Source organism: Haliotis asinina, chromosome 2, assembly GCF_037392515.1.
Source record: "Haliotis asinina isolate JCU_RB_2024 chromosome 2, JCU_Hal_asi_v2, whole genome shotgun sequence".
Classification (NCBI taxonomy): Eukaryota; Metazoa; Mollusca; class Gastropoda; order Lepetellida; family Haliotidae; genus Haliotis; species Haliotis asinina.
In genome coordinates, this window is record NC_090281.1 from 99935360 (window position 1) to 100007448 (window position 72089).

The following is a 72089-nucleotide window of genomic DNA, read 5'->3' on the forward strand; positions in this document are numbered from 1 at the left end:
CTCAGTTGTCCATCAGGTGATAAGGAAGCAGTTGATTGTGGCGCCTGCTGGAAGGCACAGTCGGTGTTTGTACAGATCGGTTTGTATTACGGCAACATTGATTAAGTAATGGCATACAAACAGAGAACATACCACCATGTGGTACTAACGTATCTGGACATACAAGGCCAAACCTTCAGCCATTGTTCGGGTCTCCTGAGGGTGATATTGTCTTCTATGGGATCAGTATATTGAATTCATGACGCAAAACATACGTTCATGTCCAGTCTAAATACAGAAACTATTAGAAACCTGGATTTTAATCATGGAAGGTTCTGATTCACAATACTGCACGACAAGTTTTCCGTCAAAATAAACCACTCAAAGCAGGAGAGGTGATATTTTCAAAAACACACTCTCAGTTAGTATTTAATCACCCCCATTCAAAAAGCCATATCCACATGCCAACACTATTTCGCGGTGGCTATTCAGAATCCAGCTAAGCTATCAACAAACATGAGTTGTTCTAAAAGCCGAGGCCATACTTTTCTATAAAATCTATTTTGCTTTCAGTGACAATAGGAATATTGAAGCACATTCGCTCTTCGTCAAAGTCTTTCAAAGTTTTGGTTTTGGTTGTTTTTATTTGCCCTGATAACAAAACGTTCTGACATTTACGACACATTCTGGAGAAAAAGACGACATGAACTCAGCTATCGGTACGCATTGTGACATCCATGACACCGCGTAGTGACGTCCGCCACGACAATTAACTCATCGTTGTCGTCGTTTTCATATCGCCGTGACAGCCGTGAAACAAAGTTAGAACTTCATTAGCACACATACAAATCCTCATTTCTGACATCTTATTATGGCGGAATACAATTTAATCTCAAAATCAACTATAACATCACATAATATTGATAATGCGAAGATTGCGGGACACAGCTGAGCATGTCATGATTTGATGTGGTTAAACTTGTGTGCTGGGTAATGTTCCTGGTCTGACCTCTCGTCATAGCGCTATACAGCCTTGTCATAGACAGGAACACACGCAGCTTCACATACTCGGTGGTCTAACGCATTGGTTAAAGGAGGCTCCTGTCCCACTGAGTGGGTTACATGTTGATATCAGGCAATACACAATCACATCACATTAAAGAAACACACAATGAATAGTTCAAATTTCAAAGCTCCAGCCTTATTCGGTATTTTTGTTTTAAAAATGTTTATAATGTGATGAGTAACCAAGGACGGGAAACGTGTAATTTAATCCCCCAACAAACCTCAACGTTTTAGACTGGTTGTTGTGGTCGATTGAGTGTGACATGACTTCCCGACGTCAACAGAAATGGCGGACTGTGGCGTAGACGGGATGAGCGTTTTCAGAACAATCGTTTGGGTTTTGTATAATAACGGCTGATAAAGCACCAGGAATATAATTTAATAGTCATTTAGTATTGGTATAATTAGATAAACTTTTATGACTTTGATATCTATACAGTTACCCAGTGTAAGTACACGATATCGGTGGCAGACTATTTGTAGGGGGTGGGGTAAGCCTACGGGCCAAAGAGTTCGCTCGTCGCATTGAAAATCCATGATCGATTCTCCACACAGGTACTATGAGTATAACCATTTTCGTTGTCCCCCGCCGCCACTCACTACATTTGTACACTAAATCTAATCTGTCTTAACGCTCTGTGTATCTTCCCATTCCCTCACTGTGTTCACTTGACGCCCTGACATCAAGTAGTCCTTACACGTCTTACCAACAATACTGTAAAACTACGACTATCTCCACAACGGTCCATATCCCAACTTTTTACACATCCGTGGGTCAGATACCCATGTGAGAAAAATGGTATCACACATACATGTGACATCGATTTCTAGTCCCGTGATTGGCTACTGCGTGGTTATGACGTGGGGACATGTTATTACGGACTACTTTCCTGATTAAAATTTATTGATAAGTTACTCTTGCTTCAGTCGAGCAGGAACCTGTTGCAAGTGTAAAAAGAACCTCTACATCTACCTGTTATTTTTGCGATTGCAACATAAACACGCATTTACAATTAAACACAATTAGAATAAATATAACACGAATTTATTTATTTTCTAATTCCTTTCAGTAAAACTTAGGCAAACCTGTAGAGGTTTCCAATTCTTTGAAGAGAATCGTCATTTGGGTACATATAAGCATTTTCTGCTGTCGGAAAATATCAAGTGACAGTTGTATCAATGTTTTAGTAAAATATTGTACAATAAACAAAAAGTATTTTTTGTCCATTATACGGCCCCTCACCACGTGGAGTCACCCCTCTGCCGCGCATGCACAGGCAACCAGGAAAGCATTCAATCCGACATCATCATTCCTTCTGTTGAATAAAACAGTGAACAGAATTGCGGTGTGGCCCTACCCCAAGGACGATTCTCTTCAAAGAATTGGAAACCTCCACAGGTTTGTCTAATTCTTTTTCATAGAGATCGTCCTTGGGGTACATATATGCATATACTCAGACTCCCAAAGACCGGAGGCTAGGGAGAAGGGAATTCTGGCACAGTACGTAATAATAGCGACTGTAATTATGAAAAATTAACAAACGCAAAAGATGCTCACCTGTGATCTCCCGAAGCTTCTGCGAGAGTCATTATGGGAGGGAACCGACAGGGAGCAACCGCGCCGATAACCGACCTCAGAGCTAAGCATGATGTATAGCACTGTAAAAAGGGCAAACATGACCCCGCCCACATTCTGGTTTCAAGAGGGAGCACCGTAAGGGGGAAAACCCAGCTTATAACTGACAAAAATGGTACTAGATCATCAGTCTTGGGACACGGTAACAGTGGCGACATAGCACTAATACGCAGTAACAGTCGCGTCAACTGTCAATTAACCAAGACTCACTTGGCAAGGGTGGCAGGACACTATCCACTGGAGACAACCGTACGGCCAAAGCGCGCTCTATCACGTGAGTGAGTATCAAGCTGGTAATGTCTGATAAACGTGCTAGGTCTGCTCCAAATAGCAGCAGAGCAAATCTCTTCAATGGGCAGTGGCAATGCGAATACTTTGGGAGCGGCGACTGCCCTGACAGAGTGAGCCTGGTAAGCAGCTCAGATGACTGAAACTAGCCAGCGGGATAGGGTCTGTTTACTAGCCGGCACCCCAGCCAACAACAGAACAGATGGGTACCCGTATGGATCCCTTGTGTTCCTTTCATATAGACCTTGAGGGTCTTATGAACATCCAACGGGTGAGTGCTCGTTGCAGAGGTTCCCATTGTAGAAGGCTGGGTGAGAGTAGGAAGTTCGATAGGAGCTGTCAGCGTGATCGATCTTCGGACGGTAAGAATCCGGGAGGCGAATACTGACACGGTCTGGATGAAACACAGTCAGCAATGGGTCTGCTGACATGCCATGTAAATCGCCAACCCTTCTCCAAGATGTTACCGCCACCAGAAATACGGCCTTCCATGTTAACAGCTGAATGGAAATAGCCGATAGACGTGAGAAAGTAGGACGGGCAGCCAATCAAGCACGATTGACAAATCCCAAGAGGGCTGGTACGCCTGACAGCAGGTCCAACCCGATCCACGCCAGCTAAAAAGCGCTGCACAAGAGGGTGCTGCCCAAGAACAGCACCATCGATAGGAGTGTGAAAAGTGGAAATAGCGGTGGAGTAGCCGCGAATGGTCGAAGCCGCCAAACCTTCTTCCAAGCGAGCTTGCAAAAACTCTAATACTTGGACTAAATCCGCAGAAACCAGAACACCAGCGTGCATAGCGGGACTACCTATCCTCATTCTGAACGTTTATTGAATTCCACCTCGAAGCCAGAATTGTGTCTGCCGCAAGAATTTCGCGTGTCTCGAGGCTAGCCCTGATAGAGGTCTAGCCACATACTGAATCCTTGGATTGGATTGGATTGGTTGCAAAGGCAATAGAGCAGGCGGCTGAGCCAGAAACCTGAGAATTACCGGAAATCATGAGCTGGCTGGGTAGACAGCAGGGAATGGACCCGGGGAATCAGGGGAAGTGGTGGAAATGCCCACAGAACCTGTCTCATCCAATCCAACAGGAAGGCGTCGGACTACAACGCCCTCTGGTCCGATATTCGAGAGCAGAACACGGGTATCTGATTCGTCCTGCTGGTCGCAAACAGATTCACCTGGAACGATCCATATAACATGGAGATAACTCCTGAATATCCACCAATAAAACATTCACCTGTGCGGAGCCAGGTGAGAGAGAGCGTCTACTCACACATTCTCCAGCCCCGGGAGACAAACCAAAATCACCTGAGGGTCGCACTGATCGCACCAGAGGAGGATATCCCATGTCTCCCATAGGAGCACCGCACTGCCTTGCTTTAGGATGTAAGTCATAACCGTACAGTTGTCCAACTGAAGACGAACCACCTGGCCCCTGACATGATCCAGAAAGCACTTGAAAACCAACTGTACAGCTCTCAGTTCTAAGACTGGCTTCGGCTATGAACCAGCGTCCGGACACTGACAGACCGCCCAGAATGCCCCCACACCCCTACCCCCTCCCATGAGCCCATGAGGGATCCATCGGTTTGAACTCTAAGAGCTGGCATCAGGAGCTCAAAAGGGACCCCCTTGAAGAGATTCCTGACATCGGTCCACCACTGAAGGTGAGGAGATAACAACCCGGGAAGTGTGAGACACTTCTCCAGATCCTCTGAGTGAGCCCACAGACTTGCCAAAGCATGCTATATGGGGCGCATCCTCAACCGCGCCCACCATACCACAGAGACTGTCGCCGCCATGTGACCCTAGAGACGAAGCCAAGTTCGTGCGGGTGCTTGCAGCTGTGAGAGGAAGGATGACAAAGACACTAGACCCTGGTGTGATTGTGAACCTCGCACCGAGAAAGACCAAGTCCTGGCTGACTGAGCAACCGGTCATCCAGGTAAGGGTGACAACACCTTCCTTGCAATCTGGCTAGTGTAGCAGGCACTAACATGAGTTTGGTGAACACCCTTGGGACCAACACGAATGGTGGACAGCACCCAAAGATTTGGCATTGCCTGAGTGAGACAAAGAGGTCTGCTCTTTCCCCTTGCCTTTGGAGGTGCAACTCGTCCTTCTACTCCTGCCAAGCGTCCGAAGCCAACCCGCAGACTCAGACGTAGGCTGCGTCCAGGGGAAAAACTCGCTACGTGAGCGCAGGAGTGAGGGAGCGTGAAACCTGCAGTTGCTCCAGCAAGGCCTTCGAGTCTTTAAAAGACTTTGTGGCCGCTGCAGCTTCCCGGGTGACCTGGTGAGCCCCCGGGAACAACGTCGCTCCCAGCCTAAATGGAAGGGCCAGCAAGGTCTGCTGTGTTGCTGCCGAGTAACGAGACATCAACAGCCACAGCTTGCGCATCCCGGTAACTGCACACATCACCGTAGATGCTGCTGACCTCAACGAGTAACGCGTCAGGTGGGCCTGCACTCCGGACAACTGACGTAAAAGAACTACATTTGGGGAGACGTCCCCAGAGTTCTCATCCGCCTCCAGGGCTGACCTCAGTAATGAGGAGAGGTAAGCCACATGGACCACCACCCGCACCTGCTGCATGGTATTCTGATAGACCTCCTCATAGGTCCGGTATGCCTGTCGCAGGGGGACGTCCGACTGAGCAAAAGGCGGAACCAAACGCCCCTGTTTAGCAGCCGGAACTGCCCCCGAGGAAGCCAAGCCTCCGCCCGAGGGTGACCGAAGTGAAAACACACTCACCCACGACCGGTACCAAGAAAAGCGAATTGTGCCCTGGCTGGTAATGCCGAACAAGCTCTGGCAAATCAAAGAGAAGGCAAGTACCAACTAGGAGAGGATCCATCACATCCCGCACTAAAGAAGGGAGAATGTGGAGCTGCGTCTGTGAGGGCTGCCTAGGAGCAAACGCCTCACCCGGCAGGCCCACATGCCGTAAAAGCCTGAATGTGAATATGCAAGCATAAGCTAACAGCCTACACAGCAGCACATATCTAGCACGTACAAAACGTTAAAGTTGTCATGTCACAATGCTAATGCCGATGTCGCAATTTTCCTAGCCCTTGCTTGATTCACGGAAAGCTGAGAGTGATCACACTGTAGGGAATTTCGGCAGTTTCTGTCAATTTATGCTGGCGACTAATAAACAGAATACTAAACTCGCTTCTGTGAAATATCATTTTTATTAAACTCGTTAAAGATTTAGTATCAAACTCGCTTTCACTCGTTTGATACGAAATCATTAACTCATTTAGTAAAAATGGTATTACACGGATGGTCGTTTAGTTTCCTCTATATACTTGAACACGCGGGACGCTGACTTCCTGCCATGGGAAAGCAGCACGTGCGTAACCCATGGGAAAGCCAGCGCAAAATACAATTGTCACAGACAATACAACTCAACTGTCAGGTTTAATAAAACGTTTGGTTCCCTATTAAACGAACGAATAAACCATACATACAGTAGAGGAAGACTCAGACATCTTCTATTCATGCAAGAGTAAACTCTCAAAATATTTTCCAGCACACACGTCTTGCCACTAAATTGCCTGTATGGTGACAGCAGAAGAAATAATGATACGGGCTTGGATGCTTACCTGGTTGCCTGTGCATGCGCGGCAGAGGGGTGACCCAACGTGGTGAGGGGCCGTATAATGAACAAAAATACTTTTGGTTTATTGTACAATATTTTATCAAAACATTGATACAACTGTCACGTGACATTTTCCGGCAGCAGAAAATGCTTATATGCACCCCAAGGACGACCTCTATGGAAAATAATTTTGCTTCCTGTCATGAATTCAACATGATTCTAGCAGTCAGTGAATCGATGAAGGTTTACTATGTCATTCCAATGTTATTTAATTTATATACTCATGATAATCAGAACCCCAAAACACACGTTGAAACAATGTACAACATGGAACATCAGCTAAGGTTCATGAGTACAAATGGCGACGCACGTCCTTTCTCTCAGGCAATAGAAAATGTACAGGAACGGTTGGTTTACACATGTCATTGCTTCTAAGATATCATGATACGGACGATAATGCAAAATTCACGTCGTCGTAACAGACAAGATGAAATAAATACCGTAATAATACGTCTGTGACAAAACGGCTTCAAATGAAACACGGTGATCGGGAGGCCCTCGTGCTGAACAAGAAGCATCATAAGGACGACATTCCCTCACATGCCTCACAAGCCGGGGACAGAAGTTACGGATAAAGCACGAATCGGTTTTAAAATCAAGAATCAATGTTGGTGACGCGCGGCTTTCTTGCGCCCAGAGTGTCCAGTTGAAATGGAATCTAATGTCGATTCTTTTCCAGTGTTATAGCCTTCGTCCCGTTCTTCTACGAGTGATGCCATCTCTGCAACTACCGTAATCCTACTGCCTGAGTCAGTTTCCAAAGAGATGCCAGCGGTATGTCTATCTTAATACCTACAAGAAAGTATACAGACACATAAGATCAGTCTGTGCAGGGTAAGATCCAAAATTGGTTCCGATCGCTCGGGGATCTTTACTCCAAAACTTTGTAATTAGCTTAGACTTAAGAGACGAATGAACAAGTACTGTTGTTGAGCTGAAAACCAACAAACGTTCTGTTCATAACCTAATACACGCTTCAGTTGCGCGGGAAGAAATCAAATGGATTGATCGGATACTTTACTGTGAGTTAAAATGCAGATGCACACAAGACAATGGATCCAAAAATACGACATTCATGTTTTAGAGTATACGTGGAGCATCAAGAGCAGCAACATCTCCACCATCAAAGACGTCTCCGTCAAACACAGGGTAGGGATGACGGTACACGTGCATTATTCAAAACCTTTTCAACCAGTCATCACATTTGACTGGAGACGGTGTTCCCGTGAGGCCGAGGTCGGCTTTAGGAATACAGTGTCAATGGCGCACAGTCAGATTGCAAGCGTTAAGGATTTCCCAACTGGGGACAAGTTCAGCTCTTTTGTAACATTATGGTAAGCGATCCCAGAATACAGCGATAGGGCATTACAACATGATTGGTTGAGCTGGTTGTTTATCAATAGTAGACTCGTGAAGGTCCCGGGGTAGAATAGGCCTTCTGCAACCCATGCTTGCCATAAAAGGCGACTATGCTTGTCATAAGAGGCGACTAACGTGATCGGGTGGTCAGGCTCGCTGACTTGGTTGACACATATCATCGGTTCCCAATTGCGCAGATCGATGCTGATGTTGTTGATCACTGGATCGTCGGGTCCTGACGAGATTATTTACAGACCGTCGCCATATAGAATATTGCCGAGTGTGGCGTAAAACTAAACTCACTCACTCACTTATCAATAGTATCGAAAGTGTATAATGAAATGATGACAATATTTATGTCGATTGGATTGTTCCATATTCTAACTGTATTACAATGACCTGTAAATAATCGAGTCTGGACAAGGCAGACCAATAATATGCATCCTTCCTTAGGTAAAGCAGTATACGACGACTCACCGTCAACCAAGTCGGACCAACTATTTCATAGCGTTGCTACCACGGTTTGGTGACCAGTACTAACCCCTCCCCACGTCGTTCTAGGTCATGAAACAAGGACCACCAGCAGCAGCAGTCGGGAGACTTCCGCTCTACTCCAACCACTCATAGTGGGCTTTGTGTGTTGTGATCTTCAACGTTCAGTTCTCTTGAGTTCCGGTCGGATTAGTTCCCTCGTCTGTTTGTTCGTAAGCGCCGTTCGTAAGACCATCTCAAGGAATGACGATACCATTCCACGCTGGATAATGGAGGGTGGCAGAAAATACCTACCAGTGTTACGTCTCATTGTGTTCCAGAGTATGTCCCACGACCCTCTGGTTAGTCGGACTCTTTATAGACTGCATCAGCAGAATGGCCAGTGCTGGTTTAATGCGGCCAGTGATAGCGTGTCAGCTTGTAGTGAGGGGAAGGTTTATAAGCTGTAATATTACACACCGTGGCGTGATTGTACACTCCAGAAAGCACTTATGTCCTCCATAAGATTGACACTGGAATAACAGTTGGAATTACGACCAAACACGAAGCTTTATTGCGAAAATGTCTGAGGACTGGAAACAAATCAGGTGTCTCACAATTCTCTTAAGAACAGACTGGTGATAACAAGGCATATTTCCGGTATACTGTAGACAGGTAACGGACGTACACCCTACGTGACCGAGGATGGCAGGAGACGATGTGAAAGAAGAAAGTCCAGGACACGGGAGAAATAGCCGCATGACAACGCCACCATTCCTCGACACCATGAAGACAACAATTCATCTTATTTACAATAATTAACTTGAAAATAGTGCAACATCTCCATTTGTGAACAGTCTGGACAGTAATCCAATAGACAGGGGTAAACAGATCCATTATCCTGGTGTTAGGGGTCGTCTGTTCCTAATTTGTCAATGTGTGGGTCCACAGCGTACTGATAAGGTAATGTGCAGGCTACTGCAGTGACGATCACTGTTTCTGGTTAATGGTGGATGGTATTCATAGTAAAACTTAATTACTGTGTTTAGAAACCTCCTCAAACTCCTTAACTATCCAGCACCTATAGTCCATCATCAGCACTTAGAACATATTAGCTTAATGTCACTTGTACTGACAGGTCAAAAGTCTGCTTGACCAGTTGGGAAGTGAATTTAGATTGCATGTATTGGAAATGGATTCAAAACATTTTATGTAATTCATATCAAGAATAGGTCAAATAATAAAAATAAAGATGAATCTGCAACAAGTTGCTAACAACAACCATTTCTGAAGAGCTGACCAAGAGTTTGTCTTATGTGGTGGGTAGTATGACTGAGGCGCAGCTGGGTTGCATCCCTTAGATGGCCAGGATCGGATGGTCCAGGTTTAAGCATGAGTCACTCTGATCAATAGTTATGTTGTGTTTTCCTCGTACATTGAGGTGACTCCTGGGCCCACTTGCACAAAACGATCTTTGTGCTACAATTATTGTAAATCCTTAAGATCGCGATCTTAGGCTTCGGCTACAATCGTCATTCACTTGCACCAGGGAGCCTATATAGAGAGTGTTATAGAGTATCCCTGCTTGCACAAAGCGATTGTAGGCTAAGATCATTGTAAGTTACAGTCAAAACTTAGGATTGGTCGGAACCAACTGTAAGGAGCTAAGATCATTGTAGTCAGTAGCAAAACAGCGTTGAAGTTGTCAGTTTCACGCAAATAATTAGCTTTGCGTTTGGGGATTGCTTTTATATTGCATAAAACTGTATGCTTCGCCTCGACACTTCAACAACATGGAGAATACAACATCGATTTAACGTTTGAAATATCGTTATTTGAGGTAGTGAACAACATCATTATCGAGTCGATATCATAAAGTACATTTCTCACCCGATTCAGTGTTGGAAAAAGTATGAACACCATACCTTTTTCATAAACAAGGAAAGGATAGTAAAGAAAGGTGTCTGCATGCGATTAGCAGTGGCCATGACCTTTTCAATAACTCAAGGGCAGCTAATCTTAGTTTTTACGCAAGATGGGAGTGGTTTCTCTTTGCATGTTATGCCGTTGCCGTAAAATCTTCCCTGCCCAAATACAATGCATGTTCTGCTGTGACAGAACAGATCCCCACGTGTTTCTTTTCGGTTAATGATTTTGTCTTAGTTTATCATTGAAATAATCTACAGCTGGATAACGTGCAGAATTATGTTTTTTCTAGTTGTAAAATTGAATCTGACGAGAGACAAGAGTTGTAATCTATGCATTTTAAATATAATTCAAGTATTCTTCAAACGGGAAAAATACACTTGCTGGGGTATATGAAATTTGCATAAAACGTTTTTTAAACAAAACGAAAAAATAATTATCAAGAAAATAGCATAAAGTAATTAATATACAGTGGATGAGCATTCAACAACACATACAACACACACGAAATAATAACGTTTTCATATTTCCCTGTCATGAATTTTCCACAACATTCCCACAGTCATGTCACACCCTCATATCTTTACAAATCTAATGCTTGTGAGATATATTTGGGACTTTACTCCAAATAACACCTACGAGATGCCAAACTATGTTCAACTGACAGCCACTGACAAATCATGGTACATTTAGGTGTTATATAAGGAAATTTTATTTATGTGCTATCTTTTAATTTCATGATTATTAGGTCAATAACTCAAGACCCAATTTGTTTACGTATTTGTTTGTATTTCATTACTTGCATAAAACATATTTCTGTGGTTGCAGTATCACATGTTTAGTTCATAAAAAATTAGAATGTAGAAAAATTAGAGAATAACCCCTGAGGTACAAGTGATTATACGTTACCTTCCACTCTTCAACGTTATCATTTCCTTCAAAGATTTGTGGGTTGGGGTGTGTGTGTGTGGGGGGGGGGGGGGTTGTTTTGTTTTGTTTTCATGAAAAATCTGCAAGGTGCGATTAAGGAAGGGATGTCATTTGCGTGCAGTAACCAGTTCCACGTTTTATTTGCACTGCATGCTATGCGCACTTGAAGACAACTGTAGACAGGAGTCGGGTTTAAGAAATTTCTACCTCCAACGTTCAAGAGTTCGATCTTAGTTGAAATTGCGATCTTAAATCCATGCTGTCTTAAGATCGTGTTTGTGCAAGTGGGTTATAGCAATCGTACAGTGATTGTAAATTTGACTGTAGGGGCCTAAGATTGATTGTAACTAAGATTGCTCTGTGCAAGTGAGCCCTGGTCATTACAAAGTAACTCAAGTGTATCCACCTATGTGAAGGCGACCAGTGAATGCTTGAATATTGACCAGACGAGCTTGGTGTAACATGACACAAGGACCTGGAAGTGCTCAAATCTGCACCAGACAAAACAATGGTGATGAGTGGCAATCACAGTGGTCCATCCTCAGTACGCCCACAGTAACCACAGGTGATGTATATATTTCCTGTCTGGGACAATCCTCATCAGTGGTTCCCGTGTGTCCTTACCAAGTTCAAGTCTTATTTGGACAAATAATAGAAGAAGAAGGGTTTGTTTGTATAAAGGCCATAAGACAAATTGTACAACGATGTATGATTGAGTAAACTGCTGAACAGAAGAACCCATGTGACTCATTTCAGAGTATGCTTTAATGCTGGCATTGTACAAAGACGATAAATTAAATACAAATACAATATATTATAAACCATACAGAATAAGAACATCAAAACACATGAAAGTTTCTGTACAGAATACTGTTGTCTCCAACACAACAAGGACTACCTCTGGTCCTACTTGACCAGTTCATGCACACTTATTTACATTATATATCGCTAATTCGTGCGCTTCTGTACCAATATTTATCCCTCAGTGTATCAATGACATAAATATCCACCGACCCACCCATAACAAAATACATATGTTGGGACGAACATCAATAAGAAATATAAATATGGCATTCAGTATCTTCTGATGCAAGAAGTCATACATTCACAGTGGTAGGTATCATGAAGTACTTGATCCATGCAGAACTGATTGTCTGAGAGGAGTGATCCTGTCCTTCCTTGTAAATACTGGCATGATAGAGCGGTGATACTTGATCCTTTCATTCACCTGAATTCTGGCAGACTTATCACACTTCACAGCTACTTACACAGACACTATTGTCTGGTACATTCATGGGGTACAAGCTTCTGTGGTTTTATTTATAACAACATATATACAAAATGCTTTGATGCATCTCTACTTGTGGGTTAGTCAAAGGAAGTGTGTGCAGGCAGGTAGAGGTAAGAGAATAGGACTTCTGCATGTTTGAACCACAACAATGCAACCCATATTCCCTGTATGACTGGAGCCTCCTAACTTGCTTTGGACAGTTTTGCATTTGGTAGTTATCATGCTAGAGAGGAACTACTCCTGATACAAGAAGGACCAATATGTAGTCAAAATAAATAAAACCAAGATAAAGGTGTGGTAAACAGTGTTTCTCAGCTTCACAGTAGAGGGATATCACAGATATGTTTAGCATTGGACGGATCAGGAACACTACAACACTATCTGGGACTCTTCCGGAGTTTGCGTTCATGTTCCCGTACTGAATCTATCTTCCTTCCATGCATCGTCATCAAGTTGGCCATTTCTGAAACAGGAGAAGAGGACATATCTACAACCACATGTTTGTGGAATGTGTTACAGCTGCTCTAGCAAACTGAGATGTGCAACAGAACCTATGACACATGAGACACAAACAGACACTTGTGACTAATAATTAGTAACTGAAGGAAGACAGATCTCAGCTCTTACATGTTTCATGTTGTTACTATTTTTATGATAGTAATCTCAGGCAGATCCAGGAATTTTCAAAGGACTATCACTTGCTTTAATATGGTCTCCATGTCAGCTTCAGAAAGGGCAAGGTAGTGTGTGCATGCTTGCATGCGTGCATGCATGCCCGTTTCCACTGAATTCACCAATGTCTCAAGTTGCAGACTGTCTCTAACACAACATGGACTACCTCTGGTCTGATACTGCCTGTATCTGTGTTACTTACCTCTGTTTTCACGCTGCAGGTTGCCTCCCATCTTAGTGAGGTTCTCGATCTTCTCCTCCAGCCTCTTACACAGCACCTGAGTGTCTGGGGTCAGGGACGACATGGATGCTGCATACAGGCACAATCCGTACACATCAGACTTATGCAATGTCACTGCTGTCAGTTGAATTTGTACTGATATTTCTATAATCACACTTAAACACATCATTGAATCATGGTAAATAAGAAATATCAACAAATTATTCCAAAGACAACTTGGTAGTGAACATTAAAACAAGAAGAAAGAGAATGACAGAACAATTCTAGATGTTTCAGTGGTAGAACGTGATTGCTTCTACCAAACTCTGTGTCAGGTCAAAGTAAATCTCAATCACCAAGCCCATTCAGCAACCACCAAGATTACATTTGGCACATACAACAAGATAAACAGGTAATACTTTTTCTTTGTGCAACCATGGTGACTTAATGATATAAATACAGATGTCTCGACTTTACTCACACCAACAATTAAGTAACTCAAAAATAATAGTTTGCAATTTTGGAATAATACATTTACTTGAATAATGAATTTTCAAATATAAAAATATAGGTACAAAGTTTACATTGAAATGGAAGGCTAAAATTCAAGGCTTTTTACAATCTGAACGACAAAAGCAATCAAGTTCATACCACAGCTGCCAACATCTACCTGGATTAAAGTTGTCGGTGTCCAAGTCTCTATCTGGGTCAGGTGAAAGTGACACAGGTGTGCAGTCTACAGGTGAGACAACGAGGTGAGTAGGAAGACATGTCTGAGGGCAGAGTGCACGGGGTGGGGTACAGAGTGAGTTAAGAAGGGTATTGGCAGACTTCGAGAAGGATGGATGATAAGAGAGAGCGCCATCTGGTGAGCAGGAACACAAAGGGATCACTGACTGACATATGCACTTACTACAGCCTGACACATGCACTAAACATAATCTGACACATGCATGCACTACAGTCTGACACATGCACTAAACATAATCTGACACATGCATGTACTACAGTCTGACACATGCACGAAACATAATCCGACACATGCATGTACTACAGTCTGACACATGCACATTTTATAGTATGACAAATGCACTTATTACAACCATAAACATGCACTTACTACAGCCTGACACATGCATTCATCACAGTCTCATACATGCACGTATTATAGATCTACCAAAGAAAACATTAAAATTGCACCAACAAATCCTAAACATGTTTACATTTTACAATGAATTATTAGAAATCATGAAACAAGAAATGTACAACTGTGGAAGTGCATCCAACTGCATTTCAACCTATCACACCCCTTCTCACTGAACAACCATATACTCTGTTCTTAACCCGCATACTTGAGTCAGTCCCAGGCTGAACTGGTCATGTTCCCCTGTCCACATGTTACCACAACACTCAGACATGATACATGTTGTGTCCCACAGTATCTGTTCAATGTAAGACATGAACAAACCTCTTAGACACAAAGATATTTTGCACTCATGTGAATGGGAATTACCCTTTGTCCTTTTCATTCCTTGCATTTTCTGTACTTGTAACACTTCCAAATGAATGTACAAAGAGCAAACAATCTGACTGTAGAGATTTTAAAACATAATTTTTAATACTGAGTGCAGGTGAGTTTCTACTGATGACCAAATCTGACATCAGAAATAAATCAGTGTAGGGGAGGTAACTCATTAAGAAACGAACATTTTCAAAACAAGTTGAGTAAATGTCTTCAACTAATATGGTTGTATACACTTACTATGTATACACAACCCATGGCCTCATGAGATGATGTCCCACTATACACAGCTACCTCCAAGAATCTGTTTGTCCCTTATAATTCACATAACCACAAGACTGCATGACCATCCCATGTACTGAAGACAAAGCCCTCACGACAGTATCACACACAAAGGCCAACAATCAAGTCAGCATTCAGATGAATTTGAAGGAGGTCAACTTCTTCATTTAGATGACTGTTACAAGCATCCAAGAATGGATAATTAAACATCAATACCAGAGCTATGAGGTGTTGTGAGATCCAGCCAGGTACAAGCAGGTCAGCTTGTAACTGGTACACAGCTGTGATAGCTGTGCTGCAAGACATCATCTGTTAAATGTTGCTGCATGTCAGAAACTGAGGGAGGAGGGCATGCCAAAGAACATCACACTAACATACAGAATGATGTTTTCATAAACACAATGCAAAGTTCAGTAATGACAGCAACACTTTATTTAGACAGATCAAAACATCAGGGTTTTTAAAGGAATCCTAATAAAGTCTTAACAAAGGACCAGATAACATCCTGTCCAAGTACGCATTCATTCAACCATTCCTCATCTCAACAGAAAAACAGAAATTTGGGCCACTTTGATCCATCTTCTATTCTCCTTCATAAACATTTACATTCTTATAACTATGCTCATTAGAGTGTAATAAATCCCCTTAAACATACAACCTTTTGGATCTATTCACCAACCATTCTCATCATACATAATGTACAATATCATTTGCCAACTACAAATCTGTTTCCCCTATACACATGTGAGGGACATCCTGAGTAGGGCAGAGTGTCAACATGTGAGTACTGAGTTGGAACCGGTCAGGAATTATATTTACTATGGTAGTTTGAAATCCTAGATGTAACTAGGAGATGTTTTACAGACTGATCAGGTTCACTGTGCTTACCTCTGCTTCTGTAGGGAGTACCAGTATATGATGACCGCCCCGGCGAACTGCTGGCTGATATACGACTGGATTCGTACCTACTGTCTTGTCGAGGCTTACTCCTAGAACTGCTGAGATCAGCAGAACAGCTCCTGCGATGACGACGCTGAGGAGTTTGTGGGGCCGAATTGACTTCTGGAATGAATTAATATGGAATTTTAAACAATGGTTTTTCTTGTGTGACATGGAAGAAAGATCTGTGCAGTTACAACAGAATATCGAAGAAATTGATGAAGTGAAAAATATAAGCAATGTCAATTTTAACTGATTCCAAATATATGGATGAAGATATGAAAGAAGTTAAGTATTTTGTAAAGATATGTCAGTTGTAAAATAAGCAATTTTCAACAAGAAGCATAGAACTGAAACCTAGAGTCCATGCTAAAAAGCCAGCTCCGGGCACTGACGATTTCACATACTACCCCATGCTACATACATATAATGGTCAAAGCAGCAACTCCAGTTTGTGGGATGGGGCCCCAACAGACTTGTACAACTTAACGAGAAGTAGCAGTATGATTAAGGGCCAAAATGTGTTCCACATGGAAGTGCTTGTCAAAATCAATACAATGAATTCTGTGGAGATCTTACCTCGGACTGATGACACCCCTGAAAAGTCTATATTTGACCTTGCCCTTGCCCGGAGCCAGGTTGGTTCGATCTCGGAGTCAGACAGGGAGTCAACGTCTGGAGATGACCCAGAATCCTTAGATCTGAGAAAACACAAAGCAAATTGTAACCAAGTTTGTTGTAAGGCTGCAGTTTTACTACTTGCACAGGACAATACAAATAAAAATTACTAAAATATAAATATTTTAGATATTTAAATACTTACCTTACCATAGGGCTTATGCATATTACCTCAAGCATCGCTAAAAAAAGATCATACAGTCGTTGATACACCATTCTACCGAATGGTTACCTCATGTATCAACGATTGTATAGGAACTTAAGTGACGTGATCTCCCTATCCACGTGAGCACGAACAATCCAAAACTTCACTGTTACTGAAAACAAATATGTCCGAAGAAGTCCAGAGTGGGGAGGAAACACATCCAACGTTGGGTGGGCGTTATCTCCATATGGTAAGTATTTCATATCTAAAATATGTAGATTTTAATAAATTTTTAACTTACATTATCATAGGGCTTATGCGTATGAATTGGACAGACAGGATGGTGGTGTCGGGCTTCAAAGGACCAACCCAGAGGAAACCAAATGTGTCTAAAGAAAACCAAGACCAAGGAAAGTAGCTGACACATGGAGAACCGGGTAACACACAGTGGAGGACCGCCAAAAATATCCCACCATGACCATCGGTACAGAGCAGTTTCTGTGAAGAGCTTTGGTGGACGCTAAGGCCTGAATGTCATGCGGGTTGATGGCTGACGGATGTGGTAAGTGTCTTGCATCGTACACTGCCGAAATAGTCGCCATAGCGACATGGTATTTTCCAGACACCTCTCCTTTCATCAATGAAGAAAACAGGATGGATAGTCTTTTACGGGTCTGTCTTCTCGATTCTGGCCTGGAGATGTACAGTTTCAATGCCTGCACTGGACAAAGAAGAAGCTCAGAGGAGTCACCCATACAACCGTGGAGTTATCGGATGCTATGAGAAGGCACATATTCCACAACAGAGACATCCAATGCTGAACAGCGAGAATCAGTGCTTGAAATTCCAGACTGTTCATATGCCACCCATGTTCAGCATCGGACCAAAGCCCAGAGACCGCCTGACCGTTGAGGTGAGCGGCCCAACCTTGAAAAGAAACGTCGACAAGAAGTTCTTGGTCGTGATTTAAGTCTGTCATGGAGACGCCAACACAAACGTTCAACTCTCAGGCCACCAGCGAAGATATGGGTGAAGATGGTGCGGTAGAGAGAACCTGACACGTAGGTTGTCAGATTGAATGTGAGGGAGGAGAAAGCATTGCAACGGTCGGAGCATCAGACGACCTCTTAGCGTCAGGTCCTGAGCAGATGTGAGAAGGCCTAACATGGACTGCCGCTCCTTGAGGGTCAGAGGCTGAGAAAGTCCGCAACTGGCGAAAGCAGCTATCTTTTCCCATCAAGCCGGTGGGAGTCTGAAAAGGTTGGAATGTGTCATGAACAGACCTTGGATGAATGTCAACTCCTGGGATGGTTCCAGATGGGATTTCTCGATGTTGACAATCCACCGCTGGTGTTCGAGGAGACAGGCAGCAAATGCTAGCTGTTTGCGTAGCCACTGAGGATCGAAATGATTGAGGAGACAGTCGTCTATGTATGGGTTGAAATCCACATTCCGGAGATGGAGAAACCGGGTGATGGGCGTTGTGATGCGGGTGAACAGACACGGGGCCGTGGAAATGCCGAACGGGTGTACCTTCCATTGGTAATGGCAGTTGTTGAAAACAAAGCGCAGGAACTACTTCTGCATCCACTGAATTGGAACATGTAGATACGCATCCTGCAGGTCTAAACTGGCTAGCCAAGATCTGGGGCCGAGCTTGGCACAAAGTTGTCCCAAGGAGACCATGCGGAAGTGTGGTGGGTCCTGAAGGTACAGTTTGTTGAATGTCGCCATGTTGTGGATCATTCTCATTTTCCAAGAATCTTTCTTGGGCACGAGCAAGATGGGTGAGTAGAACCTCGTGGACTTCTGGGGGTCTAGCACTGCCTGTAGAGCATTCTTGTCTAAAAGAGTCTGAATGCTGTCAGCTAAGAGCACATTTTAGGCTGGAGAGTATTCACATGACTGGAGCATCGTTGTCAGAGGCGGTGACACGATAATGGGGAGCTTGTAACCGGTCCAAAGTATGTTGGTAACAAAAGGATCCCCTAGAAAAGTCCATTTTCGCCAGAAGATCCTTAGTCTCCCACCTACAGGAATGGGCCGAATCGGGACGACCGGGGGAAGAAGGTCCCAGTCACACAAGACCAAATCTTCAACGGGCTGAGTAGGGGCACTTGCCTCTGCCCCTACTAGGCGTGGCAGGAGGCTCCCAGGTGCACTCAGGTGCACTGCACTGTCCATCAGTGTCAACTCTACCACAGCCACGTCCTCTGCCAAACGCCGAGCGAACTGATTCGCATCTCAGGATATAGCGATGCTTCCCTCATCCTCTGGAGGCTGAACAGCCATGAAACGCAGAGCCCAGAGCTTCAAATGTTGAGAGCGACACTTCCGTGTTAGACAACTCGGCATGCTGTCTGTAAAGTCATCGATGAGAAAACATGACGCAAAAGGAGCCCTAAAGAACTTGCACTTAAATTCTTCCTGCAAAGTACAGGGGGCGAGGAATCCGGAACACTGAACTGCAGTAGTCATAGCTAGCACAGCTCTCAGGTGTGCCAACAAGTCGTGTAAAACTTTCCCTGCCACTGGAACAAAGTTGACAGATGATCCACCCTACAGGCGTTGTCTTCAGTGAGGTCCCAGGCGGCTGCAGACGTAGCTGAGGCTGAGGCTGAGGCTGAGGCTGAGGCTGAGATGGGTTTAAGAATGCGCTTTAACTCTGAGTCGATGGACAACATCTTGGAGTCCTGGACCCTGTATGAATTTTGTGGTGAACTAGCCAGGCGTTTAAGTGATTCATCATGATCTGCCCAGTTATTGGCGAAATCCAGACTGTGAATATTATAGTCACCCTTTTTAAACTTTGGTGCTCTAATTGTGGAAGAGAGAGAGAGCTTGGCAAAGTCCACATCGAGAGAAGCAAATCGCGTCCGCCACCATCGGATGAGGAGGAATCAGTAACACTGGCGAAAAACGAATAGCCTTCTGATCATCAGTGCCGGCAGACGGGGAGGGACAATCCAGAAGCCTGTGAGCAAACCAATCATACACCGCAGACGGAGGTTGGTAGGTGCCTCTGTCATCTGAGTTCTAAAGTGCATCCTCGTTGTAATCAGGCGAGAAGAACATTTCTTCCATATCGTCCCATGAGACTGTATGACTCTGACGTAGATGGCCAGCAGCAGAAGACGACATCCAAGGCTCAACACCAGAGCCAAGACAAGCATCAGGGGAGCGCGATCTGAGACGCCATGGTGAATGGCGGGAGGGCGGTGTCCGGGAGTGGGAACGTCGTACATGTTTGGAGTAAGCTGGCGATCTGGAACACCTGTCCTTGTCCGACGATCAACATGGAGAAAACGATCTGGATCGTGAATGACGTCACGACAGCCACATAGACTCCTGGAGCGTTGGCGAAACTTGGGAGTAGCGAGACCGTCTACCACACTGTGAGCATTCCGCTTCTATGTGCCTAGCATGCTCTTCCAAAAGTTGTTGTTGTAACATCTATTCCCTAGAGAGTGTAGCTGCAGGCGTATGCTTGGAAATTCTGTAAGACCCCATAGGAGCCAGCTTAGGTGGAGGCACTGGCAATGGAGCAGTGGATGGCGTCGGAACAGGCGTTGGTGTCGGAAGGGCAGATAGCAGAGTAGAGAGCAACGCCAGCGAAGGTGCTGGATCAGGGCTCGGTCCCAATAGAGTTCTCAAAAGCTTCTGCACCTCAGGGTGAGAGAGAGCGTCTGGATGGGAGAGGTCAACAAAAGAATCCGAGGAGCGCTGTGGTATAGGCATCAGGTCTGTAGGAGGTAGAGCAAGAGTCGACGGAGGCGCCGGAGTCCCCAATGGGGATGGGTGGTCGTCCAGCGTACGAGTGAACGACGACCGTGATCCCCGAGGCAGGCGAAGACATTTTCCGTTTCCTCTGGGTGAACCGTTTCCTTTATGCCGACAGATAAGCCTTGAATTCCTGAACTGGGAGAGATGAACAATGATGGCATTGATCATCAAAAGTACAATTAACAATCCGGACACCAGAGGTGGGGATCCTTGCTGGACTTCTGCACCTTGCAGAAACCCTTATAGCAGGAATGAAAGTAACACCCCTGCAGAAAAATAAGCACACCCTAGCGACGAGACAGCAGACAGTAAACAACCAAAATGGCTGCCCCCACTGACTTGCGCAGAGCGTAAAAAACAAGCAACACATGGATATCTGAAGCAAAGTTATGTACACAGAACACAAACTGGTAAAGATAATGTACTGGTGTACAAGATTTACTAACATGTGCAAGGAAAAATGGACAAGCAACATGGAAACTAAGACATATCGCCATGAGTCGAAGAACACAAGGTAGCTAGGTAAGTGGAGATAAATTACTGTAATCTTCACCACAAACAAGCGGAAAAGGTGCAAAATAATGAAAAAAACAAAAACATGTCTGACAGGTAAGACGCTTGAAGTAAAATTGAAGTTTTGGATTGTTTGCGCTTGCGTGGATAGGGAGATCACGTCACTTACTTTCCTATACAATTGTCGATACATGAGGTAGCCATTCAGTAGAATGGTGTATCAACGACTGTCTTATCTCTTTTAAATGATGCTTGAGGTAACATGCATAACCCCTATGGTAAGGTAAGTTAAAAATATGCTGAATATGAGAAAGTGCAGAAAGTCATGAAAGTAATCTTAGTTGCACAACAGGCACCAGCTATAACCTAACTTAAAATAGGCCCTTGCTCATGGAGGAGCTCCTCTCTAAATACCAGGATCATTAATACATGTGTTTTGCTTATTTTGTTTATTTTGATGACTGCCTGTAAATCACCTGGCGCAGTGTACAGTGATCTACACCATGGAGTGAGATGACATGAAAAGATACAATGACTTTTTAAAGGGAGTTGTAACTGAAGACTGGTTGCTACTGGCCTACACTAATCTTGAATCTCCATGTGAGCCTGTCAAGACTAATGCTATATGGAAGGTGTGGAAATAAACAGGTGAATGATGTACCTTCTATCTCTTGTGTGTACAGGTGAGGAATGGTACACTGAAGGACGCAGGTTGGACTTCTGAGTTACCTCCCTCTGTCCAGCAATCAACGACCTCATCTCCTTCAGCAGATCCTTCAACTCCTGTCCTACTACAGCATAGTTCTCAGTTGGTTCCTGGGGATGGGGCTTGTCATGGAGAATCACAAATCAGTCATTTCAACAGATTTCAAATATGTCTCTTTAAACCAGCAATTTACTTGGGTTTACGCAAGAATACTATTTATGTTAAGTTCCACCTTGGTTCGCTTCTGTAAATAATTTAGTCTGGATCGGATAACCCAGCAATAAATACAGATGACAGCCTTTGGTCAAGATTCCAAATGTTTTTGAGAGACTGGAGTTAGAGAAGTAATTTGGGAAATGATACGAGAAAACACATTTAGTTCTAGCTGTGGCAGAGCACCAGTGTTACCACTTATATTATTCCCAGAAATTATTGAGAATCATGTTGCGTCATGTAACTCATTACGTTTATTAACTTCTGGCGTTTTACTTACATAAACATGTTAAAATATTATCTTTTTACAGTCTCAGTCTTGTTTTAGTACTTTGTTAGACCTCCTCGCTCAGCAACGCATGCCTGAATACGCCTAGGCACACTACCCATCAAAGTTTGTAGGTAATCGTGTGACAGGGTATCCCAATATTGGACCACCTCGGCCTTCATATTTTCAATATTTCTCAGTCCCTTTTGGTTTATTCTGTCCTTCTTGACTCCCCACACATTCTCAATTGGGTTTAGGTCTGGGCTGTAACTGGGCCAGTCTGAAACTTGAACATTTTCGCCTGACAACCACTGTTTTGTGTAGCGCGCAGTGTGTTTTGGGTCATTATCATGCTGGAAAATCCAATCATCTTCATACAATGTTTGTGCTGTCGGAAGAAGGTGACCATTTAGAATGTCAACGTATCTTTCTTTTGTCAAGTTTCCCGTGAAAACACACAATGGCGTCACTCCGCGAGCCGATATGCCACCCCACATGTGAAACTTCGGGCTATGTTATGGTCCCTGGTAGATAGGTTTGACAGTATCTTTGGTCCAAATTTTCACACAATTAGGGAAAAGCCAAACAGAACTTTCATCCGAAAAGAAAACATTATCCCAATCTTGATTTTCATGAGCCCGACACCAGTTTAAACGTTTTTCCGTTTGTGCATCTTTCATCAACGGCGAGGGAATTCCACGTTTTTTCACCCAATTAAGTCTCTGTAATTCCTGCCTAACTGTTTCATTGCATACCTGAGGACTTCCTCTGCTAATCATTTCATTTCTGATGTTCTCAACACTTTTCAATTTGTCCCTACTCACAATCTGCCCAAGTCTTCGGCGATCCACAACACTGAATTTCCTAGGCCGACCTGCCCCTGCTTTGTGCTCTATCCCGGTTCCTGTTTGAATACTCTTCAAAGTTCTGTATACTGTAGACAGAGGAATACCATGTCTACAAGCTAACACTTCAGCATCAGCCTCACCCCTTTCAAAATCATCTAGAATGAGCTTTCTTTTCTCTCTTGCTGTAAATTGTGCCATGTCAACACAGGAAGCCGTCTGCTCAGACAAGGGAGATAACTCTTGACGTAATGAGCTGCCTTCTAAGCCTTCAAGAGTTGTCTCCATTATTTAGTATGCTTAGTGCATAGTGAAAGCCCTTTTTCCAATCTTAGCATCATTAGAAAAAAAACAAAGATTTTCTCAATAATTTCTGGGAACACTGTATGTGATATCTGCCAGCATTACCTCTTGTTCCTGTGCTGGAATGCTGCTTGCTGGCTTGTGGGGGTAGGTGACCCCACTGGACTCCCTCCCTTTCCTCAGTGACGGGGGGTGTGTTCTACTGGATCGACCCGATGGGGGTATTGCAGAGTAGGGCGTCTTGCCAGTTATCACTTGCGCAGCCTCCTGTAAACACACAGCAGAACCTAGTCAGGTAATGCATGCATTAGTAAACATGTTGTGTGTGAGAGCAAACAAGTGATAGTCAACGCAATGTGAGTGACAGTAAACATGCTGTGATAGTAAACATGCTATATGTGTAGTATACATGATGTGTGATGGTAAAGATGTGTGTGGTAGTAAACATGCTGTGTGTGATGTAAACAAGATGCGTGATGGTAAACATGCTGTATGTGTACTAAATATGCTGTGTGAAGGTGAATATGCTGTGTGTGTACTGAATATGCTGCGTGATGGTAAACATACTGTATGTGTACTAAATATGCTGTGTGAAGGTGAACATGCTGTGTGTGTACTGAATATGCTGTGTGATGGTAAACATGTTGTGTGTGTACTAAATATGCTGCGTGATGGTAAACATGCTGTATGTGTACTAAATATGCTGCGTGATGGTAAACATGCTGTGTGTGTACTGAATATGCTGTGTGATGGTAAACATGCTGTGTGTGTACTGAATATGCTGTGTGATGGTAAACATGCTGTGTGTACTATATATGCTGTGTGATGGTAAACATGCTGTGTGTGTACTAAATATGCTGTGATGGTAAACATGCTGTGTGTACTACATATTCTGTGATATGGTAAACATACTGTGTGTACTACATTTGCTGTGTGATGGTAAACATGCTGTGTGTGTAGTAAACATACTGGGTGATAGTATCCATTCTCTTCCCACAGAGGTTACTCCCGTCATATCTTCCTACGTAAACTCTGTTCTACTACGGCTATATTTCCCGGTCATCAAGAAATCCCCTTGCGGCAAAAAATTGCAACATGAATTATCTCCCTTGTTACAATCCAATCAGAACATGTGTTAAATAGACCTAGCTCCAATATGGCGGCACCCATGGAGTTGGTTCATCAACTTGTGAAGGAAAGATTCGGTATTTCATGTTTAACTGAAAATCAGAAACTGGTAATAGAGAGTGTAGGGATCAATTGCCGGTATGTGTTTGTAGAAACAAAAACTGGTAGTGGCAACTTTTCCCGATGCATTCGGAAATTACCGATATCTTTCGAATGATCACTCTTGAAACAAAGTCTCTGATTGCACAACTATATCTGAATGCCTCCAATCGCGAGTCTTGAACACTCGCACCATGAAAGGGCCGTATTAGAACAAAGGTTACATAGGAAGATATGACAGGAGTAACCTCTGTGGGAAGAGAATGGATAGTAACATGCTGTCTGTGATGGTAAAGCAGTCTAAATAAACTTACTCTCAGTGTTATTTGTTGCACTTCACCACCGAGTCTAACAAACCCTAGTAGAAGGTCATGTCAGGTAACCTTTCAGCATCCTGTGACCGTCCAATCAAACACAAGACGGTTAAATAGAGCTAACCCATCAGACAACGGCTACTACTTAGGGAATGGAGGGACTTACAACAAAATATTCAGGTCATTGACACAGATCTCTCCACAAACAAAAATCTGTATATAACACAGTTAATTGACCTGCAGTATCTACGCTTTGGGGTTTGGGGTTTGGGGTTGACATGGTTACCATTAGCTAATATTCCCGCAAGATGACATCCTTGAATATTGCCCCAAAACACTATTTTCACCGACTGTGTACTCATCATTGTCAAGGTTGTAAAGTGTGCCATTTGCACCACCCAGGAGTGAGCTTACACTAAATAGCATTCGGAATCGTTCGGGTAAGAACCTTTTCGAGATAAAAAGTTCAAAAGGTACAAGCGAATGTCCACTTTCACAGTTTGGTAAGCTGTGTTCTGATTCGTCAATCTCAAAGGTTACCTGACTCGACCTCCCATACAGTTTTGTTAGACTCAGTAGTGGAGTGTAACAAAACGTACTGAGGCTAAGTGTACTCAGACTGGATGGTAACATGGTGTCAATGATGGTAAACATGGTGAATGTGATGTAACAGTAACTGTCTCACCTTGAGATCCAGCTGGTGGTTGATCTTGAGTCTGGCAATGTCTTGTTCAAACTGCTCCATCTTGGCCTGCGCTGTTGCCGTCTTCAGACCAGCCTGAAGTTGTCAAACATGGTTATATGCAGTTAGCGACTGAGCTGAATCAAAGTTGTCAAACATGGTGTAATGAAATTGGCTATTGAGCAGACGTGTTCATACATTGTGTAATGTAATTAGCTCCAGTTGCAGACTGTTGAGAGCAGCTCCATTTGCAGATTGGAGCTGTTTACAGAAATTCCACGTGTAGCTATTTCAGAAGCTCCACAGACAGACAGAATATCTAAGCTCAAACAAATAATTGCTAGCAAATCTGCATATGTTGCCTCTACAACTGGCCTAGCGGCATTTCGGTGAAGGCAGATGGTAGGATATACACAGACACACCTTGCAATGACAAATCCCCTACCTTCTCCAGCTCTGTCTCCATGAGAGTCAAGCGCTCTCTCAGGTTGTGGTTCTTGGCAGCACTGGCTTCCAGCTGCTCTGTCAGCTCCTGGGTGTGCAGCACAGACTTGCTGAGAGACTTCTTCAGACTCTCCTTGTCCTTCTCTACCACCAGCTTATAACCACCAGTAACTTGTGGCGGTCGTTGGAAGCTGCAAAGAAGATCCATAATGTACAAACCATGAGAACGACATATGCACTCATGAAAGTTATCATTTTTGAACAATTAAATTGTCAAATTTTTAGACATTTCAGCTTTAGTCAGATACTCTAATTTTCCAGGTTGATCTGAAACATCATTACACCACTGTGTGGCACAATATGATGAACTTGAAACATTTTTCCACACAATACTGTCTTTGGCTATTTTAACAGATGCAACACTCATTCTAACATATTTCCTTTGAAAAGGATGGTTCTGAACAAACTTTAATCATAAACCTTAGACTTCAGAAATATTTACCTTAGCTAATGTTTCCAGTTTGTCTTCAAACATCCTAACTTTTGACAATAACGAATCCAGTTCCCCTCTCTTGTTGGTGATCTCCTTCTGCATCTTGTCAGCATATTTCACAGCTGGGAAATAACACAGTTATCAAGATAACAACAATATGAATCTCCATGACACACTAGTGACCATTCAAATACATAAAACCCCAGTTATGCATCATGGTAACCATAACATGAATCTAGTTGTCATGGCTACAGCAACAAACATAACCATAACACCTGTTACCTTGGTAACAGAGGCATGCAGTCATGGGTTACTGAAACATGTAATCATATAGTTTAGTGTGTAAAGGACACAGGCCTTTCTGAACATGCACATATTAATGTATAACTGGGAGTCAATCGCATGCATTCTCAAAATAACAGCTACATATGGCAAGGAATACATCAGATCTTGGACATTTTAACCATAATTTGCATATTTCTATACATATCCTATCTCACGTTATGCAGCTATCTTCTTACTCTTTGACCATGTGTGGAAATGTGCTATGAGTTAAGTTGGATCAAATCTTCATCCCCTCTGCCGACCGGACCTCTGCCCCCACTCAGACATTGACACCTGTCAATCATCTCTGTGCTCATGCTGTATGCTCCGATGATCATGTGAAGATCTATGATTATCTTGGAGCTACCCTGTAATCTGTGACGTGGGGCAGACTGGGAGGGTATCCATCACGTGAGACAGGATAAGTGTAATAATATACAATTTATGTTTAAAATTAGCTTGACAACTCTGCGAACGTGAGTATGCAAACACATGGAGGCCAAAGAAACACCAACTCCCGAACTCCACACTTGTGATGGGTGGCTTCTAGAAAACCCAGTGGCTTACATAGCACAAAAACTCGAAGGGGCGGGTGATCCCGAATTAATGTGGTTTTCATCCATTTGATAAACAAAGGATGCAGTTTGGCAGGTAAACCCTGCCGCCCCTCAATTTATCGAGTGACCCCACTGATCTGGTCAGTCCCTGTTTCAGAACTACCCCCCAGAGACACACGCTGGATGCCAGTGAAAGAGGGAATAGCCCTGTAGCTCGACTAGTTTGATGTTCAGTACCAATCTCCCTAACGTACCAAAGGTGAGAAAGGACCTAAGACCAGATGGGTTCGAAAACCATATAGGTAATCAGAGTCAACACTTCATTGACATAATTACTTGAAGAGTAGAGGTGAGTAAGCGAGTCGACCATCTCTGCATGAAAGACAAGATTGATTACTCAGTCTGCCACACCAAATGACACTGTTAGTACACCTTAGTACTCTAGGTGAGAACAAACTAGCCCATGTGGAAAGAAGTACTAGATATAGATAACATCATTTATTAAGTACAGAGCAAACCCCCATGCAGAAGTATTGCTTTATCTGTGAAGACTGGTCGTTGACACTTGCTGGGCCAGGACCAAGGGTCCAAACTGATAAAGACCTTCCCGAAGATAATGCGATCCAATTTCCATAACCATACCTCCACAATGGACTGGAGGGAACAACTCCTTTACAGTGCCATGGTAGAGGCAAGCGCCCGTGTCTCATGAGGCTTCACTGTTGACGATGGCGGGAGGTTCCCAACACATACCCACGCAGGATCGTTGACATCAATCAAAAAGCCAGGTAGAACGGGAGGGTTCCAAAGCAGAGGCAGCGGACGAATGAAAAGTCTCTTCCGTAACTTGTGGCGGTCGTTGGAAGCTGCAAAGAAGATCCATAATGTACAAACCAGATACAAGTACAAATCTTCTGTGTTGTCTGGGTCCAAAATCGTAGACAGCAGCAGGATTGCAAAGGTACGGTCCGGCTGACCTGGTAATTGGTTTTAGGAGGGAAAGTCCTATCTCAAACCAAGAAACACCTTGCATGTGCCCCCCTTTCAAATCGTACCCAAGAAACATCAAGAGCATGGAATTCGGAGATACAAGTAGCAGAGGCCAAAGAAAACCAGAAGTGGCCAAAGTGGCCAGAAGTCACAATTTCCGGGACTGATTAGTCAGCTTGTAAGACTTCAAGAGAGACTTGAGCTCAGGGACAGCAGATATCTTCACACCTGATGCCAATGCAACAACAGGGACAAGTAAGTAGATAACATAGAACCTTTCAGCTTCTTGGAAATTCTAAGATGTTGAAGGTATTCTGCTACCATCAGGGGTGAAGCCATAGTGGGAGATGTGATGCCCTTTGTCCTGCAATACGTTTCAAAATTCGTCCATTTGTCTGATAAAGTGACCTTGTGGAGATGCGATGTGCTAAAGTGATGGCAGTAGTCACATGCTTACAATATCCTTAGAATATAACCGATGACTATGCACCAGACGTGATGGAGCGTGAGTGGAGAACAATGTAGTTGTTCGGAGTGAGGATGCACCAGTAGATCTCCCTGAAGATCTACGGACCAGCTCCTGGAAGGCAGAAAGTCGTTAATACCTCTAGATGGAGTTTCCACTCGGTCAGAAAATGGTTTGACCGTGACAAGTCCACGATGACATTCTTCACTCCTGGAATATGGTTGGCTCGAAGCATTATCTTGTGAGAAGCCACGAAGCTGAAGGACCGTTGCGTCCATTCCAGAAGTTGAAGAGACCCCACTGATTGATTGATATGGCACACCACTCCCATGTTGTCCGACTGAATCATGAGGGAGGTCATAGAAGATCTTGCGAATGAATGACTGAAAGAATCACTGCCCTAAGCTCTACAATGTTGATGTGACAAACATGATCTGCAGGAGACAACTGCCTGGACACTTGCGGATCGAAAAGGTGAGCTCCCAACCCGTGTAGAGATGCATCTACACACAGGTGGTGAGACGGTAAATGAGTCTAAACAAACTCCTCTGCAAACTTGTCCATTTACCACAGGAGATAACAATGTAGCTCCATGGGAAGAGTGATCAGCACAAGTGATACTAGGAGCTAGAAACAGTTGCAATGCCCAAAGTTGAAGTTGACCCCAAAAGGTCAACGCCTGAGATGATGACAGAAGAACCAAGAGTTCTTGTCACTGGCAAAGTGTTCTGGGTTGAGACAAAGCCAGACATTGACTAAAAACCCCTTCAACATTGAGGCAAGAACATAAGGGTTGTCCAAAATGGTCCAGCTTGGGGCATAAGTCCCAAGTCTTCCGCCTATCAAAATAGGCGCAGGCACAACTGGGGCGGAAGGACAAAGTTGTGTTCGAATCTAATGCAGTCAGTTTGTCAAGTTTCTGGGAGGAGGACTGGTGGGAAGTTGAAGTTGGTCTAGTTGTAGTGAAGGACTGACGTTGGCATCCAGGACATCCCTTGTTCCCTGGGCCTTGAAAGGAAGGCGCAGAACCCGAATGCAGATCGGGGTTTGAGGGAACACACAGAGTAGGTCGTCGTTGGGGCATGAAATCTTCCACCTGTAAATGTTGGTATTTCAGCAATTCTACTGAAACTTGATGGTGAGCATCTTGCCCCACATCAGCAGCCACTTCCCGAATAGCCCCAATGAACAGGGATCTACCCGAGCAGTGCTGAAGAAAGAGGTTGGTGCCAAATCTCTCCTCCCATGAGCATAAATGGAGAGGACCTCTATGACGCATTGCCATGATGTAGGAGGAAAAATGTGCCAACTGGTATAGAATAGCCTGGAACTGTTATTGAATCAAGACCCACATACATCATGCCTGTTGATGTGAAGATGCATGTGGGACCGCCACAGCAACCGCTTCAGATGCCATCAAAATCATACTGAGAGGGGCCATACCCTTCCTGATGGCACCAGCCAAATGTAGGAGTTCACGCTCTTCAACCAGAAAAAGTGAGTAGGCTCTCTGCTTGGACCCCAACAGCACAATATTATCATCCACCGGAGGAGACACAATCACAGAAACCATTGTAACTGGTAAGCTAGCACCAGCTAACCCAAGATCACGCGAGGAAACAACAGAACTCATCAAGGGCGACGCTGTCACAGCTGATGCCAACACTTGAGAAGTAGTGAGCGGCGCAAGGGACGGTACCGACATTCCAGGAACATAAGTTGCACAGGAGTCAAACGCTGAGGTAGTAGAAAGTGACACATAGCCTAACGACAAAGTCCATGCACTATGAGAGCACAATGAACCAAATGCACTATGAGCAATCGTCACCCCAGACACACTGCACTTGTGACGACTGATGTAATTGATACAGGGATGAAGCGTTGAACCAGGTGTGCCAGAACGGACCGCCACACCAAACATTCTTTGAGGACGCGCCCACCTGACATGTGAATGACTGATGAAGCAGGCGGGGTATGCAAAAGCGCCAAACCAAACACACTATGACGAGGCACCAAACCAAACCAAACCAAACCAAACCATGACACTATGATGCAGAGAAGTGTGAGCGCTGCAAGCACCGAACTGGAAGCAAGCACCGCTCTAACTTCAAGCGTTGCATGGGGAACCAGAGGTGGTCTGACAACCCGAACCAGGACTGATTGCTGTGCCAGATGAAAGCACTGAACCAGGAGCAAGCAGTGCTCCTACTGCAAGCATTGCATGGGGAACCAGGGATGGTCTGACATCATGAGCTTGCCAATCAGGATGAGGATGAGGCCAAACCAAATCCTTCACCTCTCCTTGCCGAAGTGCAGCACTGGACTCAGACAACGCACAAGAGGTGAAAGTGGACTCTACCACTGAAGCAGAATGCTCCGAACTTGCCTCTTAGTACATTATACGGGACATCATACCAAGCGGCCCATAGGACGCTACTACAGATTGAATGAGAGATAGCTGTGATCCAGCCACCACCAGAAGCAGAATAAGACGATGACAAAACTACCACGCGAGGTGGAGACAAACCCTCCTCAGGTACAGGACTAGATGCATGAGGCCTAAACAAATGTCGAAGATTCTTACTAAGATAGGAGTTGGAGGCTTCCTCCAAAAAAGTTTCATTCGGAGACTTTGACAAAGATAGATGTTTCAATGTTGACGGGCCACCATCCGATCTCAGTCTGCTAAATGCCAACTTTCAACACGACGATACTCAAGAAAGGCATCGTCAACCAAGTTCATACTTAAAAGTACAGGGATGCGACAGCTCGCAGCACCCCAAACAATCTACACACATAGCATTTGGGCCAGCCGCAGAAAAGTTGCTGTTACAATTGCTGCAATATTTCTGTTTCTTCACAATATTGCGATTAGATCTACTCATCTTCTTAAAAGAAAGATCAAACCTGTCAGTGAAAGTCCACATGCCATTGCCACAAGAAAGGGAAAACAAGCACAGATCGTCATGTGATCATCAGAGCATGCAAAACGAGCACAGAGATGATGGACAATTGTCGATGTCGGAGTGGGGGCAGAGGTCCGGTGGGCAGAGGCCAGTAAGATTATATTCAACTTAGCTCACAGCACGTTGGTCAAAGATTAAGAAGAGAGGTGCATAACCTGAGATAGGATAAGTTTAATATTAAACATTATATTTTAGTTTCCTTTATTTCAGTTCTTTATTTTCACTATAACTAAACACTTAACTAACCACTGCTTCTTGCACAACATGTGGACGTATATTTGGATTTGTAGAGGATACTACCATTTCCAGCTTTTCTATACTTGGGTGAACATGTATACATACAACATATAGATTTGAACCATGTTTGTCACAGGAAAACATAGGTAAGCTAAATATGTCTGAAAAACAATAGTGTACATATCCAATGTAATCAGAATGACATGGCTTACATTTTCTAATAGTATGCAGTACATAAACTTTCTGCTCACAATCAATTTTTAAACTGGAAAAGTGCTATTTTAAGTTTGCTTCATGTGATAGTGAATAATAACAGCAATGTTTTGAAGATGAAAAAATCTGGCATATTTGGTAAGTTTTGGTCATGGAGCAAGAGCTGCTGAAAGGTGCCCTTTAGGTGCAAGAATACAAATCCAAAAATCAGTTTAACTAGCATTCCAAAGTGAATATGTAAGAAAAAACAGCAACCTCTTAAAGAGCAATAAATAGGGAGCTGTTATCCTTAACTGTGTGCATATTCTTCACACAAGACAAGACAGTAGACAGAGACTAAAGCGGTTCCCTAGATTTCACGATCCAAGAGGCAATAAACGTGAGAAGCAGGACAAGGAGTGGTCGCTGAAAAATAATTAAATTGTTACCATGATTGGAGTGGTTAAGAAGATAATGATATCGGCTTCACCCACCTTTGTTATCTACAGAATCTTTGCTTCTCAGTGTCTTCTGTGCTAACTTCAGATCATGTTCTGCACCTGTAACCATTGACATACAACTGTTAAGAGTTCTGAAACTGGCACTGACTGAAACCATGATACCGAGGTACTTGCCTAGCATGTTCGCTGGTCATGCTGAAGACTCAGATTTGATTCCCCGCATAGGCACTATGTGTGAAGCCCATTTCCAGTGTAAAACCACACTTAATCACTCAGTCACTCGCTGCCAAGCAATGTAATTATTCAATGCATTTTAATCACAAAGCAAACCAAATACTTACTCCCAGTAGCATCTGTGATTTACTCCTAGCCACATATGACAAAAGACTTTCAAGAGCTTCTGCAACATAACCTTGAGTCCTGCCATTCAGTCAAGGTTTTGCTGCATAGCAGATATCCTGCTACAAATACATGCTAGCAAAGTATTTGAAATATGTTCTAGTCCATTAGACCAAGACAAGTAGATTTAGCTGAGGACAAGGGAAAATCCACTGATGGTTGTCCTCAAGACTTGTAGTATATAAAGGGTAAAAATCTGAACGAATACTGAATGCTTTATGTCTGTTACCAATTGGAAATGAATAAACTGACATTTCCTGTTTAAGCAAGACTAGCTACAAACTTTGAGGGCTAATGAAATATTGTTTCCACTAGTCCTCTGTGATCAACTTTGAACACTAAGGACGCAACACTAAGCATCTTGGATTACCTTTTAACCTTGATTGTAGTTTACTTATGTCCTTCTCATAACTTGACCTTAGCTTTGAAACCTCCTTCTTAATCATGTCTTTAGCCTGGGTAATATTGGCGACTTCTAGCCGACTGTCTTTAAGTTCCTTGAACAGGTTGTCCTTCTCCTGATGCATGATGTCCATCTCCTGCACCTTGAGAGCCAAGTCCTCTGTCAGCCGCATCCTCTCCTCCTCCAACTCTCGGATACGTTTTTCCTTCAATCGCAATTTTTTCCCTAAGCTGTCTTGCCCCATCCTCAATTCATCAACTGCTGCGGACTTTTCATTTAACAAATAGATAATCCTCTCTTTCTCCTCACGAATATTTTCACTGGTTTTAGAATTGGCTTCAACTAGTTGGGATATATTGTCTGACTGCTGTTTCAAAGCTAAAACATTCCTCTCCTTCTCATCCACCTGCATCAGCAGTTTTTCTTTTGTAGCCTTAAGCTGTGCAAGCTCCTCATTCTTCTGTTCCAGGAGACTGAAATAATAGTCTTTTTCCTTAGACACTCGCTCCACATCTCCCTTCCTGTCACTGATTAGTTCAGATAAATGTCTTTTTTCACTCATAGCAGCATCAAGTTGGATTCGAGCTGACTCGAGTTTCTCGGACAGTTCCTTCACTTGCTCTTTGAAGGTGGCCATTTCAGACTTGGCTACCTCTAGTTCCACCGTCACCTTACTGCACTTCTCTGTCTGGGTGGTCAGCTGTGCCATCAGGCTCCTGATGTGGTCATTGTTGCGCTCTCGTTCAGTTTTCTCCGCTGTCGACACCTGAAGACAATTGATAAAAAAGAACAAAGTAAGAAAATGGCTGTCTGAAATCAGAAATTCAGAAGTTGTCTGATAGCTCATTGATTTGGCCCTAACTATATTAGCTGTGGGACAAGCCAGGGATGTTCCAACTCCAAATAAACATCAGCAGACCTCACCCGATCCTGCAGCTGCGAGGAACACTCCTGTTTGACCACATCCAACATCTTCTCCAGCCTCTCCACGTCTTGCTGCCTGCTGGTCAGCGAGTTCTCCGTCACCAGCAGCTTGCTCCTCAGCTCCTCCTCACGTTCCAGCTGCTTCTTAATGTGGACTCGCTCCGTCTCCAGCTCCGCCTCCAGCCTGGACACACAGCCCTGCCAGCACATCGCTCATAAGTATGTAGAAGTTTCCAACCATCCCTAGCCCATACTGCCTCATAACACTTGAAATATGATTTCAACTAAAAATATCTTAACCACATAATAAGCCCTCGGGCTCAGTGAACATAAACAAACATTGAGGGAACCTCCACCCATGATCCCCTTGTGACCAGTGAACAATGTATTTATCTTGCCGCAGGTATTGTCTAAGTAAAGTCACTGCGATGTAATTCCCCTTCTTAATATTCAGAGGGACTTCATTTGAACGTTTTGTCAAAGAGAGTCAAATTTTTTGCAACCATAGCTAGACTTTGCGTACAACAGAAGAAACAGAGATTTAGAGTTATCTCCCTTCCATCCATTTCCATTTGCAAACCATTGGCAATTTCCGTGCATGAAGTGTCATTTAATGTTTTTCAAGATGAAAAAGTACCTACAACGAAGTACCGAATGAGATGCTATTCGCAGCGGGGTATACTGCAATGTACCGCGTGTGAAAGCAAGATGCATTGAAAATAACAGAAAAACGCTCAGGCAATGAGGAAGCGACATTTACGTGTGAGGCAAGATAAATCTTCATGCATCGAATGATGATTACTGGTGTGGGGGCTGAAGGTTTAACCAAAAGGAGCAACAGCTTGTGCTAAGGTAACCTCCTCAATGTGAGGCAACATTCCATCAATACAGCATACATAGCTATGCAGTGATGCAACACCTAGAGAGATGCTTTTATACACCAATAATGAAGCAAGATTTCACATGATTCAAGGCTGCACAGATCCAACCACAGACTTTAATAATGTGATGAAAACTTTCTCGTACATGAACGCTTAACAGTTACAGGCATATGATGACAACATTGTCTCTGGTCATTATAAAAAGTAATTCAAATCCCTAGGTACTGATGCTATCCCTCACTATAATACACCTGGATAAAATAACTCATTACCTGGAAGTCATGCAGATGCGTTTCCATGGCACTGCATTTCCTGACAGACTCCTCTCTTTCCGCTTTCATCAAACTCATGTCTCTTTGCACTTTATCCATGCTTGTCTCCAGGGTGTCTCTCTGTTGGAACATAGGTTAGCACCAAATACACTCAACAACCTATTGTCATACCCATTCTCTTCTCAAGTTAAGATTACTGTAAAGACTTATCATCTTCAAATTGTTGACCTAATGCAAATCACAAGCAAAGAGTAAGAGTGGACATTCTTTCATGGTGACTGTTCCAGATGTGTGTTTACAGGAAACCAGACTAAATGAAAATGATCTTTAGTGTTTTGTAGATTGGCGCCATGAAATCCATGTACTTTTGATTTCATGGGGTAAACAAGATGATGATGATGGGGGTGGGTGGTGGTCACTAACATTGTGTAGCTTCTCCATAAGAAACATGAAGATGATGGCAGGGGGGTCACTAACATTGTACATGCTTTTCCATAAAAACATTATCATCCCCCTAGCCACAAATCATGGCCAGTCCGTTAATAGCTAAATTAATCAAAATGTGTATTCAACTCTATCCAGAATTCACTAGTGAAATAATGTGACAAACAACAGTTACACAGTGCTCATCACTGAGAGATATGTAAGTGATCAATATGAACTACTGCATTCATTCTGTTTATGGACATGACATGAGCAAGTTCTCTAGCCATCAGCCTCATGATGCTATAGCTTTCACTGTATCAAATGGTTGTGGAGTGATTGACTGATTGTTGTTTAATGCTGCTCCCAGCAATTTTCCAGCGATATGGTGGTGGTCTGTAAATAATCAAGTCTGGACCAGACAATCCAGTGATCAACAGAATTAGCATTGTTCTATGCAACTGAGATACAATGAAATGAATCAAGCAAGTCAGCAAGCCTGACTACCTGATCCTGTTAGTTGCCTCTTACGACAAGCATAGGTTACTGAAATCCAATTCTAGCACGGATCTTCACGTGTCATATCAACCTAGTACAAACAGCTGTAGGACTTGTCTCCTTAGAATACATTTCAGATGACATCAGTTACCTCTTGTATGTCCCTCAATTTACAAATCCAAAATCTTGGAGACACTGAATACTGCCAGAAGGGTGCAAGAATGGAACAAAAAAGGAACTGCTGTATGCAGTTGCTCTGCATAGTTACCCTTTCCTGCCACTTGGTTCGGTCATCAGCATGTTCCTCTTTCAGCTGCCGCACCTTCATCTCAAGATCCATGATCAGGTCATCCTTCAGCTTAATCTGTTGGTCATACTGACTCCTGCAGCATCATAGAGACATCTCTCCATCAGGCACAAACATCTCTCCATCAAGCACAAAAATCTCTCCATCAGACACACCTCTCCATCAGGCACAAATATCTCTCCATCACGCATCAACATCTCTCCATCAGACACACCTCTCCATCAGGTCAAATCTCTCCATCAGGCACAAACATCTCTCCATCAGGCACAAACATCTCACACTCACATCTGGTAATGAGACGCAAACATCTGCCAGACAGAAATCTGATCAGACAAAAACACCTGGTAATCGGACACAAACATCTGGTAATCAGACAGAAATCTCATTTGACACAAACATGAGAATACACAACTCACTGAAGGAGCTGGAGCTGATTCTGCAGGGACGTGGCCTGTTTGCGGGCGTTCATGGCTCTCTCGTTGGCAGCCTCCAGCTGCAGCTCATGCTCTGATGTCATCTGAGTCACTCTGACATTGAAAGTAGTTCAGTTAAAATGATTTCTGTTAACAGTAAGATCCTGTACATTGCTTCACATGAACTGCCTGCCTTGTTCACTGCAGTTTGACAGACATACTGATACAGCTATGATGTCCTTCCTGTCCATCATACCTGTAAATATATTAATCCTGGTTATTGAGGCTATCATGAAGTGAAAAGATAGATCTCCTTCCACATATACTGTAGAGGGATATCACAGAGGGGAAAAGATAGATCTCCTCCCATGACAACATGTACTGTAGAGGGATATCACAGAGGGGAAAAGATAGATCTCCTCCCATAACAACATAAACTGTAGAGGGATATCACAGAGGGGACAAGACTGATCTCCTCCCGTGACAACATAAACTGTAGAGGGATATCACAGAGAGGAAAAAACTTATCTCCTCCCGTGACAACATATACTGTAGAGGGATATCACAGAGGGGAAAAGATAGATCTCCCATGACAACATATACTGTAGAGGGATATCACAGAGGGGAAAAGACAGATCTCCTCCCGTGACAACATATACTGTAGAGGGATATCACAGAGGGGAAAAGATAGATCTCCCATGACAACATATACTGTAGAGGGATATCACAGAGGGGAAAAGACAGATCTCCTCCCGTGACAACATATACTGTAGAGGGATATCACAAAGGTGAAAATATACATCTCCTCCCATGACAACATATACTGTAGAGGGATATCACAGAGGTGAAAAGATAGATCTCCTCCCATGGCAACATATATTGTAGATGGATATCACAGAGGTGTGAAGACCTATATGGTAGAAAGATATCACACACTTGTGAGGACACTGTAGAGGGATATCATCGAGGTGTTAGGACCTATATGGTAGAGAGATATCACACAAGTGTGAGGACCTACACAGTGGAGGGATATCACAGAAATGTGAGGACCTATATGGTAGAGAGATATCACAGAGGTGTGAGGATGTATATGGTAGGTGGATATCACAGATCTGTTCCGACCTAATTGGTTGAGAGATATCATGGACATGTGAGGACTTACATGATGGAGAGATATCAGAGGCATGAGGACCTACACAGTGGAGAGATGTAAAAGACCTTCCATGGGTGAGAGGTATCACATATGTGTGAGGACCTACATGGTGGAAAGATATCACATGTGACAAACTACATGGTGGAGAGTTTTCAGTTTTCAGTGAAATTATCATATCCACCTTAATTCATTAAATGAAATTTGTGCCCTTCTTCATTACATCCAAGAGAAATAGGAACATGCAAGGCATAAAAACTCCTCTCCTACAAAAACCAAGGAGCATGTAAGAAGAAAGCCTGCAATTAGCAAAAACGTATTTACCTTTTCAAAGCATCTTCTGATTCTCTTTGTAAACTGCAAAGAGGAAAAAAAAGTGTCCATGGATTTTTCACTGCAGTTTCAAACGATGACATCAGTATCCAACAACTGACAAATATACTGTCAAAAGATGTCTCTTTGTTATACAACAATGTTTAATATCACCTAACATGTGGTTTGTTGCTGTTCGGTGTATAATGACACACTCAAAGGGACATGGCTGCTGCTTGTAGATATACAAGTCTGGGCCTGACAACACCGTGTCTCGTAAGCTGGTCTCCAGAGTTGGTAATTCAGAAGACGTGAGAGATTGATGCTTGAATTCCTACAAGGCAGCTGCTGCATGATATTAGTTGAACACCTGCAATATATTCTGTCAAAGCACACATAAACACTTACTTCTCATGATAGTCTTTGGCAAGTGATTGTACTTTCTGAGAAGACATGGACTGAGAGTTCTCCAGATCCTGCTGGAGCTGAAACATTCAAACATACCCATACCAGAGCACCTGTACATGAGGTGGAGGAAAAGGAGAAGGGTGCGCGCTGTTTCCCACTGACAATGTCTACAAAGACAGAAGTAGAAATGTTAGGTGGTTCTAAACCTGAATGCACTAGTAGGACAAGTTCAGCTCTCTGTGAAGACAATAATAAAGTACGGGTGAAACATCGTGAATTAACAAAAAGCACAAGAAGTGTTTCACACTTTCACACATTTGAGAAATGAACATTAGTAATGAGATAGTCAAACTCATTAAATCGGCCAAGGGAATAACATTCATGAATCCCTAATTTGCTTTGAAGAAAAATTATCCAGACTGAGGCACTGCAAGATTTAAGTGAACTGTAGCAATCGACGCAGCTTTCACTTTCTGATGTACTATCTTCATGCTGCACACTTGCACAGGGTTTCATTACAATCTCACAGAATTCCCTAGGCATCAGCTTTAACAGTCTCACCTGAAGTTGCATGATAAAAATGGAGTAATTGTGATGTAATCTCACTTGGATGTCAATGGTAAAATAACAGATATGTAGGATATCTCAGAGAGACAAGAATACATAAACGTATACTTTAGTGCAGCAAATGTTGCTTCTAGCACTGTCTACTTTGCATAAAATGTCTACTGATGTAAACACAAAGATTCTACAGCTACAATTATATACGGTCAATGTACTCCTTCCCTGAATACTTATGCACTTTTCAAGCTGAAAGTTACATTGAGGAGGAAATTATACATATTGATAAACGGGTATGTATATTTGAATTGCACTGTGAGATTGTAACTGATGTCAGTGAACAGTGATAATCCATATCACAACACAACACTGAATCTAGTAACCAATAACACAGTAACACAGTAGCACAACAGTGAACCTAGTAACCCACACCACAGTACCACAACAAAGGATCTAGTAACCAACATCACTGTAACACAACAATGAACCTAGTAACCCATACCGCAGTAACACAATGAACCTAGTAACCCATACCCCAGAAACACAACAGCAAACCTAGTAAAATGTACCCCAGTAACACAAGAATGAACAGTAGTAACTCATACCCCAGTAACACAACAGTGAACCTAGTAACCCATACCCCAGTAACAAAACAGTGAACCTAGTAACCTATCCCATAGTAACACAACAGTGAACCTAATAATGCACACCTCATTAACTTTTTTCCGTTTCGCATCCAGTTCCGTGTCCAGTTCCTGGAGACATCTTTCCAGAGTGTGGATCAGCATGGCTGGGCCCTGGCTAGATACAAAGTTGGACTCAAAAAATGGCTTTCCTCGACATTTCTCCCTCTCAGCCAGCAGTGTCTGGATCTGGGTGATGGCAGTGTTGGCGATGTGGCTGGTATGGCTGATGGCTTCCAGCTTCTTGTTGGCATCAGCCAGGGAGGTCTCTTGACCCTTGTTACGTTCATGTTGTTGTTGGAGAGAGGCCTTGAGCTTAGAGATGACAGCCTCCTGGCTCACTGCCTCCTTCTGTCTGTAAGTAAAGTACAACATGTGTTGTGTGAAACCACACTCAGCAATATTCCAGTTGTATCAGGCTGACTATAAATTACCAAATCTGAACCAGAAAATCAAATATCAGTACTCGTTTTTTTTAAAAACAATTCATGTCAGTGTGCTACACTGACACACCATCAACCAAGCCAGATACTACATTACAAATGCTTTTCGTTCCATGAAGGACACTAGTAACGTATGCACATTCAGTTCCTCTCAATGGCAGCACCTAGTTCTTGGCCCTAGTGGCAGTGATTTGTAACTGTAACCAACCGTGGTGAACCTCCACTGGCTTAGGAATTCAAGATATATATCCCATTTTCAGATTTAAACTTTAGGGTGGGCCCATCTTCCACTCACACACCCATCACTGGGCTAGCAAGCCACAAGTAGGAACAACATCTAACCTGGCAGGGAGAGCTAATTTTAAACTCTACTTCTAACAACTGTACACAGACCACATAACAAAGAATTCTGCCAGTTTTTACTCCAACAGTAGACAAAACAATGTCAGTCTCACTGCTCATGTGTTGCATACCTACAGCCATATTGCAGTGTCATTTGGGCCTACCTGAGTTCTAGTATTGTGTCTCTGTTCACAATTGTCTCATGCAGTTTGGACTTCAACTCTTCGATGTTTAGGCGGAACTGGCGCTTTTGGCTTTCAGTTGTGTCATTAACCTGCAGAACAAAATTAATAATTTAAAAAAATTCAATTTTTTGCTGAGTGTCTATCTGAATTAAGGTGACAATATGCTTATGGTTCTGTCTGTTCTTAAATCATGCATTGAAATATTTTGTGAAGAGAGAGTGTATATGTTTCTTTCATATGAAGCCATTCACTTTCCTACCCAGAGTCATCAAAGCATTATCGAGAGATAGTGACATGGTCAATTTGATGTAAAGAAATACTGTCAGTAGTATGTCTGTAAACGGAAGCAAAAAACAATATGATATGCACATCAGTAGACTTGTATTAAGCCCTTCTCTTCTTAATTCAGAATAAATGTTCAAGACTCAAAGCAAATGTCCATTCAAGTGACAATCCTACCCCCACAGCATGACCAGTGGAAACATTTCTCTACAAAATGAAAACATACTACACCAGTGAATGCAGCACTGCATTTCGTAACCTATAAGTACACATATCATTATGTACAAGTGTCTAACAACGATTGAGAAGGAAGTGCTTACAAAATAGCAGCCCCATGAAACATGCACACTGTTTCAGGAAGAAGTGCTGTGATTTGATCATGTTGATATGTCTGATTACGCAATAAAAATACATATATATCCAATTTCATGTACAATGAATATTCTACTTCAAACACGGCATATTGTTTTCAGTTTTTAGCAAAATGACAAGCAGGCTCATCTGAAAGTCAAATGACAGAAGGTGCTCACATGTTTAAATGGTTTTAAATCAGGTTCTTTTGAAATGGCCATATACACCTGAAGGATGCTTCTCACTATATACATGATAGGCATGGCTTCTTTTCCCGCAGTAACCAACATTTGAAGGGTTTGTTTGTTCCCAGGTTTTACTTACAAGATTCTTTTCCTGGAATAATCACATTTGAGGGTTTTGTTTGCTCCCCTGGAATAACCTCATTTGAGGGGTTTTGTTTGCTCCCCTGGAATAACCACATTTGAGGGGTTTTGTTTGCTCCCCAGTTTTACTTACCGGATTCTTTTCCCGAATAACCACATTTGAGGGGGTTTTGTTTGCTCCCCAGTTTTACTTTTATATAAAAAGTAGACATATTTCCCGATTTTACATCTTGCAAGTGAGACTTTTTTCCAGGTTTCACTTTTTCCTAACTCCATAGCAACATTAACATCCAAATTCAGATATTTGTGAGTGTTTGAAATCAAATGAAAATTCATTCTTAAAATGCAAATGTTTTACCAAGCATAAATGGAACCAAAGCTGTCAGGTTAACAAATGGACATTCTACCTCACGTCCAGTTACGGCTACGTAACGTCACTACATGATCATGTAATTATCCATCACTGACAGTTTATGAGTATAATAAAGCACTCCTCAGTTACGGTTGGGAAAGTAGGCCCTCAACCATCGGTCTCGGATCTTACTCTCCGAGCCATAACCAAGGCGGAGTGCCTTACCCTACAAATAAACTTCATAGTCTAAATAAATCAGCATTCAATTTCTGGTTAAAACTTGGGTGCACAAGGACTGTAACAAAAAAAAACCTCTGAAGCTAAAGCTGTACTTAAGTCATTGTTGATTATGTTTTAGCTATGTCAAGACCAAGCCCCATTTCACTATCATCTGTCCTCATATCCTATATGAAACTCATCCCTCCATGTCCTTTATCAACATCCAGTGTACACAAAGTCAATCAACTAGACACCTACCCCACCAACAGGAGTCACACTTTCCACTCACACTTTCTACTGCGGGCTACCTGATCACACTCATTCCCGACACACACATTCCAATGAAAGACAAGTCGCAGCTTACCTACCAGACACACCAGCAACAGAGAGCTATCTGATCATCCTGTGTTTCTTATGAGAATGTGTTCATACATTTAACAACCTGACCTGCTACCATCTAGTGCTATTTGCTGATGAGGAGAAGAGGCCAGTTTCACAGTCATCATGTCAAGTGTCCAGCACATCACAAGGTCATCTTTCAGATGGCCATGTCTACCATGATTACTGGCTATTATATGAATTTGTGTCAGCCTATCTATCTGGAGCATTAAGACTTCTATCATGAATCATTTGTCAGACAGAAAGCCTCACCTCCTGAAGTTTCTTTCTGAGGTCAGACACTTGTTCCTGAGATTCTTTGAGAGCTCGTTCCAGATGGGATCTACACAACACAAGTTAGGAAACACATGTCAGATAACTCGTGTGACAGTAAATATGACATTGACATATTGACATAAACAGTAAGTCCTGTTTAGATACAGCTGTCCATCATGCTGAAACAACATGTATAAAACATATGTTGTTAATGTGCAAGTGCTCTCGTACCTGGTACTAGTAGTAGCAAGTCACCACTAACATATCAGGCCCACATTCACAAAGCAAATATATCACTTAAGACCAGTGAAGATCTGTACACCAGCATAGACCTACAATGTTGGTAGCACTTGGATCTAATGGAACTGATGGAAGATGAGTGTTGAACGTACGGTGGAACAAACTCAAAGGCTCTGTTCCTGGAGGTGGAGAGTTCCGATGTTGGTGGCAGTGTAGAGAAGGCAGACTTGGAGGGGCTTGATGGAACACTGGTGAAGCTGTGACTAGGAGGGAGGTCTGTGAGCAGCTGGGACTGCAGTCGGTCAGTTTCCTTACGCTGCTGCTCCAGCTGCACCCTGGCAACAATCACTGCGGTAACTCAGTCAATGGATACCAACAGTCAACTATGTTACAGTAAATGCTCCAACAATGCCAAACAATAACAGTCAACCATAGCTGGTGCAGTTGGGTCTACATATAAACATAGTACCTGAGGATCGAGATGGTGCAGTTGGGTCTACACATTAACACAGTACCTGAGGTCTGAGATTGTCTTTTGTTCAGATGAGATGTCAATGAGAGATGCAAGGGATGCAGGAGGTACCACAGGCTTCACAGTCTGGAAAATAGGGTGTCAGCACACAATGATTGTTATAATCTAGAGGATTATGCAAGTAGCAAAACAAAAGGTACAAATGCATTAATGACTACCAAACATGCTGAACACAAGCTTTCACTGAGGCTGGACTTTGATGCCACTAAATAGAATGAATCCACTATTAGGCAAATATTGTACACATCATGAATATTGAGTTACAAACACAAAAACAAGTCAGCAGTTGATGTATCACAAATAATATTCATTGAAACAGAAAGAAATACATTCTTTGACAAGATGTCAGCATATCGATCAAACTTATTTATTATGACTAGTGACTGCAATACTGTCAAATTCAAGAAAGATGACTAGTATCCCATCTTGGCCTGGACTTATTCCATCTTGCACACATCATTTCGACAAGTATCACATAGCAATAGGACAAATTGTTATGGATAACAACTTCTTTATTGCATGATTGCGACATTTCGATACAGATTCTTGTACCGTTGTCAAGCAGGAATGATGCATGAAATCCAGAACTTGTATATATATATACTAATAAAAACAATGAGATAACATAGTATACAAAGAAAACACAATTGACAACCGGAGCAACATAATGCCATGATTGGAGAAGCAGAAAGCTGGAGAAGCCAGTCAGTACACAAAGGATAGTGAATGGAAGCCAGTTCAAGTTATCACATAAAATTTAAGTAAGGATGCCCTGTTAGACAAAATAGGGATACTCTATTTTGGTCATCACAAATAATCAATTGAATTCATGAAGGGATATGATTCAATTCTTGTAAGAACTAGATATTTTTCGTATTTGTATACTTATCCTGCATTACTCAAGGCATTTACTGCTTTCCTCTGACATGACAAAGCTGTATGATGGAAACGTCGAAGAGAAGTAAGTCACCATATTGCCATCGCACTGTACTGACGTGACCCCGAAAGTGCTAACGTCAGGTATCATAACATTACTGCTTGTCACCTGGCTGACAGGTTGTGCAATATTTTGCTGAATTAAACTCGCGACTTAACACCTTAGTGTGTTCCTTTTTTGTCATTGTTTCTTTTTACAGCTTCTTCAAGAACAGTCTGTCACTTTTCAAACCTCATGACTACCTGATCAGTCTAGATTTGCAGACGCATGTCTCAAATTACTGCTTGAATGCAACATTGGAAGAAACCATAGTGGTGAGGTAGCACAGAGATGGGTGGGCAAAAATAATGATTAAGGCAGGATAAGTATACAAATATAAAAAAACGAAATCATGTCTCCCGCAACAAACGAAGCACCATGTTCAGGTCCCAAGCAGGTTGAATTTGGCCCTCTGATCCTCAAGACTGAAAGAACGCAACAAAGCTTGGTCTTGGTCACCTTTCTGTCTTTAGGGACAGCTAACACCAAATTCAGAGCTACCAAATACGTCGTAATGTAACTGCCCTTGAGGTATCCACAATTACGCAAAAACATAAAAAACTCAGCCAGGAATTGAGGTGATACAGTCATTAGATCCTGATGTTTGTCCTTCAAAAAAACTCTCAAGAGATCTCCATTTGTCATCATATGACCCTTGAGTAGAGGGTCTGTGTGCCAGAGTAATAGCTGTTGCAGCTCTAGCGGAATATCAATGACGTTTAAAGCCCTCTGCAAATAAACCAAGCATGCAGATCAAATGGACCAGGAACTGGGTGCGGTAACCTGCAACTTCGTGGACGCACCAACAGATCTAGCCACTATGGGAGCTTGAGAAGATCATGGGCGACAAGCTTTTCTAGCTCCATGAACCAGTTTTTTGTTGGCCACCAAAGCACAGCCAAAATCAGAGAGAGGTGATGAGTTTGTTTGATCTATTGAAGAACCTTGGATAGAAGGACTGGTGGTGGAAAAGAGCGCAGGCTTAGGTTTTCCCAAGAAATACTTAGAGCGTCCACTGCCCATGCTTGAGAATCTGGAACTGGTGTCAGTTCGGATCTGGAAATTCTGACTGGTTGCAAACAAGTCTATGTTGGGATGGCCGAGACAGTGATAAACAATAGCGAATGCCTCTGGATATAGCATCCATTCCATGGGCGCTATTCTGTCCGGTCTGGAAAGGTCAACCGCATGATTGTTCCTGCAACCCAGAATGTGCGGAAGAATGAACTTCAGGTACAGACAATCAACAAGATGAAAATATTGAAAGGCCTGATGCAGTAGGAATGGAGAGTGAGTCATTCCCTGTGGGCACCTTAAAGTTGTTGATATGACAAGTTTGGTATGCTGAAGACGCGCTTGCCAATGAGACACTGCCAAAATCACTGCCTCCAACTCCAAATTGTTGATATGCCACAGGCTTAGATCAGTGGACCACCACCTTGAGACAACCTCTCCCTCGAGATGGGCTCCCCAATCCTTGAGAGATGCATTGACGTGTATAGGAGTGCGAGTTTTGTCTATATGGCAAGACATTTGACTCAGATGTGTCTGAAACAAGCCCCTATGAACTGTAGTGTGTGAGATGGAATGAGCTCCGACTTCTGCTTGTTGACAATCCATCCCAGCTGATGAAGCAGGTGCCTGGTGAAATCCCTGTGAAGGAGCTGCCGTGTCCTGCTGATTGAGGAGACAGTTGTCGATGTTAGAGTCGAACTGAATGTTCCTCCTGTAGATAAGCTGCAATGGGCTTAAATATTCATGGGGCTGAAGAAATTTCAAATAGGAGTACTGCCCATTGGTAATGGACACCACTGAAAATGAGAAAATGCCTGTCTCTGGAGTGGATTGAATTATGCAGGTACGTATCCTGCGGATTTAAGCTGATCAGGTAGTAGTGATGCTTGATTCTGCTCCTGAGCAGATTCAACTAAAAGTCACCAACCATTCTTGAAGAAGCTGTAAAAAGAAACAATGACAAAAAAGCAACACACACTAAGGTGTTCAGTCTCAAGTTTAATGCAGAAAAATAAAAACACAGCCTGTCAGCTAGGTGACAAGCAGTAATGTTAGGACTTCGGGGTCACGTCAGTGCAGTGCGATGGCAATATGGCGCTTCACAAGGTTGGAACAACTTCTCTTTGACGCTTACATCGCACAGCTTCGTCTTGTCAGAGGGAAGCAGTTAATGCATTGAGGAGTAAGACAAAAATCACCAAATATGTGAATGATTTGTAACAACTCCACTTATGACTGTAACCAATTCAGTCATTTTCTTTTTCAAAACTCTTCTTGCAGAGTGGGCATTAAAGTGGACACATGAAAGAAAGACTCAACCAGAAAGGATATTTTGTTTATTTCATATGGAATACACTGATGATAATAACCTGAGATTACTAAAAACATTAGCAATGTACTGAACTCTGGCTTCAGACACCTAATAATGGTTGAAGACCATGTTGTACAGTCTAGACTAGCAGTCTAAGGAGACTGACTCACCTCAAAACTGGTATCAGTTGCATCCATACTGACATTTCCTGAAATGTAAGAGCATGACTATGTGACTAACATCCACATGTTCAAGGTTGTCTCAAGTCTTCATTACCGTATGCCAATCAATGATTACTACAGATAACCACAATTGCTGTATAACCATTTGATAATCACATATATGCACATAATACAACGTGGAACATCTATCAGATACATTAGACAAGCACATGATGAGGACGTTCCACATGCCAACACAGGGGTGATGGGGTAGCCCAGTGGTTAAAGCACTGCTTAAGATACAATGTGTCAAACACATTTCCGATATCCTCTGCCATGATTGTAAAATCATACTCACGCACATCCCAACACAGGACATCATCATTTTTTGTAGTGCACTCTACAGTAATGCAAGTCTGTGTACATTACACAGATCAGAAAAGCCATCCAGTCATACTTATTGATTGATGAAAAATGTAGCCGTATAACCATGATAACAGCACTTTTACTCTGCCATCTTATTCAGTTGTTAAACATGTGACAAAGATATCTTAGCACAACAAATACAGCTGTATTGAATACAGCCCAAACAGAAATGTACAACACAGTAGGATATTGCCAGATGCAAGCTGGCTTATATGGGTGGCAATGGCTACATGTTACCACTACCCATCACTGCCTGATGTACATGTACCTACTCCATGATTATCATAGCTGCATGTGGGTCACACGCGATTGTTTATACAACTGTCAGGATTCCCCAGTACTTCCTGAATGAAAGTGTGAGCAATGCTTCAATTCTTACATAAATTTTGGAAAAAAAGAACACACAAATGTGAGTGTAAAGATTTCCCTTTCATATTCTTTTATATTATTTCTTTTGAACTCCTCTTCCTAATAATGCACAGATCATGACCACATTTGTCAAAAAAGAAAATCTGTGACAGGGTTATGACATCATTTCTTACAAGGCATCATGCATTTGTATCATGACATTTCTTATAAGACATCATTTCTATTACAAAATCATTTAATGGGTGACATTATTGGAAATGAATGCAATCAAATGGGTTTTAAAAACATTAAGCTTGAAAACGATGTAAGACTCTACATCACAATGTCGCTCAACATAATGAACAAGAAGTTGTAATCCATAAAGCTGTATGTTTCACCAACTTCTAGAATGCCCACTAAACAAGTACAAATAGGTTTTAAAATTAAAGGCCTTTTTTCATCATCAAAATTACCCAATCAAACATTAATATTATGATTGTAAAGAACATGTAAAGTCGAACTGTGCTGTGTTAATTCTTCTTAAACATGTAGTAATTTCAATATTTTATTTTGAGAAATTGTTTTCCTAATCAATTCAAGATGACCAAAATAAAGGGGATCATCTGTACAAATATATTTCACAAATAAGGATAAAACATATCTCATACAAAATTATCATGACGCAGATTCTCTTTAGTTATCATCATGAGTATCCACTACAAAATTAGTACACAATATGAGCATGTTTGCAGGTAAGTCATCACAATTTATGCATAATTTGCGAATGATGAATCAAAATACTGACCTTTCAACAATGATATTTAGCATAATTGGAGTCACTTGTTAGCATATTGTTAATATTGAAAAAAGAGTGATCCATTCATATCACACATTATCATTGAACAAGTAAAGAGAATTGGTTCCCCGAGAAATGGACATAGCTACAATTGTTTGATGTCAGATTGACTTAAAGGGGCACTGATGCGGAGCAATTTCCGTGGACTGGTGTAAACTTTTGTTATTGTTTTTCTCCAGTGAGTACCCGGATGATATCCCAGAATTCGTGACTGGTTCGTGACCTCTGCTGCGCAGTCCGTATGTGCAACTGATAGTTTAATTATAGACAGATCAACTGAGGGGAAGTCATTTTTACTTCATTACAAATGCATTATAAAAACAAATGAAACACTTTGAAGATTAATCATCTGCCAGTGGTAGAAATGGTAAAAAACTATTAGGACGGGAAAATACCGAAGCCAATGCACGTCTCTATATTTTGTCTCACAACCCTAATTAGTTTATTGTCATATTTGTATGATTTTGAAAATTAATATAAAAAAAAACACGGTCTGCTTATACTCATAGTAAATTTCTTACATAACAGCAACATTTATACATTGTATAGATTGCCAATGTGGATCCTATTTCACACACATACGCAGTCTAGTGTGTGTTTTCTGTCATATCGATTCTGCTGAATGCTACAACAAATAAATTAAAACAAAATGCAAATAATGAATGTACAACAGACTAATTTCATAGCAACAATGTCAGGCTACTACCTTGTTCAGGAATGTATCCATCAATATCCACATAAAAGAAATCGTATTCCATTCATTTGCAGCTGGTAAATAATCCTGCTCTGTGTCGCATGTCTTACACAACTGTCTAATTTGCGAAAAAGTAACACATCGTTTCACGTCTTTCGTTGGTGAAAACCTGATAAACCTCTCATTGGTCTCCCAAGATAGCACACCTGGCAACTAATTGTATGATGTCCGCTATTCTAAGTAATTTAGTTAACGAATAATGAGCAATCAATCGATCAACGCAAGGGTGGTTAATTCTTTGAAGGGAGGATGTTGTTTTTACAATCGCACAGGGTGTAGTCATCTACACACACTACCTTTTGACAAAAGTAATTAATCAATCAGTGTGTTATCGGCTAATCCTTTGATCGATGTTTGTTTTTGTAACTCAGCTGATAAACCCTCTTGCATCACTTACATGCACATATTACATAACATACAATACATTTGCCATTACAGACCTTAATTTATAATGTTGAGTATTTACTCCAGACAGGAGAAATGCCAAATGGGAACCTTTGTTGAGTAACCTGAGTGGTGTTACTACTAATTATACCTGTTATAAATTCATTAATTGACCATCCAGAGAATGATGACAAATAACACGAGTAGGTTTACACCATCAAACGCGAGTTACAGCAAGGAAGATGTAATCTTTGTGTCGCATGCAGCCTGAAAACACTTATGGGCCGAAACTGTTTTGAGGATGCCAACGGAATTTCGTTACATAAGTAATACATTCAGGCATTTGCTGTGTACTTGGGTAAATAGGTGAAATAAGGGTTTTTTACGTAAGAAAATTTTCAGATTTCTCTACCAAAGGCAAAGTCGTCGTTTATTGTTTACGAATTCAAATAAATCAACTGTGTGTTTTTATTATTTAATTATTTTATAAATAATAAACCATTGTAGCTACCATAGCTACCAAAAGTTACGTATGATATTTGCTATCACAGCTGAACCAACACTCAAAATTACCTAAATATGAAGTTTTGCAATCTTCCGGAGTGAAACAAATGGCTTGCTACCTGCTGTAGACATCATATTTTCATGTAACATGATTGAATATCGAGGTTAAAAACAGAGAAATGGGATCAAATTGAGTAACTATACCATCCAAGCATCATATTTTCATGTAACATGATTAAATATCGAGGTTAAAAACACAGAAATAGGATCAAATTGAGTAACTATACCATCCAAGCATCCGAAAAAAACTACACTGCTGGGATATTTTGTTACGATCAGACAAGGAATACCATGGATGTTTTTAAATAATGGCATATGGTGGGCATCCAGCCTCCTGACTCTGTTGGGTGAAGAAATTCTGCTAATATGGACAGGAGCCCAGTTCCTTTGTCCGTCACGGTCGAAGGAGCGGGCGCTGACCAATTTGCAGTTTGGTTCCGTAATTAGACCGTTGGCGAGAAACATTATTCGCTCCGCATCAGTGCCCCTTTAAGACCGTAATCCTGATTATCAGTCAACTGCCCAAGCCTAAGACTCTTAACCCTCTCGCATCAATGTTCACTCAAGCCATGAAGTGGGTCTTCTGCTTTACCGAGTTTTCAGTCGTAACGCCTGGTATATCACGTGTCTGTCATTAAAATGAAATCGACACCCTGTTGTCTGACATGAAAGATCATTTCTCCTGCATGACACGAACACAAACTTTCCACGAAGTTCAGATTTCCTACTTGGCGGATTTCCCTTGACATGCCTAGTCCTGCCTTGCTGCCATTACTTTACCTGACAAACTGGCTAATGTCACTTCTCGTAGCTTATTTCCTTCGAGTTCCAGACGTCTTATCTGTTCAGCAAACTCTCTGCTACTCTGTCTTAAACCCGCAGCAGAAAGATTAGAACTGTCATCCATAGCACTGTTGTTCACTGCAGGCGTCGATGCAGACGACGACGTCCCTTGCCCGGAGATCATGGTCACTGTGGGCACAGTTGTAAACGAAGAGTTCATTGTGTCCATGTTTGATCATGAGTTGACACATATAGCGTTTGACTGATATGACAGTCAAGAGTATATCATGATCATTGATATTGACTTACTTCGCGCTAGCAAAGTCACACACTTCAACGAAACTTCGTAAATGGTCAGTTTGTTTTGTATAAAGCGGGTTTCCGCTAGCGCAGGCGCATTGACCTGTAGAAGGGAGGTAATCCATGTATTGTGAATATCTTAACACGACTGAATAAGCATTTTAAGTGTCAGTGAGACGGACCCGTTCTTGTCTCAACTGGTGTGAGAATTTATGGGAGCAGCTACGAGCTCCGTCGTGTTAGTCTCTATGTACAAATGTTAGGACTTTTTCATACAAATATGTTTATTAAAATTCATGGCGAACCAGGGAGCCTATATAGAGGTTGTAGTGTATCCCTGGGCGAACTGTGAATACGTGCGTGCATGTTTTGTTCAACACAACTGGCAAGGAAGTAAGGATTTCGAATTCAATGTAGCCATAATTGTTTGTAGGGTCTCTTTTAACTTTCACAAGAGCCGATTCGGATCGGCTGAGAAGTAGGTAATTGTCTGAATTGGTCATTGGGACTCATGTTTCGGTTTTTGTGTCTGTTGACAGTTCAGTACATGTGAAGTACTTGTTGTTAAAACTAAAAAAATATCTACCTGTGAACTGCTTATTTTTCAGCCTTTACACTTAGTAACTGTTTTTATAGAAGCTGTAAGGTGAACAATTGTCACAAATGTGACAGAGTCAAGGTATTGATTGTCTAATTTGTGTGTTATTTTATATGCAAAGTTATGAGAGACCAAATAGTCTGTAATACAGCTTTGTAACAAATAGTATCAAATAGTGTGAATGTGTTAGCTTATTTTCGATTTTTTAAAATACTAGATCATATATTCACTGAGAAGTCATCATGACAACTTGACAGGTACTGACCTGACAGGTATAAGGACTAAGCTACTGAACACATTTAAATTTATGGTTTAGGTAGTTTAAAGTAAAAGTTGGCAGGAAATGGTATTTTATCTGAAATGTGAACTTTGTCTGAACCATTGCAATCGTTCCGTAATAGTCGCGTGCAACAGTTTTCGGACATCACACACTCGGCCTCGCTTCTGCTTCCATGTCAAGTGACCTGGCGACTTGTTTCCAAATTTGTTTATTACGGACATTATGCTAATGTTGTCATTTGGTTGGTTGTTTAACGCCGCACCCAGCAGTATTCCAGGTGTATGGCAACGATCTGTAAATAATCGACGCTGGACTCGACAATCCAGTGATCTACACCATGTGCATCTACGCTTTTGATGATACGATTACATGTGTCAGCTGTCAGCCAACATGACCACTCGATCCCTTTAGCCGTCTCTCACAAGAAGCTTGGGTTACTGAAGATCAATTCAAATCCGTATGTTCACGGATCTATTGTTTTCAGGGGAAATAAGTAGTTCTAACTGAATACTGCATACAGACAACACAACTGCGTTCAATGACAATGGCTGCGACCCTATACAACACATACTACGAATTTCTAATCCCCTGAAAGCAAATGTCAGGGACTCGCGCATCACTTCCGGCTTGTCTCCTACACCTAGCTGATATAGCATGAAATGTAACAGAAATGCTGGCTGACTCCCTGATTGACTGACTCTCTGACTGACTGACTGACTGACTGCCTCTCTGATTGACTGACTCTCTGACTGACTCTGACTGACTGATTGACTGACTCTCTGACTGACTCTCTGACTGACTGACTCTCTGGCTGACTCCCTGATTGACTAACTCTCTGACTGACTGACTCTGACTGACTGACTCTGACTGACTGACTGACTGATTGACTGACTCTCTGACTGACTGACTGACTGACTGACGGACTGACGGACTACTGATACGTACGGTACCAGTATGTTACATGAAAACAATGCATACGGCCATATATGGAACAGCCGTAAATACAGCTGGGAAAGTGCGCCAGTAGTCGACAAGTCTCCGTCTCCACACGCGATGAGCTAGTCTACTAGTGTCAGACACACAAAGAGTGCCGGGTGTAATAAACGGTTGGCATTGTCTCGTCCAGGCGCTGCTTTTCTGACTGACCTCATCAACTGGGATGTTCTTGAGCACAGTTTTAATCAACAAACAAACAATATCAAGCAGTGAGGATGTTTGAACAACAACTAATATCATGTTTCCCTTTGACATTAATGACGTTCACCTCACAGGTTGTTCCATCGAAAAGAAAAAATCCAATATAAAATGTAAGCGGAAAGAATCACCCAGACAAAATAACAATGAATTGTTGCCTAATTGAGTGAATATCAATACTCTCTTCACAGTGCTAGGCCCGATGTATCTGCAATGTGTGTGTCTCCCTGTTGACTTGGTTATATATCGTGTGTGTTGGTGCTGAGAAGTAATTATTGCCATTGATGTCAAGTCACAACTAAGAAAACGTCAATACGACGTACAATACATCTTGTGGTTGTACCACTAGGTTTCAGACCACAGCCGGGTCGCGTGTCCATGTGGCTACATGCCTGCCCTGGGGACGTCGTTACATTGTTACATCTACATCGACTGCAACATCACCATGACCAGGGGTTTTATGTGAAATGGGAGCATACATTAAGATCGATTTACTGTATTACCCTCACCATGGGGAGAAGGGAACCAGTGGTTGTTTGTGGTTCCATCAAGGGAACTTTCATGGATACTATTTCGTGGACTACTGGTGTACGTTGTGAGAGTGTCAGATTTCTGGATTTAAGCTGAATGATGTTCTGCACGTTGTGACCCAACGGAATGGGATTTTTTCAAGTTATGTTCGTGAGCTTCTATTTTGGGATTAAAACTACAAGCGCGGGTGAGTACGTATATACAGTTTCTAAAGCGTTCCTATGACAACCCGACAGCATTCCCGAAGCATCCCTATTGCGATACTTACAACATTCCCCTTGCTTTCCTGTAGCGATCCCGTAATATTCTTATAGCGATCGTACAATTATTTTACTAATTAGAAACAACCTGGCAACCAGTTATCTTCCTCTGGTTCTTGGTATTGAACTCAAAAGATATTATCCCAATAAGCTTGGAAGGTGATAAGTAAATGTGTATCTCTGCCCCAAAATGTTTAAAGACTTGGTATGAAAAGGTGTTACCAACTTTGACATATGGGTCACCTGATGTAGACAATATGCACATTGAATGCGGTAAATTTCACTTTGGGATTGAGTATGAATACTCCAAATAATTTTGTAAAATTAGAAATTCTGTCAAAGTGTTCCTTTATTTAAAACAATTAAACTTTTGGTTTAAATTATTAACTGATAAACAACAAAGAAAGCCTGTGATTTTCACTGTACAAAGGTCAGAGAATGGTAGTGCTTGCTGGGTACTCAAGCTTAAGGCATACGGAATCGTAAGGGTGTATTCCAGTAAGGTATTCAAAAGGGTGTTGAATGGGCTGATTGTTACATCATTATGCAAAAGCGTGTGGGCACTGATGATGAAATTTGTCAAGAAAATAGTCAATCTTGCTCTAAACGTTAACTTCTCTCTGCAATAAATGATTTCCAATATCATCACTGGATCCGATTTATCGATGTAACTTTATTTCGAATTAATGTTTTACATTTTCATGGATCTAATCTCTCTGTGTTCCAGTAGAGACGGACATATACTGAGACATTAGCGTTTCTACTCTTTTTGCGTTTTGCCAATTGTTGAAAATGAACTTGGGCCTCGTGTGCCCAGTGTATGTTGTTCTGCCATCCAGCCTCATGCCTCAGTTATATCACCACATGTTTAAACTCGCGAGAAAATGTTATTTGTTGCACAAATCATAGCTCGCATAATGTCTGAAATTTGACAAAATATATATTTCTCGCAGCTAAGAAACGTAATTTTTAAAGGGATATCTGCAAAATAATATTTAGCTACATTAATGTTGCAATGTACGTGTATTTATATACAGCGCTCTTGTTATGATTGTACGTAACCATATACTCTATATCTGATTGATGGACCGATAGCCCCTCTACCTGAATAAAACTTCAAGAAGGCCCTTAACACTTATTTCGAATTGACAGGAATCAAGGAGAATCAGCCAGAAACAAAATGTTTCCAAAATTCTAACCGCATTCGGAAGAGAGTGTCAAAACAAAAAAATGTTTCAAGCTTTGTAAGAATGTGTGTCTCAAATTTTCAGTGAGAGGCCGCCACGTTTTTATGCGATTCGGTGGTGTTCTGATGAGGTCAGGGCGTTCGGGATGTTGTATTCAGAGTGTATTTAAAGTACACTCGAGCTATATTCCTGCATCATTTGAAATATTCCGATACATTTGAAAACTATTCCACCTGAAGTCGAGCAGCAATCGATACATTCCGACTCATTCGAGACATCCTGATATGATTTGAAGTGGCTTGTCTTTCTTATTCTCCCTCGAACATGTTGTTTGCTTAGAATGCAGTTAGAATGCAGTAAAATATTTAGAATGCAGTAAGAATACTTGGAATACAGTTCGAATACACCTCAAACGCCGTTCGATATTTCCTCACTTCAGATGTACCTCGAAAAACATGTTCAGAATATTCGGGCATGTTACAAGAATTGACCTGAACAGCTGGAATACACACGGAATACAGTAAGACGTAGTAGAATTCAGTTCGAATTTCCAGGAATCTCCAGAAATTTTCATTCCGACAGCCTTCCGGTTCATTCTGCCTCAAGTATGAGGGGGGTAGAAGGATTACAGTTAACACAGATCTGCATGCACAACAGGTCGATGACGTCACACCAACCAGGACACCATATTACACTGATTCGCCTGTAGCCAGCTAAACATCTGTGTATACGTAATCGATCTTGTTACACTCTGTATAATACATGTATGCACAATGCCAGTGGACATACACAAAGGACCTCATACATTTGCATATCCCAACAGCATATGCACGGAATGTTGTGAAGAAAGAAGTAGCGTTGTAAATCGGAGCAGGTACAATTTCTCATGCCTAGAAATCATCATGACATACCAGAAAGCTATCAAACAAACTTGATTTGGAGTTTTGACATGGATTTTGTTTTCGTCAAGTGAAACATCTCTTTACGTGCATGATAAATCCTTTCACCCAATTCTGTGTACTGTGTACATGCACGGATCCTTTCCCTCCCTTCAGCCCCAAACAACTCCTTGTTGTACATTTCCCGTCCTTCAGGTAAAATCATTCTTTGTTGTACATAGCGGGTTCTTTTTCTCCCTTAAGAAAAGTAACTCCTTGTTGTACACGGTAGATCTTTCTTTCCTTAAAGTAAAGCAACCCTTTGTTGTACAAGGTAGATCTTTTCCTTCCTTCAAGTAAAGCAAATCTTTGGTGTAGACGGTAGATCTTTTCCTTCCTTCAAGTAGAGCAACTCTTTGTTGTACACGGTAAATCTTTTCCTTCCTTAAAGTAAAGCAAATCTTTGGTGTACACGGTAGATCTTTTCCTTCCTTCAAGTAGAGCAACTCTTTGTTGTACACGGTAGATCTTTTCCTTTCCTAAAGTAAAGCAAATCTTTGTTGTACACGGCAGATCTTTTCCTTCCTTCAAGTAGAGCAACTCTTTGTTGTACACGGTAGATCTTTTCCTTCCTTCAGGTAGAGCAACTCTTTGTTGTACACGGTAGATCTTTTCCTTCCTTCAAGTAAAGCAACCCCTCCTCTCTTCAAGTGAAACAACTCATCGTTGTACATGGCTGATCCTTCCCTACCGTCATGTAAGAAAACTTCTCGTAAATTGCTAATCTTTTAGCCAACGGACTGATAATGAATGACAGACATGCACAGAAGCTTAAGAAACACGCCATGTCATTCGTAATCATTTTAATAAACGATCACGTTAGACAAGTTATGTAACAACGATTCCTACACTCTTTACCAGATGAAATTACAAATTTATGGAAATTAAGTGAAAGATTCAGCAATTATATTAGTTTGATTACACATCACCAAGCTAAGGTGGACATTCCAGTTTAGCCACAGTATTCTCCAGGACCGTGAGTGAGTGTTCCTGAAGAGGATGTTGATGATACTGTTCCTCAGCACCTGCTCTCAGTACTATCCGTAGTTCACGTTTTGGATGTTTACAGAGTGTTATCATACTCAGACTCTCAATACTGGATGTTGTTTTCCAGCCTGCCTAGACAGCGATTTCCGTTGTGGCTATTGGGCCAGTATCCACCAGTGCGAGCTGAATCCCGCCTACATGGTGACCACATGCCCCTGGTCCTGCAACAACCACTGCGAGTGTCCTGGTACGTACTGACCACGCGTCTCTGTGACAAGTACTACAGGTGTGATGGTAGGTACTGACCAACCACTGCGAGTGTCCTGGTAGGTACTAACCACGTGTTTCTGTGATAAATACTGCAGATGAGGTGGTAGGAACTGACTACGTGTCTCTGTGACAACCACTGCGAGTGTCCTGGTACGTGCTGACCACGTATCTCTGTGACAGCCAAGGCAGGTGTGATTGTAGGTACTGGCCTCGTGTCTCTGTGACAACTACTTCAGGTGTGATAGTAGGCACTGGCCATTTGTCTCTATGACAACTGCTGCAGTTGGGATGGTAGGTTCTGTCCCCGTGTCTCTGTGACAAACACTGCAGGTGTGATGGTAGGTACTGACCATGTGTCCCTGTGACAACTACTGCAGGTGCGATGGTAGGTACTGACCTCGTGTTTCTGTGACGACTGCTGCAGGTGTGTTGGTAGGTACTCAAAAGATGTTTCTGTGACAACCACTGCGAGTGTCCTGGTAGGTACTGACCACATGTCTCCGTGATAAGCACTGCAGGTGTGATGGTAAATACTGACCTCGTGTCTCTGTGACAACCACTGGAAGTGTAAGAGTGGGTACTGACCACGTGTCTCTGTGAACAATGCTACAGGTGTGATAGTAGATACTCGCAAGATGTCCAGGTAACAACTACTGCAGGTGTGATGGTAGTAACTGGCCACCTGGGTCTGTAACAACTACTGCAGGTGTGATGGTAGTAACTGGCCACCTGGGTCTGTAACAACTGCTGCAGGTGTGATGGTTGTAACTGGCCACCTGGGTCTGTAACAATTACTGCAGGTGTGATGGTAGGTTGTGACAACCTGTCTCTGTGGCAACTACTGCAGAGGTGATGGTAAGTGCCGACCACGTTTCTCTGAGCCAGCTACTTCAGGTGTGATGGTAGGTACTGACAAGGTGTGTCTTTGACAACCACTGCAGATGTGATAGTAGGTTCTGTCCCCGTGTCTCTGTGACAACTACTGCAGGTGTGATGGTAGATTCTGTCCACGTGTCTCTGTGACAACCAGTGCAGGTGTGATGGTAGGTTCTGTCTCCGTGTCTCTGTGACAACTACTGCAGGTGTAATGGTAGGTACTGACAATGTGTGTCTGTGACAACCACAGCAGATGTGATGGTAGGTTCTGTCCCCGTGTCTCTGTGACAACTACTGCAGGTGTGATGGTAGTTTGTGACTACCTGTCTCTGTGGCACATCCTACAGATGTGATGGTAGATGTCGACCACGTGTGTCTATTAGATTTACTGCAGGTGTGTTGGTAGATGTTGGCCAATGTCTGTATTGAAGTGTGTTTACTGCAGATGTGTACACCGTAGACAAGGCTTGCGACTGTCTCTTGAGAGCCAAGAATGGCGAGTGTGAGTCAAACCAGCTCTACCTCAACAACATCTGTAAATCTACATGTGACACCAGACTGACAAGTGAGTAGACACCACTCATCATCTGACCGCTTTCTAGGAGACATCTGTATTCATATTCAAGATATACACATCGGGAAACGTATTGCAGTGCCTATTATTTTAACCCCATGTAGCCATAAATGTGTTCATATGATCGTTATCTCTGGATAACTGTTTTGCCCTTACGGACACATCATACATTGATTTTAGATATGCACGTGTTACGTGCAAAACGTGTACCCCCAATGATCCAAACATCAAGTTTCCGTAGTCTATTTTACAGCCTTGCTGCTAGAAAATGGTTTGATTTCCTTTTTGATAAGCAAACTTGGGGGAAGGTTCATCGACATGAACATGGGCGGTCGGGTAGTCTCGTGGCTGAAGTGTTCTCTCTTCATGCCTAGGGCCTGGGTTCTATACCCCACATGGGTACAATATGTAAAGTACATTTCTGGTGTCCTCTTACCGTGCTAGTGCTGGAATATTGCTTTACGTGGCGAAATACCATATTCACTGACTCAGTATGACTATCGACGCTGTGACGTTCAGGTCGACCGTGAATGGCAACTCCTGGGGAGGATACATCCATCCCTTCTCAGAATCGCAAGACTTCTTTCAAATGTCAAATGGCATGTTAATTACAGAGTGGCTTCCATATCATCGTGTTCGAACAGTAGTGTCTACAACGATAGGGTATAGAGCTAGACGTCCTATCACACGCCCATTGTTATTGGCAGAGCAGAGAGCAACGCGATAAGCTTGGCGTCAAGCTCACCGTCCCTGAAATGTGTCGTCATGGGGAAGTGTCAACTGGTCGGATGAAACTGGATTTGTTTAGTTCATGACTGATTGCTGAGCTTGTGTTTGGCGCCGCAGAAATTCTGCATATGTAAACGGGAATGTCTTGGAGGAAGTAACGTTTGGCTGGAGTTCATTGAGGGGTGCTTCTCACATGATACCTTCATTCCTTGATGACTCTCCCTGTAGCAGCGACCCCGATGCAAACTACATTCCTTGATGATATCTCTCCCTGTAGCAGCGACCCCGGTGAAACCTACATTCTTTGATGATACCTGTACCTGTAGCAGCGACCCCGGTGAAACCTACATTCCTGGATGACTCTCCCTGTAGCAGCGACCCCGGTGAAACCTACATTCCTTGATGATGACTCTCCCTGTGGCAGTGACCCCGGTGAAACCTACATTCCTTGATGATATCTCTCCCTGTAGCAGCGACCCCGGTTTAAACCTACATTTTTTGATGATGACTCTCCCTGTAGCAGCGACCTTGGTGAAACCTGCATTCTTTGATGACTCTCCCTGTAGCAGCGACCCCGGTGAAACCTACATTCCTTGATGATGGCTCTCCCTGTAGCAGCGACCCCGGTGAAACCTACATTTTTTAATGATATCTCTCCCTGTAGCAGCGACCCCGGTGAAACCTACCTTCCTTGATGATGACTCTCCCTGTAGCAGCGACCCCGGTGAAACCTACATTCCTGGATGACTCTCCCTGTAGCAGCGACCCCGGTGAAACCTACATTCCTTGATGATATCTCTCCCTGTAGCAGCGACCCCGGTGAAACCTACATTCCTTGATGATGGCTCTCCCTGTAGCAGTGACCCCTGTGAAACCTACATTTTTTAATGATATCTCTCCCTGTAGTAGCGACCCCAGTGAAACCTACCTTCCTTGATGATGACTCTCCCTGTAGGCGATAACTACATTCAGTAATGAAAACTCTACCATATAGTGGTTTTATAGTACGTGCTCTTTATCTCCAGCATCCTGCCCTGTACTCCCTGCCCCTATCGACGCCAACGCCGCCTTGTCGACCACGGAGACGTGGTACCTGACGGCAGTTGACGAGGTGTGTAACCCTGGATACGAGGCGGTGGTTCCGGCGCACAAGGGCAGGAAGCTGTGCGGGAAAGAAGGTTCATGGATCGTTGATCAGTTCTTTGATACCAGAGTCGAATGTCGGCGTAAGTATGGCCTGCTGTTGGCAGAATATGACGCCATCTCGGGCTATAGTTGTCTCAGAAACATTTCACATCGTAAGAGCTTCAGCCCACGAGCACACTTATGATGATGTGAACAGAAACATACATCAGGGCGGACATGGGGATAGACAGCAAGGTGGACATTACGGTAGACATCAGGATAGACATCAGGGCAGAAACGAAGGTGAACATAAGGGTAGACGTCAAAACAAACATCAGGATAGAGATTAGCGTCATCACCCACACCCCCAGAAGCCTAAATATAACATATATTACATTTGCCCACTTTCTAAATGGCATTGTGTAATCATAGCTTTCGGCCGTGCCAATTAACACTTATCAGAATGGTACACGAAGCCCGCAGTCTAGACTACCAGTTGTCCAATTTTCATTTTGTAGAAGTCGCGGTGGCTGAGCGGGTTAGGCGGTTGACTTTGTGTGCTGGCGATTAGGTGCCAGACTCTGAAGATGTTGGTTCAAGTCCCGAATGGTACTCTCAACTAAAAAAAGTACTAGAATGTGTACTTTATAAAGAGAGTGTAATCCCAAATAAATATAACACGTTATATTTGACCATTTTCTAAATGGCATTGTGTAATTACGGCAGTAGAATGGACTGGCGTTGGACCTCTAGGTTGTTCTGTGAGAGCTACGACATAATAATGGCTTGTGTTTTGTAGGTGTAGACTGTGGGAAGCCCCCGGACACCCAGCATGGAACGAGGATGTACACATCCACCCTGTATGAGTCTACAGTCACATATACCTGTGACTTGGGATATAGGAAGACTACAGGACATCTGGTCCGCACCTGCAGCCAGTCTGCTTTGTGGAATGGCTCGCTGCCTGTGTGTGAAGGTATTCTAAACCTGAAATTTTACTTAAATTGCTCAGAACGGAAAACAGCCCGGTTCCAAACAATATTTTCTAAAAACATTTCACACAACTAGGAGTGCTGATTTATTCCGGAATTGGCTATCTAATCGATTCCAAGGGTTGTGATGATGACACATCAGAGTAAAGCCACGCCTGTTGGCCAACATTAACACATTTTTCGAGGAATGTTTCTTATGAGTGTGATGCTGTCTCATGTAGTTCTACTTTAGTGACAGGTGAACCGAGGTGGAGGGAGTGGTGTGGTGGGTGTGTATTGACGTTGATATACACTCTCGGTACGGACAGAGATGTCGTTGACGATGTGGATTTGGGACTCTCTGTACTCTGCTCGTAGTCATGAGGAGCAGGATACAGTTTACTGTCTGTCCTCCTGTGTACAGTGCCGTCTTCCAGGACAAACACTGCGTCGTTTGTGAGCACCTATCAGGAACCTATCAAACAGTGTATAGAGGGAACAGGCCAGGTCAACCGATAAATTCCCCACTAACGGAGGAAACAACCCTCCTGTCCGGGTATGGGTAACGTTCCGTGGATCTGATATATCTTTACGATGTTATCTGTGGGCAGATCACGGAAGGCAACACCGATCCTTGCAACCCGCACGCTTTCATAGACACGAAGGGGGCACAGCTGGATTCACCATCAGTTGTAGGCTACTCAGAACAGATAGTATAAGTGGCATTTGGAGGTGGTATGATGAAGAGACTTCGAAAGCTGAAAGAAATGCAACCGTAAATGTTCAGAAACCATGCACGACGTATATTATACCAATTAACAAATGGCATGGTCTCCATCGCAGTCTCAGGTAGACAGTTCCCAGTCTCAGGTAGACAGTCCGCAGTCTCAGGTAGACAGTTTGCAGTCTCAGGTAGACAGTTCGCAGTCTCAGGTAGGCAGTTCGCAGTCTCAGGTAGACAGTTCGCAGTCTCAGGTAGACAGTTCGCAGTCTCAGGTAGGCAGTTGACAATCTCAGGTAGACAGTGCGCAGTCTCAGGTAGACAGTTCCCAGTCTCAGGTAGACAGTTCGCAGTCTCAGGTAGACAGTTCCCAGTCTCAGGTAGACAGTTCGCAGTCTCAGGTAGACAGTCCGCAGTCTCAGGTAGACAGTTCGCAGTCTCAGGTAGGCAGTTCGCAGTCTCAGGTAGACAGTCCGCAGTCTCAGGTAGACAGTTCCCAGTCTCAGGTAGACAGTTCCCAGTCTCAGGTAGACAGTTCGCAGTCTCAGGTAGACAGTTCCCAGTCTCAGGTAGACAGTTCGCAGTCTCAGGTAGACAGTTGACAATCTCAGGTAGACAGTGCGCAGTCTCAGGTAGGCAGTTCCCAGTCTCAGGTAGACAGTTCGCAGTCTCAGGTAGACAGTTCCCAGTCTCAGGTAGACAGTTCGCAGTCTCAGGTAGACAGTTCAGAGTCTCAGGTAGACAGTTGACAATCTCAGGTAGACAGTTCGCAATCTCAGGTAAACAGTGCGCAGTCTCAGGTAGGCAGTTCCCAGTCTCAGGTAGACAGTTCGCAGCTTCGGGTAGGCAGTTGCAGTCTCAGGTAGACAGTTCGCAGTCTCAGGTAGACGGTTCGCAGTCTCAGGTAGACAGTTCGCAGTCTCAGGTAGACCAGTAGACAGTTCGCAGCCTCAGGTAGACAGTTCCCAGTCTCAGGTAGACAGTTCCCAGTCTCAGGTAGACAGTTCCCAGTCTCAGGTAGACAGTTCCCAGTCTCAGGTAGACAGTTCGCAGTCTCAGGTAGACAGTTCGCAGTCTCAGGTAGACAGTTCCCAGTCTCAGGTAGACAGTTCGCAGTCTCAGGTAGACAGTCCGCAGTCTCAGGTAGACAGTTTGCAGTCTCAGGTAGGCAGTTCCCAGTCTCAGGTAGACAGTTCGCAGTCTCAGGTAGACAGTTCCCAGTCTCAGGTAGACGGTTCGCAGTCTCAGGTAGACAGTTCGCAGTCTCAGGTAGACGGTTCGCAGTCTCAGGTAGACAGTTCGCAGTCTCAGGTAGACAGTTCGCAGTCCCAGGTAGACAGTTCGCAGTCTCAGGTAGACAGTTCGCAGTCTCAGGTAGACGGTTCGCAGTCTCAGGTAGACAGTTCCCAGTCTCAGGTAGGCAGTTCCCAGTCTCAGGTAGACAGGTAGACAGTTCGCAGCCTCAGGTAGACAGTTCCCAGTCTCAGGTAGACAGTTCCCAGTCTCAGGTAGACAGTTCGCAGCTTCGGGTAGGCAGTTGCAGTCTCAGGTAGACAGTTCGCAGTCTCAGGTAGACGGTTCGCAGTCTCAGGTAGGCAGTTCGCAGTCTCAGGTAGACCAGTAGACAGTTCGCAGCCTCAGGTAGACAGTTCCCAGTCTCAGGTAGACAGTTCCCAGTCTCAGGTAGACAGTTCCCAGTCTCAGGTAGACAGTTCGCAGTCTCAGGTAGGCAGTTCCCAGTCTCAGGTAGACAGTTCGCAGTCTCAGGTAGACAGTTCCCAGTCTCAGGTAGACAGTTCGCAGTCTCAGGTAGACAGTCCGCAGTCTCAGGTAGACAGTTTGCAGTCTCAGGTAGGCAGTTCCCAGTCTCAGGTAGACAGTTCGCAGTCTCAGGTAGACAGTTCCCAGTCTCAGGTAGACGGTTTGCAGTCTCAGGTAGACAGTTCGCAGTCTCAGGTAGACGGTTCGCAGTCTCAGGTAGACAGTTCGCAGTCTCAGGTAGACAGTTCGCAGTCCCAGGTAGACAGTTCGCAGTCTCAGGTAGACAGTTCGCAGTCTCAGGTAGACGGTTCGCAGTCTCAGGTAGACAGTTCCCAGTCTCAGGTAGGCAGTTCCCAGTCTCAGGTAGACAGGTAGACAGTTCGCAGCCTCAGGTAGACAGTTCCCAGTCTCAGGTAGACAGTCCGCAGTCTCAGGTAGACAGTTTGCAGTCTCAGGTAGGCAGTTCCCAGTCTCAGGTAGACAGTTCGCAGTCTCAGGTAGACAGTTCCCACTCTCAGGTAGACGGTTCGCAGTCTCAGGTAGACGGTGAATCTCATGTAGATGGTCGTGTAGAACAGCCCCTCCGTACCTCTGTGCACGCAGTTCATGTAGCAGTGCTAGAATATGATACAGCCTTCATGAAGATTTCATTTCAGTTACGTTCAATTATATCAATACAAGCCATTTACAAACACTGAATCTGATGCAATATTTTAGTCAAGGGGGTGCACATGTTACTTGATTTCGGTGATCTTGTAGTTTTGTTAACAGTATAACACAAAATATTTCACACCTTTTAGCCTCCAAGAGTAACTTAATGGAAGACGTACATTTATCTGCTACCGTGCATGAGGCATACTTCTGCGTGATATTCCAATATTCAAAGACAACGATGTGGGGTATGGTTGACATGGTTCACATACAGTCGCTCGACACAAGATCTGCACGGAAGATCATCCCCGCCTTGCGTAACCCAACTCTGGTCTTTAGCAACACCTGGTTTACCTGACTGAAAGGATAACTAGTACCATCAGATATCTGGACATTACAGAGAAAAGATAATATCTTTCAAATTATTTCCAAAGGCACAGTTTGTCAACGGATTAACCTGTGTCAGAAGTGATTAGTCGATCACGTCACAAACACCGCCATGTACCACAACAAAACACCATTACTTACTCTAACTCTGTTAATTACATTTAAGTTTTAAACTGTTAAAGATTTCATGGTACAATGAGGTGCCCAGTAGCTTCTGTTGGTTGCTGCTCTTTTATCAGTCACTAGTTGACATTATGATTTGTGATGGTGCTGGGAAACGTTGACTTGGGGTCGGCACAATATTGCTGGAATATTGCTGTCTGTAGGACAGCCATTGCCTGTTATTTGCGGTGTCCCACCATAGCAGTAGGGCAGCTGACGCTCTCCACCCTGTAACTAAACACGCAACACTCTCAGGCCCCCTGTAACTAAACACTCTCAGGCCCTCTGTAACTAAACACTCAAGGCACTCAGGCCCCCTGTAACTAAACACTCTCAGGCCCCCTGTAACTAAACACTCAACACTCTCAAGCCCCTGTAACTAAACACTCAACACTCTCAGGCCCCCTGTAACTAAACACTCTCAGGCCCTCTGTAACTAAACACTCAACGCACTCAGGCCCCCTGTAACTAAACACTCTCAGGCCCCCTGTAACTAAACACTCAACACTCTCAAGCCCCTGTAACTAAACACTCAACACTCTCAGGCCCCCTGTATCTAAACACTCAACACTCTCAGGCTCCCTGTAACTAAACACTCAACACTCTCAGGCTCCCTGTAACTAAACACTCAACGCTCTCAGGCCCCTTGTAACCAAACACTCAACACTCTCAGGTCCCTGTAACTAAACTCTCAACACTCTCAGGCCCCCTGTAACTAAACACCCTCATGTGCAGCAGGGTTTTTGACCCACACAGTCATCCTGTAGGAAATTTCCTTATTGGTTTCACCTGCAGCGATCCCAGTGTCAAACCTATGTAAACTGTTTTCTCCAAATACTGGTTTTATGTCAAATCTAGAAGATATATTGGTGACGAAAGCACACAATCATTCAAAACACCTGTCTCCACTGCAAAATGCACCTGATAGGGTCGCGCTACCATCACATCTGTCAGTGTTGTCTGTACTGGCGAAGTCATGACGTACACGCACCGGTGGTGATACTATCAACTGCATCGCTTCGATTAATTCAAGAAACTGATACAACACGCAGCGCTGTCATCAGTCAGCTGGAATTGACACATACACATGTCGGCACCTGACAGGACGATCCACCCGCTATCAATGGGAGTGATAAAGACGTTCCGTCACAGCTCACACGATCTGTACGTGAGGTGCATAGGACCACTCTGTTCTCCGTCAGTGTGTTTTCACCGAGTACTGGTTGTTGGTATGTTTTATTTCCATCGATAGTATCCTTGGCCCATGGTTACATTTTGTAGAATCAGATATTATACTATTACAGATATTTTACGGACGTGTTTCTACCCTATAAACCACATGGGTGAGCCGCAATGGTAGGACTCCCCTCCCCCATGTGCTAACCTAGGCTTCATCCTCACCCACTAACTTAGTGAACGCATTTCAGTTATCACGTGCCCTGGGCCTCCTGTGATTTCACACGCATCCAGGATTGGCAGCAGCAACGTGTACAACACAACCATTGAGTATCGCTGCAACACTGGCTACAACCAATCCCACGGTGATCTACAAAGGCGTTGTCAGCTGAACGGGGAGTGGAGCGGCATCCCGCCAGTCTGCAGCAGTGAGTCCGTGTTTGAATGTGTTATCCAGGGGACGTGTTTGGATGCCACCTCACGCGATGAAGGTGTCCAACTCCCTGACAAGATGTCAGGATAGGCTTAGTTATACCTGTTCTCGGCTGATCACGTGTCACATCTGTAGTTTAAGTGGGGCAGATTCAAAATAATGTCAAGTGAGAAATGTAACCATATGCATGAAGATGTGTTACCCCATATGATAATTAACCGTTGATTGTACAGCTACAAATTTGTGCTTTAAGCATTGATTCTGGTTTTGTTGACATGCTATGACTTCAAACTATGGTTCTGCTGTCAGTGATAACAGACCAGCCAGGAAGGAACAACGTGATATTCTCGCCCAAACAAACATATCTGATAACCATATTGAAATATGCTCCACGCTGTTGCTTCCTGTCTTCACATGGTCAGATATTGTGAGCCCCATTATACCTCGTCATGGGTCTTAGGAGACGCCCAGTTTCGGGAGTTCCACTGAGGAACATAAGATCTGAGTACCGTCCGTAGGAAATATGTAAATGTACCCGAAACCTTAACGTAAAATATTGAAACCATTTCCATTTGAACCACCTGATATCTGTTGTAGTCATCCACTGCCCCGTCCTGGAGTTCGTGACACACGCGTTGCTCAGCTACAGTGCGACACACTATCTGTCACGTGCCTCATACCACTGCGTGACTGGCTACAACCACACGTCAGGTGACCTGTCACGTGTCTGTCTCGAAACCCAGTCATGGAGTGGTGAGGAACCGGTTTGCACAAGTAAGTGGTGATCAGAAAACTGTCATGAACATCATGAACAGAGATGACAGAACTCCATGGATGTTCATCTTCTTTATTATTTTTTTCAAACAATGGCGACGTTGCGGTATAGGATCTTGTAGCGTTTTCAAGCATACTTGATCATTCAAAAAGTCGTGTCATCATCTCTGTACCAGCAGCTTCTAGATGCCGCTCAAACAAATCGTAAACAGATGTATATTTGTATGTTCCGCAGGAAGGTAGTTTTCGTGTCTGGACCAGTAAACCCTGACTGGCACCATGATATAGAAAAGAACAAAAGAAATATTTAATAGATGTCACATTTCGAATAATTAGATAATTGACAATAATAAGATATTGAATGACATGCAACATCCGCCCATATAGCCAACTAGACAAGTATGGCCGTTCAATTTACATGGAGCAAATATTGATGCTATGGAATGGTAACGTTAGTGCCCGTCTTTACCGGCTAGTTACGTCTGTAATGAATTGTAGTGTCAAATGAGACTGAAACTTTACACTTACGTAATGTATCATGGCCAGAGAGAGACAGAAGATAAGACAGAAAGTACAGCCAGTGCATTTCTACATAAACTATGTTTTAGGTCTGAGTAAAATGAACAAGGGCAAATAACATGACGGTGACATGACAAACATCGTCCATTCGCTGGGACTCTTTAGAAAGTGTAATGCTGACTTTTTCTTTTTCCAAAGCAGAGAACACATCTCTGCCTGCACGAATGTCAGTAATAAACTTCAGATGCAGTTGTTCTTGAAACATTCTTCAAATGCGAAACTTATTGGCAGTAATCTCCATAAGTCTGTACTACTTACATATTCCAGTCTTGCGAAACCATGAGTCAGTTTTATTGGTAGTGAAGTTTGATATACTATACAAATTTCACACCGGGACATTATGAGTACTAGACCCGTGAAGGTCCCGGGGTAGAATAGGCCTTCAGCAACCCATGCTTGCCATAAAAGGTGACTATGCTTGTCGTAAGAGGCGACTAACGGGATCGGGTTTTCAGACTAGCTGACTTGGTTGACACATGTCATCGGTTCCCCATTTCGCAGATCGATGCTCATGTTGTTGATCACTGGATTGTCTGGTCCAGACTCGATTATTTACAGACCGTCGCCATATAGCTGGAATATTGCTAAGTGCGACGTAAAACTAAACTCACTCACTCGTTATGAGTACTGAACAGGTATTTTTAGATCCGCTACAATTTCCTCTAAGCGCTATTCAGCTGACTTTCACCTTTCAGTCATCTCTTGCGGGGAGCCACCCCTTATCGGCGGCGCCAAATCCAACGCCACCGGCTTCAACTACTCCGACACCGTCACATACGAATGCTATCTCCAGGAGGACGAAGACAACATCGTCACGTGGAACAGGGTATGTGAGGCAACAGGTCTGTGGACGGGCCAAGATGGCAAATGTGCAGGTGAGGTGATTGTGGAGACCATCTTCCTGAAGACAGATCAGGAGGGCAAATGTGCGGGTAAGGCACATGTGACTGTGGAGACGATTTTGTCGAAGGCAGACCAGCAGAGCAAATTCTTTCGGGAACTTGTTTTTGTGAATAGGTAGCGGGTGCTCCTGGTAACCCATGTAAACATCTAAATGGTCGACAACGCTCTGCTACACCGACCTGTCTTATTATAACTATTACCTATTCCAAACAGAACCACGATGTGATACTTTGCTACACAGAAACTAGCTGACAAACTAGGCTTGATGATACACGGACTTTACATAATCTAACAGCACGCGTCTATGTTTGATATTCAACGATACATACGTTCACTGAATATAATCCCATTTTCACTTTAATTGTATGGTCGCTTTGCATGTCAGACTACATGTATTTTTTTCTTTTACTGTAGCCATTCGACGGAAGTTTGAAGCCACGCCGGTGGAGGCAAAGGGGTCTCTGGCATTTGGGACTGTGGCTATGTCCATCCTGATTGTCATCCTGGTGTGTATAATCATCCTTGATATCCCAACTGTGGTTCGTCAGTCAAAGTACCTAAGGAGAAACGTCAGGAACTTTAAAATAATCGTCACGGCAAAAATGGACTTACTCCTGAAGAGAAAGAGGTGGGTTGGTAGCAGACGTGTGTCGGTGGTGGACACACACATCTGTAGCGTGGACGGACGCCAGTTGTCGATGTCTCTTCAGACTCTAGACGGAGAAGATGATGATGGCCCCCGGAGTCACTCTGCAGCGTCAGGAAGTGTCTGGTCACGCCAAACCTCCATCGTGTCTTTGCCTCCAGATGATTTTCATATCGCACCTGCTGGGGAATGTTCAAGTAACAGTGGACCGAATCTCACGACGTTTGAAAATGAGGATGTTCAGTGTAACGAACTTGGGACAATAATTACAGCTGATGTGGAAGTACATAACTTGGACTAAAGGCCTTGTATTGGTGATGCAGCGGCTGCTACACTGTTAGCTCACAACTCTTGGTAACTTGGAACCGTGTCCCTGGAACTGTGGCACGTGTACTCTGTCTACCTTCCACACAATGACAAAGAATAGCATGCGTAAGGGATGAAATTACTTCCTATAAATGAGTTGAGTTGGTTTGACCATTTCTTTATCCACTGTACATGTTTAAACTGAAAACAATAAAATATGTCGAAGATTACAGCAAATTGGGGAGAACATGTCGACACACATATGTTTTGGGCTGTTGCAAAGAGGTGTATGCTCTTCAATACTGCTTCATGATACAATTTCCCCAGACCTACAGTGTTTATAATAATTAATAATTAAACAGAATGGATCTATTACACGCACGCACGCACGCGCACGCGCGCGCCATCCCAACCCCACACCCATTGTGCGTTCAAGGGTAAAATGGGCAAAAACGAGGTGTTTATACTGGTATATTTATACTGGTTTATACATGTCTGAAAGTCCCAGTGTATTGAATATTAATTGTACATCACAAGGAAGGAAAGCACTAGTTGCAGTAATGGCTTCGTGTGA

The 72089-nt window shown here is 43.1% G+C and overlaps 1 protein-coding gene across 1 annotated transcript; it reads right to left on the reverse strand.

Moving 5' to 3' along the window:
* Window positions 1-12081: 12081 nt before the first annotated feature.
* On the reverse strand, window positions 12082-52585 carry LOC137274693 (coiled-coil domain-containing protein 158-like). Its single transcript, XM_067808036.1, has 25 exons — window positions 52194-52585; window positions 48091-48128; window positions 44602-44684; window positions 44239-44421; window positions 43844-43913; window positions 41642-41751; window positions 40720-41047; window positions 39449-39525; window positions 39053-39085; window positions 37582-37692; window positions 37127-37241; window positions 35938-36057; window positions 34785-34982; window positions 33828-34626; window positions 33092-33157; window positions 26860-26987; window positions 26374-26526; window positions 25932-26024; window positions 23811-23972; window positions 22032-22198; window positions 16831-16952; window positions 16201-16374; window positions 14179-14373; window positions 13491-13598; window positions 12082-13079 (listed from the first exon to the last, which is right to left on the reverse strand). Exons 1-25 carry the CDS (start codon window positions 52423-52425, stop codon window positions 12994-12996), a joined length of 3951 nt encoding a protein of 1316 aa, XP_067664137.1. The 5' UTR covers window positions 52426-52585; the 3' UTR covers window positions 12082-12993.
* Between the last annotated feature and the right edge of the window lie 19504 nt (window positions 52586-72089).

Excerpts from the sequence above, each read along its gene's own strand:
- LOC137274693 (XM_067808036.1), bottom strand. The coding sequence starts at position 52,425 with ATGGACACAATGAACTCTTCGTTTACAACTGTGCCCACAGTGACCATG. Across the intron at positions 41,048-41,641 it reads GACACAATACTAGAACTCAG|ACAGAAGGAGGCAGTGAGCC; the intron begins GTAGGCCCAAAT and ends CTTTACTTACAG. Across the intron at positions 37,693-39,052 it reads TCAGAAGATGCTTTGAAAAG|AGTGACTCAGATGACATCAG; the intron begins GTAAATACGTTT and ends TTTCAATGTCAG.